The 72,089-nt window shown below is 36.3% G+C and overlaps 1 long non-coding RNA gene across 1 annotated transcript; it reads left to right on the top strand.

The window, feature by feature from the left end:
* Window positions 1-33,972: 33,972 nt before the first annotated feature.
* Window positions 33,973-69,565, top strand: LOC143659774 (uncharacterized). The gene is made up of 3 exons (XR_013163715.1): window positions 33,973-34,106; window positions 52,283-52,407; window positions 69,320-69,565. It is a non-coding gene; the product is annotated as an uncharacterized LOC143659774 (long non-coding RNA).
* The last annotated feature ends 2,524 nt before the right edge of the window (window positions 69,566-72,089 follow it).

Genomic DNA, 72,089 nt, shown 5'->3' with positions numbered 1-72,089 from the left:
TTATAATCTAATTATCATATGTCTAATTTTTATTCGCTCATTTATTCAACAAACATCTAAGGAGTAAAGATTATGTATGAGGCAATATGCTAAGTGACTATAATTTACACTGCTTCTATTCTCAGTAGATAATTAGAGTGCATTGTGATAAGTGTTGATAAATGTATGCCCAAATTTCTAGTAGTAGAGGTGCAGGAACCTCAGTCTGATGGAGGGTAGGGCATTGGCAAGAAATGTTTTATGAAAGAGGTGGTGCCTAAGTCAGTCCTTACATGAAAAATGATAGCTATCCAGGCAAAGGTAGCTGTAGGAAAGAAGTTTTGGACTTTGGGACACCATTTGCAGCAGATGTTAGTGGATTATCAGTTTTGAAAATATTGGCATCAACTGGTAAGTACATAGGGAACTTTTTGAAATAGAATCCAGCATCAGCCTTTATAACACCAACATGTATTAGATCCTTAGCGTCAATTTAAATTTATGAGTGGGCAGAAAATTGGCTTTTTCTTTGGTGCGTAAATCACCTAATGACAGGGGAGAAATTCTGATATGACATGGAGGTTTTGATTCTCCTATCTTCTTTTTGGTTTGAAGTGAAAATACAAAATTGCTTAAAACTTTGAATACAGGACGATGTTTATGACTTAGAACAAAGCAATATAGGAGTAAATAAAAGGCTATTTGCTGAAAAAATATAGAAGGCCATTGTAGGGGGAAATACCCATTCCTGCCCAGAGTTGGCTCCATTATTTCTGTCCAGCATGGGGTAATGGGTTGGCTTCTATTTCCCAATTTGCCCCTTTCCTTAGGGATTTAGAGCAAAACTATGGAGATATTTGTAATGTCTATGTGTCTCTATGTTCTGTCTGAGGTCTGAATGACAAGCCAAGCAAAGAAATTGGATTTTTCACTTCTCTAAACACTTTTGACCCCTAGGAACACTGGAAAAGGTCAAGAATTTTGAAGCACGATCATCCCCAGGCTACAGGATCAAAATTTCTTTTTTAAAAGGTTGTTCCAGGCCCAGTGAGACAGTCAGTCATGGTGGAGAATATAAACAGCAGTTTGTGTCCTCTGTGGCAGCATGCACTGCTCTTGGGAGGTTCACTTTGAAGACAATTTCTTGGGAGAGATTAATTTCTCTCCTTAGGACAATTGCAGGAGAGTAAAACAGTGTGTAGGGTAAGACCTTTCCTTTTCATGACTCCCGCCCCCTTTTCTGTTTTTACTTCTTCCTTTTCCTTGTCCTTTTGTGTTGTTTCTTTCCACCAACTCCTTTTTTGTCTCAATTTTTCCTACTAACCTCATTTTCATTTTTTTCTTTTTTTTCTTGTCGACACATGTAAAAGACATCCTCTTAAATGGCTATGAATGATACACATTTCTGGTATTGACAATTTTGTATAGCCTCTTACCCTTGAGTGTAAGCTAGACTTAGAGACATTTCTAATAAATAGCATATAACAGAAGACATAAGATGCCACGCCCAAGATGAAGTTACATAAAGAATACAACATCCATCTTGCTTGACATCTTTCTTGGTTTTCTCTTGGAGCCCTCTCTCTGCCCTAAGAAGAGGTCCATGTCTCAAGAAACTAATGTCTCCAACCAAAAGCACTGAGGAACTGGATGCTTTCCATGTGAGTGTGCTTGGAAGTGGATCCTTCCCCAGTCAAATCTTCAGATGACTGTGGCCCTGCTGAGAATTTGATTGCAGTTCTGTGACAGACCTTACGCCCAAGGACACAGAAAAGCCTGCCTGGATTCCTTACCCACAGAAACTGTGAGAAAAGCTGCTAAATTTTGGAACAATCCATTTTGTAACAATAAGTAATTAATGCAACCATTATCCTTTTAAGTTCTTTTTCTTCATTGACTCCTTTTTTTGAATATTTTTCTATTTTTTCTCTGACTTAGTTCTTAAATACACAGATTTAAAATTTATATGCAGTGTTTAAAGTTAGAGGCATCAGAATGCTTTACTGTCAGTAACCATCAAACCAAATTATGAGTCTGCAAACATTATATGGATAATGGAAAAGTCAGCATCCCTGATCTCTGTTTACTTGTACTCTTTGGTAAATATCCATTCACTATTTCATCAAAGCCATTTAATGGGCAGCTACTATCTTCAAGGCACTATATCAGATCCCATGTGGAACAAGGGAAATGAATGAGATATATTTCCAGCAATTGAAGATAATATCATTTAGAATAAAATAAAATGCAGGAAATGAAGCATTCCATAAAAGGGATATCCCTATGTCTTTGAATATTAAGAGGAGGGAGGGAACACCTTCTACTTGGAGGAACAAGACAGGCTCTGTAAAGGGTGAATATGCTCATCCAATCTTCTGTGCATTTCCCTCACCCTGAGAGTTGATCTCTCTTACACTGCTTGCATGATCAACTCCTATTTAACATGCAAAACCAGTCTCAAGACTAATTTCTTTGGGTCAACTTTCAGAATTATTCTACGTAGTTGATTGTTTACCTTTTTAATGCTTTCATAGCTCTTTATAACTCTGTCTACTCCAGCATTTCTCATGTTACTGCAATTATTTATTGTTACATTTGGCTCTTCCACTAATCAAGGGGAAGAGTGTAACTCAAGGAGCAAGGGACAATCAACTCTGCTCCAGGCTTAGGAATAGTATAGCTAAGAGGTTTCAGGTCAGAATGTGGTTGGAAGTGCTGAAATAATACTATGTTTGAATAACTACAAAATGTTGAAAAAATACTATTTTTGAAGAAAAAGCCATTTTGGGCCAAAGTATACTCTATTTCTTCAGCAGGGTGGTTTTCATTTACCATTTTCTTCCTCCCTTGGGAACTTAGAGCAAACTTGTGGGGATATTTGAAATATCTCATGCATTATTGTGCTCAGTCCTGAATCTTCACTGTACTTCATGACATGCATGTTTCTGTTTAGGAAAGGGGAGATGGAATAGGTAATAAAAAAAGGCATACAAAGGTGGGCCACAGTGGCTCAGCAGGAAGGAATGCTTGCCTGTGATGCCAGAGGACCTGGGTTTGATTCCCGGTGACTGCCCATGTAAAAAAAAGAAAAGGCATACAAATTATATAAACCATGATTATAAACACCTAATACTTGCTTTTGAAGGAAAACCAGAGAGGAATAATAGAAAATAAAACCAGCTGCTATCTTCGAATTGTCAAATTTTAATTCTTTAAAAAATTTTAATACAGGGTTTCTTAACCCTGAATTTGGGGCCTGTGTTAGTTTGCAAACTGCTGGAATATGATATACCAGAACTGAAATGGCTTTTAAAAAAGGGAATTTAGTAAATTACAAGTTTATAGTTCTAAGCCTATAAAATTGTCCAAAATAAGGCATCCAGGGACAGATACCTTAATTCAAGGAGGGATGATGGGTCAGGAGCACTTCTTTCAGCTGGATAATCATGTGGCTGGCATCTGCTGGTCCCTTGCTCCTGGGCTCCATTGCTTTTAGCCTCTGTTCCTGTGGAGGTTCCTCACTTTGCTTCTCCGGTAGGGCTGGCTTTCATCTCTTGGCTTCCTTTGGCTCTCTCCAGGTTCTGGCTTGCTTAACATCTCATGATGACGTCTGCTGGGCTCCAAGCATCTCCAAACATCTGTGTCTCTGTTCTCCAAGTGTCAGCATCTAATCAGCTCTGCTCTGAAGTTTTTGTTGGCTCTGTCATTTCTCCAAAATATTTCCCCTTTTAAAAACTCTAGAAATCTAATCAAGACTGACCTAAAATGGGTGGAGTCACTTCTCCATCTAATCAAGTGTTTACATGCACAATTGGGCATGACATATTTCTGTGTAGGTAATCTAATCAAGAGTTTCTACCCCGAAATATTAGATTGGGGTTAGAAAAAATGGCTACCTCCACAACATTGAATTAAAACATTGTTTTTCTGGGGTACAAAATATTTTCAAACTGGCACAGGGTCTGATAATTTGGGGGGAGGGGAGCTGTCCTGTGCTTTATAGAATACTTAGCAACATCACTGGCCTCTACTACAAGATTCCCCAGTGTGATAAACATAAATGTCTTCAGACATTGGCAAATGTCCCTTAGGGGACAAAATCATCCTTATTTGAGAACCACTGTTTTAATGAAATGTTTTCATTATTTTTCTAATATTGCTTTAAAAAGAAAGAATATCCATAATTTTTTTAAAAATGAGAGTAATCTTTACCCTTGAACTAGTGTTCTCTTCAGCCACTGGATAAAGAATACTTGAAAATCAGCAAAATTCTGATTTTATCAGACAAAGGCGTAAAGCATTAATGCATGATGACCTGCTTGGAGATATCAGCAAAATTCCATCACTCCCGTGATTACTTGCAAAATGGAAGAAAAAAAAAATCAGTGTGTGTTATATAAGAATATCTTCTACTGACAGTGCAGAGTATTTTTATCCTGGTGGAAGATGCCTCTGGGCTCTGAAACCTTCTGTCAGGGAGTAAAAAAAAATTCCTAATTGCAGTGAAATATCTTTTCAGGCAACCTGTCCGTCATCAAATTCTATATGTAGAAGAAATGCATACTTTCTTTAAAAGGTGTTTCAGTGGAACTCAAACACCATGGGGTTTCTTTTTAGGGCCCAGGAAACTTCTTTGCAGTGTAAGAACTTCAGTTCAATTCATATTTCAAGAAATTGTTAAGGAGTACTTGCTGACACGGCTTGACCCATGTTTTATATTTAAGGAAATTGGAAACCAGAGAAGTTAAGTCACTTGCAGTTTGACACAACTAATTAGCTGCAGAGTATATAATTAAGCTCAAGTCTGCCTGAAGTTTCTTATCCTTCAGGCAAACTTCGTCTTAAAAAGATTTCCCATCTTTGTAATAGTTATTATTGGAAAAGAATTTATTACTCGATGATGATGATGTCTTCCAAAGTGTTTGACTTATGGGATGATCTTCAAAATGAACATAAAATTCAAATATTTAGTGACTGAGTATTTGTTGGGTGCCTTCTTAGTGCCCAGTGCTCTATCAGGCTGAGTTTGTAAGATTAGAACAAACATGCTTTATCTTTTTTCTGCTATCAAAATTGTATTCCACTTTCTGGCAGACTCACAGAGGACATTCAAGTCAATGCTAAGAAATTATAATAGAATTTCCTGTGTCTGGATTCTTGAGGTTCTCTGTATATACTACATGGAACTTTTCCTCCATCCCATTTCCCCTTTAGCTGAACTTTGCAGCTTCCCAAATCAGTATGGAACAAACATGTATGTCATAACCCAGTATGTGATAACCCAGTTACAAAAACAGTGGCAGGAGAATTTTCATTTTAGTGCAAAGGAGAATCCAGCAGCTATCTATGAATCTTAACAATCATGATGCTGATTCTGTAGAAGAGAGAAATATGTCGACTTAAAAGTGAATTCTTGAGTCTCCTTGGGGTTTCTTTTGGATCCAGGTATGCATATAAGATCTTTTTGAGATTCTACTGCCAAGGGTCGTTGTGATAACTGCCACAGAGAGCAGAGTTGTGGGGTTGTCACTTGGGTCTTTCCAAAATGCCACTGGAATGGAAAGACCCAAATTATCTTTTTTGAAGACATTGCCAAATGTGACACAAAATCTCTTCTCATTGGAAAGACATGAAATTGAACACACAAACTAAACAAGTGAGTGGTACCCATGGACACTGGGCTTCTTTCTCAACACTAGGGTAGTGAAAGCTGTTTGGAACTGCAAGCAAGAAACCTTGCTTCTAATTCTGTGTTCTGTGACTCTATGTTGTAAGACTCTTAACCTCCAAGTACTCCCAGTTAGCTCATCTGTTTAATAGAGAAGTGAGTATTGTGCCCAGTAGCTAATATGCAAGAAGGAAGGTGCTGATGGTAGGTTAATGTGAAATATTACTTTTTGGAATGTGTAGTCATAAGAATTTTGCAGATGATTAATATCAGAAGATTTTAAAGGAAAATCTTGCTACACATATTTTTGAAAAATCAACAGCCATTTTTCCCTCTAAGATAGATGGATGTAACCAGATAAAATATTCGTTGTGCCTGCATGACAATCATGCTCTGATACATGCCTTTAAAAAAATGAATCCCAGGTGAACAGTCGTTTATTCTAATCAGGCATACAAAGTAATTTTTAGGGCTGGAAAAAATAACTGGATCAGGGAAAGGAAACCAAAAAAGTTGAAGTCAGTAATGTCTTAGGTTGGGTTTCCTACACACAGAGACTTAAGATTGATGTGCAAGTGACTTATTGAGGGAGAAACCAGTAAAGGTGTGGGGGAAGCAGGAGAGGGCATGGGATGCAATTTTAAAACGGTAGTTTCGGCTGGGGTGCAGCTGCAGCCTTATCCTAAGGTAGTGTTGGAGTATGGATTGCATCACAGCTAGTTTCTTCTTGCAGGCGGGGACCCTGCCTTTTTAAACCCAAATGTATTTCAACCAGACATTATCTACTGGCGACCCCTTGGGGAAGTGTAACTCCCTAGATTTATTCAGGCAGAATGGGTGCTGTAGGCTGAGGACAGTAAACCATGACAGTCAACCCTTACAGCATCTGATGAATGGGTGTTCTAGTTTGCTAACTGCTGGAATGCAACACACCAGAGACGGATTGGCTTTTAATAAAAGGGGATTTATTTTGTTAGTTCTTCAGAGGAAAGGCAGCTAACTTTCCACTGAGGATCTTTCTTACGTGGAAGGCACAGGATGGTCTCTGTTGGTCTTCTCTCCAGGCCCTTGGGTTCCAACAACTTTTCCCGGGTTGATTTCTTTCTCCATCTCCAAAGGCCTGGGCTGAGCTGCAAGTGCTGAGATGAGGAATGCCAAGCTGCTTAGTTGTGCTACGTTGTGATCTCTCATTTAAGCACCAGCCAATTAAGTCAAACGTCACTCACTGCAGCAGACAGGCCTCCTAGCTGACTGCAGATGTAATTAGCAACAGATGAGGTTCACGTACCATTGGCTTGTGTCCGCAGCAACAGAACTAGGTATGCTCACCTGGCCAAGTTGACAACTGAATCTAACACAATGGGTGTATCTGCTAGGCAACAAGAGAGCAATTTCTGACACAAATGGAGTCCACTATGTGTGGTAAAGCAGGCTGCTAGGGCTATTAATCTGAGTTAACATGAACTCTAGCCCTCCAATATTATATTGTTCTCCAGGTCCAGGAGACTTCTCTGTCCTTCTTGCTCTTATAGCCTCAATATCTAAAAAATTGCCTTAACCATAGGATGTGCTCAGTAAATGTGTGTTGAATGAATGAGTGAGTTCTTGACAAACATTTCCCCTTATGCCGTTCTTTCTATTTGGTGCATGCTTCCCCCACTTTTCCTACTGACTGTCCTGCCCTCATTTCTCCTCTCATTCTTTATTGTATTCTTCAAAGTTGATCTTATGATCAAGTTGATTCATGGAGCCATTGACTATTCTAGCTCACAGAAAGCCATTCAATAGCTCCACATGAGCTATCAAATGAATATAAATTAAGTAAAATTTAAACTATAGTAAAAGCTTAAACAGTACATCATGCCATTATATTTTAGATTGTCTTATAGAGTCTCTATTACCTTGCATCTTGTTTTTTTTTAATATTGTGGATGTTTTCCCATGCCATGTATGTTCACAGTGTGTATGTGTATGTGTGAAACTGCACATATTTGTGTGTGTCCATGTTTGCATCTTGGCTAGTTATTGAATCTATAAATATTAAAATTATTCCCCATCTTCTGCAGTATCTCCATAATTATGCTCTCCCTTCTTTAATTAGCAGCCAATACTGTTTACCACTAGCCACACTTAATAATAGCAGTGATAAAATAACAATGGTATAGTAACAATAACTAATATTTATTTAGTACTTACTATATGCAAACCACTGTACACATTTGACATGTTCTGTCTCATGATTTGATGACAATCTTATAATGCAGACATTTGTATTGTTCCTGTTTTCTATATGAAGGGGACATTAGCTTAGCAAACGTATTTAGTTTATTCGCTGCCCCACAGCTAGTAAGATAAAGAAAGAATTTAAACACGAAGAGTGGACTCTAGGACTTTGATCTTAGCCACAAAGCGGTAACATCTTACCGCCTAGAACATGTCAACATTATGCGGTAGAGTCTCTTTGCTTCAATCCATTTTATACATGACAACCAGGATGATTTTTATAAAACATAAATCTGATCACTGTCACTCTGCTGCTAAAAACTCTTCTGTAGTTTTTTATTACTCTCAAGATAAGACTTGAAGCCCTTAATATTGATTTACCAAACCCCACCCTGCTTGGCTCTCCTAAAGACCTCTCTCTCCTCATTTCCTGTCCTTCTTTACCTCACCTAGATGTTGAATTTCCTACTGATTCTTAATGACACTGGACACCTTCTCTCACTTTTGGACCACAGCATGAGTTGAGTGTGGAACAGGTTCTCCTTTTCTCCTATTCTCCTCACTTGAATATATACTTTTTTTCTGTAATGTTATCTCTGCCAAGAAACTATTCATCACCTTCCAAACCTGTGTTAGCTATCCTTCCTCCTCGAGACCAGTGCTTGAGTTTATTTATTGTTGTATCCCCGGGGACTAGGAGAAAGTGTGGAATATAGTTGCAGGTAAATGTTATTTGCCTTGGATGAAAAAGAAAGAGTATTCTAATGATGTAAAGCCACTATCTTGCACCTACCTTCAGTGTAAGCTGTAAGGACGGTGACAATGCTTAATGCAATGGTCTATCCTGCACAATACCTAAGACATTGTCTGTTACAGAATAGTTTCTTAGTAACTATTCACTTATTATTATTGTTATTAAATTTTACCTTTGACTGCAGTTACAATATAGACATTGTTCACCCAAGAAAATAAATGTGTGACTAATGGCTTTTAATTCAACCCAACATATAAAATGATGGAGTTGAATTGAATATCTTCAAATAGACCTTCTTAATGAACCAATTCATCTACAGTCTATCTTGTGGGTACTTCAACAGTGTCTGTTTGAAACCTTTTAGTTGGGAGAACTCATCACTTCCTAAGAGAAGCTTCGCTGTTATGGAAGAGTCACAAGTTTTCGTCTATCATATTAGTTCTTATCTTGGATCAACATATTCTTCCCTCTTATCATATAAGACCCATTGGGCAGGGAATGCAAGCACCATCAATAATTCAGTGGAGGGCAAGCTGACTTTGTCCTTATTTTACCACTCCGTGCTCCCCTGCATATCAATGCCTACCTCCTTGTGATTCTAATTGAGGGGTGATATGAAAAAATGTTGTACTTGAGAGAGGGGTGGAGGTGGGACACAGAGATTGTCTCAATGCCTGGCTTGAAATTGTCCCACAGAGCAATCATTTCCCAATGTTCTTGGCTTCAGCCCAAAATGCTTACGTGACAGTCCATCTTCCTGACTCAGCCTCTGTGTCCAGACAAATGATTCACTCCCAGTGCATTTTTCTGTTCTTACTAAATAGGCCCTCTAACCATCACTGTATCTCTCAATTCCAGCTAACAGCTTGGACAGCAGTTTTTCTTTAAAAAAAATGTTACTAAGTAAGCATGCTTAGCCAGAGAAGTTGTGCAGACTATTCTGTGAATGCTTCCCAAACTTCAGATTCACAAAGTTGACTGCCTTCTCTAACCTCATGACAAAGCCCATCCCACGTGTTATATTCGTTTATCCCTTGACAAATTGTTCATCTTCATCTGACATTTCCTGAATCTTAGATAAAATCTATTAAGCACAAACTATAGGCCAAATACTGCAATAAATGCATTGCGCACATCTCATTTAGGTTTACTAAAAATCTCTTGACACTGGTACCATTAGTATTCTCATCTTATAGAGGAGGAAACTGAGGTACAAATAATTTAAATGATTAGCTGAAAGGTACATAACTATTAGGTGGAAGATAATGATTTGACCCCAGGTAATATGATTGCGGGGTCAACAGCTGTCTTACCCCTAAAACAGCTCTCTCAGTCCTATTCTACAGTGTGGTAGATGACATAGGCTGTTTGTCTTAAAGCTAATTCATGACCTTTGGCATATTAACTCAACTTTCTGGACATCAGTTTCCTCATATGAACTAGGCAAGAACATGACTGAGGTCAATGTTTTCCAATACCTTTCATTACACGTAACTGCCAATATATCTTTGGCCATAGGTCCTATTAGTTTGAAATAGATAGAGTTGGGATGGAAAGAAACAACTGCCTCCAGTGGGGAATGTGAGGGAGTAAAAAACCTGCTGATGGCACTACCTCTAACCTTTAATGCTTTTACAGTTAAAAAGACATAGAACAACTCAGCAATCCAATTCTCACCATCTGTAGGCACTACCCATCTCAGTAATGCTATTTCTTTCCATTTTAGTTCCATACTCTGGACTTAGAAATAAAAGGGACACATTTCAAATTATTAAATGTGTTTCACAAAGGAAGGGAAAAGGAAGGAAAGCGAATTATTTAGTGCGAGTGTGTGTTATGTACCTGCACATACACACACTAAAAGACAATTCCCAGAACTGGCTATGAAAGAGATTTATGGTTGTCAACTCTGTTATCCATTTTACTCCTGTTTATTATTTCCTCCCCAAAGACAGATGTGATGTCAGAACTCTAGAAGTCTTCTTGGTCTATAAGGATGAGGACTCCCTCACAAACTAGGCGTGGCAGAGTGGCAAGCTGGCAGAAATAGAGCCCTCAAGACTCTGTGGAGTTCCCTTGAAAGTCCTGAGAGTCTTACATTTTGATATCTTATATATGGGAGGATAAAGTTTTAATCTGTTTAGGCCACTAAATCATGACTGTTTGTATTTTTTGCAATCGGATTTCTGAATTAACTAAGGAAATGCATTCAACTGGAGTTAAAAATTCAGCCCTGAGTTTCCTGGTAACAAGAGTAAAGAAGGGCTGTTAACAGTATCAAATATGCAAGGGTAGATTAACCAGGTACAAAGTCATACATTTTGTTTTAAAATGAAAATATATTTAATAAGATATCACACAAGAGCCACAAAAGAATATTGTAATAATCAATGCTGCCCAGGCATGTGATGCTCTACCTCTGTCACTGGATGCTTTCATGCATAAATGCAGTGATTGCATTCTGCATCTCACAGGGAAACATTATTAGAAAGGAAGCTCATCTACCTCTAAATTCTCGCAGAATTCTGCCTTTATTTAATTGATGATTGGCCTCAGGGTTTAATTTTGCCATCATCATGAGAGCCTGAGTCTTTCAGAAATATGTTTTTACACTTGACACTTGGCCCTCCCATGACTTGCAAGAACAGAGACAATCTGTCCTCTTTACCACTCTCCATTAGTTATTCTTTCAACTAGAAATAAGGATCTTTGGTGTAAAGCGGAAGCTCACTTAGAAGGGAAATCAGAAAATCAGAACTACAGTACAGTTGACTAGAGCTTATGATTCCAGCCACCCATGTCTAAAGTCTGGGTAGTCCTTTAGCAATGAATAAAAATATTCTTATAACTGAGAAAGAAAGTGAATATCATTCTCATAATCACCAAATGATTTATTTATTCGAGATCCTCTATTTGCTCAACTGAAAGGAAATGTTATCTACACCTTCAAGTTTACCACCACAGATTTCTTGGACAATCTGCAAGGACCTTAGAAATTATCTGTCTCAACTCCTACCCTTTAAAGAGTCAGAAATTGAGGCCTGGAAAGTGGAAGAGTTAGGTCCTGGGAAATTAGATAGGGCACCAACATCGTGAGTCAGATCTCCTGAAACTTATCTTTGAGAAGACTGGTATAAAAGGGTCTTCATATGGCACAGATAAGGTTAAGGTTTTGTTTTGTTTCCTTGTTATGTTGTCTAATGGTCCTCAAGGGTACTTGTGCTAGGTTTCACTTTCTTCTGATCATCTCTTCTTGGAAAATTCAAGAAAATTAATATTTCTCATTGATGATGACACTAGAAGAAAGGGAGGGGTTCAGTTCCCTAGGCTGTCATGGAGATTGCCTCCATTGAGAGGAAATAATTCCCTTTGAGAAAAGAAGAATATTTTAAACTATTCTAGCATTGTGATTTCTGGAAGAAACTCTGGAGTTAATCACACCTGATTTTGAATGCTGGTTTTCCCACATATAGCTTAAATTAATTAAATTACTTCGTCCTATTGCTGAATAATTTCAAGCTTCAGTTTTCTAATATGTAAAAAGAGGATTAAAAATATCTCACATAATAATACTCAATAAATGTTAGTTAGCTGTTTTCAAGCAATGTTCTTATACCAGGGCAGGGCTGTACCACAAAGGCTTATCCCCAGAAAAAATTGGTGATTTGCCTAAAGATAATTGATTACAGAACAGCAATTGGAGCTCAAGTCTTCTGAGTGTTGCTCTTTTCCCAACATCCAGTGTGAAATTCTGGGATACTTCATGAAATTCACTTTGACTTCAAGGAATATATCACCAATCCTTTTCTTTCATGGATGAGATGGGTCTTAAGCACAATTATCAAGAGGACACAATTTAGATGGAGAGAAAAGAAAAGGGTCTCAGCAAGACAAAATCTCAGATTGACGAAGTATGAGACATTGACAGGGACAAAGAGGATACAGGGCATTATGAAATGTTATAGGCATAGGGCTTTATTCTTGATTTAACTCTATACATTCATCTGATAAGGGAAGAAATTGTTACCAGGAGAGGCAACATGATAAATCCAAGAATATAGTTTTTCTATCTCCTGATCTATAGCTCATTGTTATAATATCATGTTGCTGTTATTAATGAAAAAGAATATTTGTCTTTCAAAGCTTCAGCAAATATTTTACACATTGCAAATGCTCAGTAAGTGAGGTGACCACATGTAATTAATTTATTGTCCCTCTTGGGGTAAAAAGGGTTGCTATTTGAAATTATGTGAGGGCAACTGGTATAAGCCAGTGCTATTACAGATAAACTGAGATGGATGCTTGCCCTATGAATACGTACCTCTTGATTAACTAAAGACTAATTACTGATTACCATGTCTTTCCTAATAACCCAGCTTTGATCTGATTTCCTGAGCCACCTTAGAAGACCTGTTGTCTTCTAATGTCTCCCCCAAAACTTTTGTTTTTGAGAACAGAGGACATTTTTAACATTTACAGGTAACTGATGCCTGAGTTAGATTAGGCTTGGCATTGACTGATCTTTTTGACCTGAGCCAGGGCCACTTTCCATAGACCTTTCTTCCTTCATTACTAAACCCATTGTAAAATGTTTATCGAATTGACTATTTCTCCACCAACCCCCTCTTCATTAACCTTACGAATTAGCCTTTGAAAGGTGTTGTTTCAAATACTGACTAGAAGTCCGAGTAAATTATATATATATATATATATATATATATATATATATATATATATATATATATATATATATATGGTGATTGTTACCTCTTTGAAAAATTAATCAACTTTGCTAAGCATGAGCTCCTTTTGGACATATATTGTTTCAAGGTTATGCAAACTGAGAGGCAGGAGGTAGCCAGCTATTGTTAAAAGATCTTTGGTCCAAAATACAAATTCCTGTGTTCTAATTTCATCTATGCTGTAGCCAGATGTGTGATCTTGAAGATGCTGCTTGGAAACTCAATGAGGCTTAAGAATGGATTGTAGTAATTAAAAGTGCAGGTATTGAAATCACAAAGAAGGTCTTTGTGGTTTTGACTCAAAGTAGGCTAAATAGTCTACTTTGAGCAGGCTGTTTAATTTGCCAACTCAGTTTTTTAATCAGTAAAATGGGAATGATATTAGTAACTGCCTTTTTAGTTACTGCAAATTCTAAACTTCTGTGGCAAGGACTTTCTAAAATACAGTGGTTTAAATGGCTTCTTGGCATTTATGCATACTCCTATATATTATTTTAGAGTAATTGTTCAAGAGATCGCAACATACATTCTTCTTTTTTTTTGAACTTTTTTATTGTATAGTATAACATATATGCAAAGCAAAGAGAAATAAAAAAGCAATGGTTTTCAAAGCACTCTTCAACAAATAGTTACAGGACAAATCCCAGGATTTGCCATGGGCTACCATACAATCCTCTCTGATTTTTCCTTCTAACTGCTCCACAGTATAGGAGGCTAGAAGGTTCAAATATTTTTTTATCAATGAAATTGATTTTTTCTTTCTTTTTTAGTGAAAAATAACACATAGAAAAAAGCAAAAATTTCAAAGCACAGCACCACAATTAGTTGTAGAACATATTTCAGAGTTTTACATGGGTTACAATTCCACAATTTTAGGTTTTTACTAATAGCTGCTCTAAGATATTGGAGACTAAAGTGATATCTCTATTGCTTTAATGATTCAGCATTCATATTCATTTGTTAAATTCTATCTTCTCTGTATAACTCCACCATCACCTTTGATCTTTCTATCCCTCTCTTTAGGGGTGCTTGGGCTATGGTCATTCTAACTTTTTCATGTACAACATACATTCTTAATTTTCACTTTTAAAGTTTTTAATATTAACATAAATTGTATTTACATTACTGCAAGAAAATATAAGAAACTTGAAACTCTGAGAGTCCATTTTGCCCTTTCTCATCTTCTATGTTAAATTTTTAAATGTGCACTATGTTCACAAATATTATAAACTCCACAATATGATTTTATAATCTTCAGTTTAAACAGCCATACATATCTAAAGAAAATTAAAAAATTGTTTTTCATAATTACTCACATTTCCACTTGGTATTATTTTTCGGCCAAAGAACTGCCTTCGGTTTTCTTTGTAGTACAGATATGCTAGTATCACATTCTTATTGGTTTCTACTATGCATAAATTTCTTTATTTCAATTTTATTTTTGAAAGGTAAATTTAACAGGTAGAATTCCAATTTTTCCTTTCAATAGTTTAAACATTCCTTTATTTCTAATGATAAGTTGGTGCTCATTTAAATTGTTGTTCAAATTGTCTTTTTTTTTTTTTTTTTACCTGGCTGCTTTTTTTTTTATCCTGTTCCTTTTGGTTTTCATAAGATTAGCTACATAATACTTAGGCTTGATTTCCTTATGCCACTTGGCATTCACTGCACTTCTTTACTCTGTAAATTTATGTCTTCAACTAAATCGGGAAAAATTTAAGCCATTATTTATTCAAATACATTTTTTGTGTGCCCGATTCTCTTTCCTCATATTCTGCAACTCTAATTATATGTATGTTGGATCAATAGATTTTGCCCCAGAGGACCCATTTTCTTATTTTTTTTTTCAGATAGTCTCATTACTGCTGCTCTTCTTTTTAATTGATTCCTTCTCTTATCTCAAATTTGCTCTTATGCCTTTCTATTATTTTTAATTTTATTTCTGATTTTGTAACTTTTATTTAATATATCCATGGAAGTTTTTATAGTTTCTGTGTATCCATTGAGATGTCTTTTTATTTCATTCATTATAAGAATGTTTTCCCTTATTCACTTGGGCAGAGTTTTAGTAGCTGGTCATGGATTGTCCACATTAATTGCCTTTTCTCTTGAAGATGAGTCACACTTTCCTGTTTCTTCGTATCTCTGGTAATGTTGGTTAGAATATGGACATTGTCAATCATAAGCTGCTAAGGCTCTGGATTCTCTGATGTTTTTCCAAAAAGTATTGCTTTTTGTTGCTGATACCATTATTTTATCAGACAGTTGATATGTCTGAATTCAAGTTTCAAACTATGAAATCTCAGCTCAGGTTTTTTAACCTTCAATGCATTGGTCTACTAGTATTCTCTTCAATATATGTTAGTCCAGGAGTCAGCTACCTATATGGGAAGATTTCATATACAGAATATGTAGCACCCTCTTTTTCTTTCTTTCCTCTCTAAGGTTTACCTCATACTTTCTAACCATTTGGTAGCCCCAAACTCTGTTCTATTGTTTTGCAAGCCAATAAAGATACTGGAGTCTCGTCCAGCCTTAGTTTCCCCACTGGGTGCCATCTGTGGACGATCTCTAAGTTAAAAGTCATAACAACAAGAAACTGGCATTGCCATTTCTTCTTCCAAATTGTGATCCCCCAGTAGTATCCGTTTTGTTAAATCGACAGTGTTTTCATGTGGTTTATGTTGATAATTTTTCTATAGTTTATAGTTGTCATCTGTGGGAAGGTTGGTCTGATAGGAACTACTCAGCAATTATCAGAATCTAACTGTTTGTCTACAGCAGTTTAAATAACATAAAGTTTATTTCTCTCTTATTTAATAGTTCAGAGATGGCTGAGTGGTTCTTCCCTATTATGTTATTCAGGAACCAGGCTTCTGGGTTGAGTTTGATTTTCTTGAAATGAGGAGTTTATTTTTGGATCCAAGACTCAAAGTATTGTCATTTCTCAGACAGAAGGAAGGCTGCAGGTGTCAAGTTCTGCATTAACAGCTTTATTTTTAAGGAAGTAACTCAAAAGTTGTACAAATAACTTCTAATTGAATTCTATTGTCCAATCTTATTCATATAGCTGCAATTAGCTATAAATGAGGCTAGTAATTAAAATTTCTTGAAGGCAGCCAAGCACCCAGCTAAAATTTGTCATGGAGCATAAATCTATTATAAACAGTCAGAATGTGAGAATGCGTTCTCATGGAAAATTTGTTTTCTCTGCCCAGTCCATTCCTATGTACACTGTGTACAATCACGGTCTGACTATGAGAAACATTTAAGTCATGTGTCCAAGATTCCTTGATGGGAACTTATTTTTCTGTCTTATTTTGGTGTAGCTTCTCAGAGCTTAAAAATTTATTACTGAATACACAATATATCACCCTCCTCATACCCAGCCAATATATACTGATGAAATAGGAGGAAGGTATTTAATTAAAAACCAATTTCTGAAAGAGGAAGAATATAAAAACATACAGCAACGTTATTCTATAGCAATAACGCAATATATTTGTCAGGTATTACAAAAATGCTCTCCCTTGGCAGTTTTGCATCTTTCTGTTGTGGACCCTGGTTCTGCTATTTGAGAGGCATTCATTTATGCAGTGTCCTTCATAACTCATGGCCTTACCCTCTGAACAATCCTTCCTTTTCCAATATCCCTTATGGACATAACTGAAACATTAATTGGAGAGTATATTCCCTTGTACACTAGCAAGTTTTGCCACCTTCTTCTTCTTGGTACAAGTTCAAGTCTCAGTGACTGTTTTAGGCATTGAGCACTTATTGTCTTTTGTATAATATCACTTGGTTTCTTTGGAAACAAAGTAAAATAAAAAAAAAATAAACCCTGCTCTAAAAAACAACTATAAGATAGATATCCAATCTATGCATTGCATGTGTTATATGTCTATAGCCAATTAGCCGTTATTTTTATTAAACTTTGCATATCCCTCTTTTATCCACTGGTTCTTGTGATCATTTTTATGTATATCTCCCTTAATTTAATGGGAGATAATTTGAAATCACTGGATCAGTTACTTTTATTGAAGTGTACAGGCAACACCTTTAATATATTATTATTTTTTTTTGCTGCTAGAAATGCTCTTAGCGACAAACTTATGTTATTTAGGATACAAAAGCTGTTGTATTTTTTCAATACAGAAACATCCATATCTCTAGTCTGAATCAATTTATATTGCAAGTCATGAGAAGTAAATAATCCCTTCGTGAAGCACTATCCTTTTCCAACTTTGTTTGTGAAATGGCCTTTCACAAGGCCATTGGTCACTCCCCAGGTGTAGAGCCCTGCTATATCTAACATTCTACTTTGAGTAAAGCTATGATATGATGGACATGTCACTTGCTTTCCAAGTAATCACAGATGACACAAGTGTTTTGTCATGATATAGCAAATACCACTAATATTCCTTCTTGCTTTTTTTTACTACTCATCATCTGATCACTTTATCAATACCACAACTTTTTGGCATTTGCTGTTTTAGAACCGTTTTTCACTGGTAGCAATCACTGCATTTATAAGATATGGATTACGCTCCTTATAAAGGAGAGAGACTTAAATAAAACAGAATATTATTTCACTCTCACATAGTAATACATAGTTAATAGGTCCACTTATGGTAGGTTGCTTAATTCCAAAAGATCATTCAGGACCCAGGCTGGAAGAGAGCAACAATATTTTTCTAGCCAAAGCAAAGGGTAGAAGAGAAGAGTCTGGTACACTGTGTATTATAAACTCTGGTGGAATACCTTCAGAAAAATATAAGGTGGTATAACCAGTCATCAAAACATGGAAATAAAATGAAATCATATAAAATCTGAACTAATTGAAAACCAATAGAAAAGGAGAAGAAAAGGAGGAAAAATCCCAAAGGGGACAATAACAAAAAGATATTAGACTTAAATTCAACTATATCAATAACTGCATTAAATGTAAATGGTCTAAACAGGCTAATATATAGGCATAACTTAATCATGAAGGAAACCAGGATCCAACTAAATTATGTTTAAATGGAAAGAAAGATAAAAATGTAAACACTATTCAGAAAAAACAATGGAGTGGTTATGTTGCAAGACATCAAAAAAAGGAAAAATAACTGAATAAATAGAGGAATTGTATAATTATTAAGTTGTGAATTCATGAGGAAAACATAACAACCCTAACTCTACATACACCTAGGACAGAAATTCAAGCAACGTGATGCAAAAACCGATAAAACTAAAAGGAGGAAGAGATAAGTCTAAGATTATAATTAAAGACTTCAACACTCTTTTCTCAGTAATCCTGCAAGTGAAAAAAAATCAGTAACGACATAGAAGACTAAGAACACTATTAACAAAATCGACCTAATTGATATTTATATAACACGGCAAAATAGCAGCACAATATTCATTTTTTACAAATTCACATGAAACATTTACCAAGATAGACCATACAGTTGTCCATAAATCAAGTACCAACAAATTTGAAAGAATTCAAATTGTACAATGCATGTTCTCTGTCACTGACAGATCTAAACTAGGAACCAAGATCAGAAAGATGATTGAAAGTTACCCAAAATTTAAAAATTAAACTCCTAAATAACTTGTAAATCAAAGAGAAAGTAATGAAAGCATTTAGAAAGCATTTTGAACTGAATGAAAAATGAAAGCACAGCATACAAAAAACTGTTTTGAATAGCAACACTCAGAGGAAAATGTATAGCATTATATGTTTATATTAGAAAAACTGTCTCTGATCTGAGCCTTTACATTTAAAAAAAACCCTAGAGAAATAGCAGTAAATTAAATGGTTAGCAAGCAAAATGAAGGAAGTAGTAAATATAAGAGAATAATAACATTGAAAAGAGTAATGTACTAGAGAAAAAATATATCCAGTAGGCTAATTCATTCTTTGCAAGGTTCAATGAAATTAATAGACCTTTATCCAGAATGATTGAGAAAAGAGGGAGAGAGAAAGGGGAAGGAAAGGGAGAGGTAGGGAGTGAAGTAAATTACCAATATCAGGATGAAAAAGGGCACATAACTATAAATCCTACAGAACAAAAATTAGGGCGGGCCACGGTGATTCAGCAGGGAGAGTTCTCACCTGCCATGCCAGAGACCAGGGTTCGATTCCCAGTGCCTGGCCATGAAAAATAAATAAATAAATAAATAAATAAATAAATAAATAAATAAATAACAAAAAATAAGGTAGTACTATGAACAACTTACAGGAATAAATTTGACAACTTAGATGAATGGCCAAATTCTCTGTAAGACTAAAACTACCAAAGCTTGCCAAAGGTGAAATCGATATTCTGCATAGAATCCTATATCTATGAAAGAAATTGAGTTCATAGTTAGAAAGATTTCCATCAGAGAACATTCTTGGTCAGATGCTTTCACTGCTGAATTCCACCAAAGATTTAAGGAAGAAATAATGCCATTTCTATACACTTTCTTCCAGAAAATTGGAGATAAAGAAGCACTTTCCAACTCATTTATTGAGGTGAGCATTATTACTCTGATAATAAAACCAAGAATATTAGAAAAAATAAAACCACAGATCAATTTATTTCATGAACACAGATAAATATTTTCAAGATACCAGCAAATCAACTTCAGCTATATATGTATATATATATAATACTACACAATCAAGTGGAAGTTGATTCATCACTTAGAAATCAATAATTGTAATTCATCACATCAATAGAATATAGAAGGGAAAATATGATCATCACAATTTGTGTAGAAAAACTTTTGGCAAAATGAAACATCTGTTCCTGATAAAATGTCACATCATTATATGAGGAACAAAAGGAATTTTTTTAAATGTTTAAAGTCTTTTGGAGAAAAGGTTGGGCATCATTTCAAGTTAAAGTCCATATTATTTACCTAAGACCCTAGGAAGATATCTTCAGTCTTGAAAGTGAAGATTGTGTGAAGACCTAGGGTAGGGGGATATGTTGGATATTTGTTACCTCCCAAAACTCAAGATTTGGTAATCTTGGATGTGAAGGAGATAGACGGTCCCTGGTTACCTTTGGTGGAAGGGATTAATGTCTTCATCACCAGGTAGAAACTCAAGGCAGCTGCTTATATCTCTGGTTAGATCTTACAACCTTGGCACATGCGTAAATCTAGGATACTTGTTTCTTTCTCATGGAGTTGTTATGACTACTAGGAACAATGACAAGGCAAAGTTCCAGGCTAATCACTAAAAGAACCCGAGGAAGACCGGAGAAGTACCTCGCTATCTCGTGAAAAAATTCATTGCCTTTTTTTTTTCACATGGGCAGGCATGCCTTCTGAACCACCATGGCCTGCCCCCATGGCTTTTTTCACCAAAAAGATCCATGTTAGTCTGAGTTATCTTGTGATTCCTTCTAGTGGTCCTAATTATGCTCTTTATGTTCAGCAGAAATATCCGTATCTCTTAGTCAGAGATGCTGTCCCAGATGTTGAAAGAGAGACTTGAGGATCACTTGAGATTTCTCTTTTCCAATCTAAATACCTCTAATCTCTTCAGAGAGATATCTTAGGAAATAGTATTAGGTACCGTTTATATTCACTAGAGACTTTCCATCTGATAGTCCAATCCAGCTTTTACAATGTATTCTCCATGCTCTTCCATCTTTTACCATAAGGATTGTTTTATATACAAACATGTTCCCATTTATTTCCTTGAAGGACTTGGATGGCTCTTTATTGCCCTCAGAGTGAAGAAGAAAGTCTTTCCCACTGCCTGCTCTGATCCCTTCTAGCCTCATTTCTAGACCTGATGCTCCCTGCCCCAACCCTCCATTCCTTGCATATCATGCTCCAGCCAGATGCTGCACTTGAAAATTTACGTTGGAATTTTTCTCTCCTACTGTTCCTGCTCATAGGCAATCCTTTGCATTTGTTGCTTCTTCTGTCTTGAATATGTATCATTATGCTCACCTATCCCACCCACAAAGATATACACACACATTATTTACTTTATCAGGGTAGGTTCTATTTATCCTTCAGGTGTCAATTTAATTTTAAGTAAGATTTCAGTGCGTTTTCTCGAGCCACATATCATATCAACATATTGTAATTTCTTGTCTTAACTGATTCCCCTCCTAGGCCATAAACTCAATGAAGGCAGCAACTTCTTTGAGTTATTAAGCAAATTAAGCAGTTGGCTTGATTGCTTAATGGTTCAAAAGACTTACAATTTTGTTACAAAGCATTTTACTAAAATAATACCCAGGGAAGGAAAGGAGAAATAAAGGAAACATAGAAGAAGTTATTCATAATTTTACATTTTGTGCCAGGCTAATGGCGAAAACAATTCTATGACCTTTAAATCACACTGTATTTGTGTTATTGGGCAGTGAACAACAGTACCGATGTTCAGGGCTGGAATTGCATGGTTTTCTATGAATTTCCTGTTGGCAATACCATTCTAAAGTCCTGCAGTGGGGTTAGCAGCATCCTCCTTCACCTTGAATGCTGGATTTTATTCTCTTTCTTTTCCTGGTCTACAATTCTACAGGAGTGAGCCAGTCCAATCTCTCTAAGCTGGTCTTCCCTGGCAGGAGGAAAACTATGGCTGCTGTTGTTTAGATGGTTTAAAATGAGTAATTTGCATGTTTCCATTATGCTAATGGAGTCTTGTGGAGAAGGTCTGTTTAATAATATTTTTAATCTACTAAAGCCATAATTATTGGGAGCAATGTAGCCAAAAACCTAGAGTAGGAGGCTACTGTGTGTGATGGTCATCTGGGTTCACATCTGAGCTACACCCCTGAGAAGGGACCATAGCCAGGTACCTTGAGTTTGCTGAATCTCATTTCCTAATCTCTAGATGGAGAAGATGATACTTAAGAATGAGGACACAGCATAATAGGTATACAAAGAAAATATGATGATCATGATACTTATATTTATTGGACACTGCTTCTGTTAGTTAATCTGTTTAGAGCCAGGACACATGGCAATATTTAATCAATTTATCTTGCCCAGTCAGTATTGTGAAGTAGGCTAATTTTTCATAATTTCCCCATCTTTTTTGTTATCATTCTTATTCCTGGCCATCCATTATGACCCAGTTCAAACCTGGTATTCCTGTGGATTATATTTGAATCACTCTATCCGAGTGAATTTTATTTGCTTCTCTGCCTTCCTGTATAGCCTTGGGCCAGCACTTCCTATTCTAACATTATCTTACTGAGGATGATGTGCAGCTTTTCCAGCCTACAAATTCTATACCACATGCATGTTATTGAGCATCTTAGAATCAAAAAATATTAAAATGTCAGTTAGCCCTGCTATCTGAGGAAAGGTCACTTTCATTATTCTAATTTAATAAATGAGAAAACTGAGCCTCACAGAGTTTAAGTGAATTTTTCAAGGTGATGAGAAAAGAAAGGATACATTCCCTGAGGATCCACCATGCATGGGCAACATGCTAATTACATGTACATTGCTAATTACATGTACATAGCAATGAGAACTCAGATGTATTTAGAACTTGTGTAGTAGGCACTATACTATAGAATTTGTATTCAGGAAACCATGCAAAACTCACAGTTCCATTATTTAGGTGCTAGTACACAAATTTTCCAAATGAGGGAACTGAGGCACAGAGACATAAATTATGTGGTCAATGTCTCACAGGTGAGTGCTGCCATCTAAACCTAGGCCTTCAGGCTCCAAGGTCTACATTTCCCCCTTCAATTCTATGTTGCTTCATAGAAATTTTCTTATTAGAGAACAGAGTGAAATTATTTTAGATGAGGATAATGGGGTCCAGAAAAATCAAGAACTTTGTGCAAGGTCATACAACTACAAATGGTTAGAGTTAAGGTATTAACATGCCTTTTAAACTCCAAATTCAGTGTTTGTTCTAAAAGGCCAAACTTAATTCTTAGACAAGTACTCCTTTCTCATTTAATTTAGAGATTCAGATCACTTCAAACCTCTTGGCCTACAGTGTAAGAAGATAATGTTAAATTTACCTTATTTATTGATTCAATCAGTCAACATACATGGAGCCCTGACTACAAACCAGGTATGGCTCACTCTAGGAACCAGGAAAATGCTGAATGCAACCGACAATCTTCTGCCTCTTAGTATTTTCTGATTTCTATCATTGAACAATCCATTGAATGCTTCTGGGACTCAGTTTCCTCAGTTACAACATTTGGTAGCAATGTGGGGGTCTCGTGTCTAAAGAAAGCAATGTAAGTTTATAATATTTGACACAGATCTGGAATGTGATCGGAGCCCACAGTCATAGATGATGTCCTAACACAAGTTATGTAAGATACTTAAAATTGTAGACCTGACTGTAGAGCAGTCATAACTGGCTTGGGAAGTGAGGGAAGACTTCACTCAGTGTTACAAATTTTTGAAAGAAGATTTCAGATAGACAGCATAGATGAGAAAGGGCATCTCCAAGGAAAACGTGTGATACCAGAAAATGTTGAATGTGTGCTTATTGGACATTTTCTCTCAGTCATCCCAAGGAAAACATAGCAAGTTATGGCTCTCTAAACAACAGAGACTGCTGCAGTGTTGGTAGGGCAGGCTGTTGGGCATGACTGGCAGATTTAGGAGTTAATAATTTACCCTACAGGGATGATAAATTACAGTTAATTTGGAAGGTACTATTTTGGAGTAAGTTGAAATAAGATCTAAGTAAGCCAAGATTTTTCCCCCCAAATACACGTCTCTCCCCATCCAAATGTGAGTGCATTTTTTAAGTACTGATGTCACTTTTGCAAAGTTGCATGCGATGTCAGATGACTTGGTTCCACTTGAGCTTGTCTGCTTAAGCTGTTAAACAACTGAGAAGCAAAATTGTCACTTTTAAATAGAGTCTGCACATAATCACGTTTTGAAATGGTCCTCCTCTGACTGAGAAGTTGTGTGCATTATAATATTGAATTTTAAATAATATATTACACAAAATAGCTTCCAATTTGATTTGGGGAATATATTTTCATGAATAATAGAATATCTGATTATTCTAGAAAGCTTTAGCCATTATGCACTGAAACTGTCATTCTCTCAGTTCTGTGATATATGAGCTTAGTTACCAATATTTAAAGTTACAGTGAGCTCAATATGAGGCAGCTGAAAGCTGAGACATTGTTTAATCAGCAGTGACGAAAGCAGTACACATTATCTGTCCCCTAAAAGACAGTAGAAGAGGTGTTCTGGAAGGATTTTCCAGCCAGTCTCTTGCAGGTGTGTTTCAAGGTCCAGTTTATCATTCAGAAACCCACTCAGCAAGAAGTAGCTTTTATTGATCAATAGGGAGTTGATTTAATATAAATTAAAAAATTGCATATATTTTAGTTTTCTTCATCTTCAGGTAACATAAGCTTTTTACATCAGATAATATTCACTTGCTGCTGAAATACATGATAGTGGGTAAGGTGTACTATAACTGGACTCAATTAAAACTTAGTTTCTTCCACTAAATGTAAGCTCCCTGAATACGAGAGACGTTGCTTCTCTTTTTTACTGTTGACTCCCAGTGAACACTTATCTAATAATTTGGTAAAGAGTAGGTGCTCAATTAATATTTCATATTTTATTCACTCTCTGAATAAACAAATGAATGGATGAATGAATAAAAGGTTAGTGGTTGATGATCACTATACATCTTTGTATAGAATGGAGCACTGTTCCTTTGCACTATTAAAAAATTGGCCTTTATTATATGCTTTTGCAAGAAAACAATGTACTATCAGCATGTTTTTCTCCTAATTTAACATAGTTAAATAAATATCATCACTTTACTTGAAAGAGGAAAGAGGAGATTGTATTTATTGAACAATTATCAAGAGCCAGTATTTTACTCCTATTAAGTAATTTAATCCTCTTAGCACCCTTACTTTACAGATGATACAAATGAGTGTTTAATTATATGTATAATAAATGGTGTAACAAGACTTCTATCATGGTTTGATTCTTACACTCGATAATGAACAAATCTTTCTTGGGTACTTAGGAACCTTCCCAAGGCAATTCCTTGAGCATACCCTTTCCCTCATGGAGTTTTCTCTTTCTTAGAGAATTGACCCAGAGGACAATTATTTACACATATGGTGATTTATGCAAGTAGAGGAGATAGAGGATGCTAGCGGAAATGGTGTATGCCCTTGTGGGAAAAGTTCTCCTTAGGGTAGTAACATCTAATATGATACGTGGAAAGGTAAATAGAGTTAGCCAGATAAGTAGAGTGGGGGTGAGGAAGAGGGGAAAAATATCTCAGGTGGCAGGAATAGCATTTCTTTCAGCAAATATCTAAACATGAATGAGCTTGTGGTACATTTGTGGTGCTCAAAATATTCCAGTAGAGGAGGCTAAGGGAGAAGTATTTCTTTTCCTCATGTCTATAATGATGGAACTTTAGTGTCTTGCTTTGTAATGGACTTTCCTCTGAGCAGCATCTGGAAGCTGATGATGAGGTGAAGGAAAAGATTTTTGTCATTTAGAATTTCATGAGACCCTTAGAACGGTTGAGTTTCTTTCTATTTTCTTTTCAGTCTGTTCTTGCCTCTCTTTTTTACTCACACATGCACGGTTACAGGCACTCATTCACATAATTTTGCATACTATTTCAGGGGTCAGGGATCTGTTCAATATGAATCTTATACTGATTTCACTCCTGTCCTGAGGTCCAAAATAATGTTTTCCAAAATCGGTTATTTCAAAGCATATGCAAATGACATCTCATTTGCAATAAATTTCCACTTTCTAACTAATCTGTTTACCATTTTTGTAATAATTAAAATTTGTCTTAAAGGTATTAAATACACACAAACAAACAGACGCGTACACCTGATCTTTGCTCAAAACCCTTGAAATTTCCTACCCTCTGATTTATTTCCCTTCATGTCTTGACCTCAGATGCTCAAACACAAATCCAGAGCCCACGGACACTATATTGTCTCCTCCTATGTCCTCTTTGCATGTTTGATTTTTATTTTTATGGATGTTAGTTGCATACATACTTTCAAAGCAGTAGTTTCCTGCCTCATCTCTTCCCACATCAAACCATTTTATAGAATCCATCATATTAAAATCTTCCCTATTTTTAAGTAATTTGTGCTATTTCTTGATTTGCCTTTAAAATATCTTTCGTCTTCTGCCTACTAAAATTGAGGTTTTAGTTCTGTTACGCTTGTCCCCCATACATTTTATCCCCTCACCCATTGTCATGATAAAGTAACATTTTAAATTTTGGTTTAATCAGTATCCAGCAATTATGTTACATAAGCATGTAAAAATTTTCTACATGTGAGCCACAGGGTACACGATGCTTGCATTTAATTTCTCATAACATTTTGCTTTAACTACTTAATAGTTATATCTCACCCCCACACATACTTAGTGTTCAATGCACCTGTAATTATTCCTTATAATTACTGATGGAGATTTAAATCCAGTAATGCATGCGCCTCATTTTATTTCTTGGAGACATCATTCTCAGAGTCTTCTGTACTTCTGCTCCAAGCTGGACCGTTTAGTCCAGCGCACATCTGCCTTTCCTGGACTATCCTTCACCATCAGTCAGGGAATTTCCTTCACGAAAATTACCATCATGAACTGCTATTCCCTGGACCCCAGGTCTTCCTCTGTCTTCATTTAGTCCTTTTTTGTTGTTGTTGGGGTACATTGTCTAGTAACTTCAGAAAAAGAGTGTTTTAAAGGTTCTTGAAGCCTATATTACTGGGAAAAAATGCCTTTATTTTCCTCTCATATTTAATTAAGAGTTTGGCTGGGTTTAGCATTTTAGTTTGGAAATTATTTTCCTTCACATAACTGAAGGTATTTGTCCATTGTCTTCCAGTAAGAATCCTGAAGCTCTTCTGTTTCTGATTCTTTATATGTAATTTCTTTGATTTTTTTCTCACCAAGGAAATTTTAAAGATTTTATCATTATACCTGGAGTTCTGAAATTTCGTGATATTTTCTGGTTGTGGAACTTTAAAGGTTTCTTGTGCTAAGTACTTGGTTGGTTCTTCTAATCTAGATAGACATATATTTTATTCCTGTAAAATGTTTTTTAATTATATACTCGATGATTTCCTACTGTCCATTTCCTCTGTTCTCTCGTTCTGACTCCTTATAGTCAGATGTTCATTTTCCTACACTGAAACTCTAATTTTCTTCTAGTTTGTCTCAGTTTTTCTATTTGTTTCATAGTTTTGCATTTATCTTGTAAAGTTCTACATTTATCTTCCATTGTGCTCAAATTTATCTTCCACTTCCACTAATATTTATCTTTTTATATTTTTGCCATGGGTTTCATTTCCAAGAGCCCTTTTTGGTTCTCTATTTTTTCTTGTTTTTAGTATTTCCTTTTATATACTCAACAGTGTTGATTATGGTTATTTCATTATGCTTCCAGAATTCTCTGTTTTACCCTAGTTACTTTGTTCATTTGGTTTTTTTTGATTGTTTCAGTATACAGATTGTTTTTAAATTTCTGATGGTCTCTAGCTGTGAATTCGTATGTAATGGATTTTTTTCAAGTGTTCTCATTGCAAGTGACTGATCAGAGCTCAGCCATTTCTTTGGGAAAATTGTCCTTAAATGTTCTGCTTTGTAAATTCCTCTTCAGAAGAATCCTTCCATCTTCAGTTTGGTAGGTATGCCTAGCTACTAATTGTGCAAAGTTGAGTTGGAGAAAAGAGGCTGAAAGTTCTCATAGTTCATTACCTAGTCTTCCACTTAATCCAGTTCTTTTCACCTCTTTCTCTACTGTGCTTAGAGTCACTGAGTCTCATGCTTCTGTGGTTCAATTTAACTAGTGAACTTATTTCCCCTTTCCAGGTAGTTTTCTGGCAGTATGTGGTAAGAAGGAAGATGTGCGTTTAATTGTTTCTTTATTTATACTTTCACCTAATCCTTCTCCTTACAGTCAAAATGTTGCACCTACCTTCTTAGAAATTTGAAGTTGCTAATTTTTGAGACTTTTCCCAGTTCTGCAGTATCATTTCACTTGTTGCCTTTTGTCATCATCCTTTGCAGGCTCTGATTTCAGATTTCTCTGCTTTTCTTTTCAAAGTCAACTACTATTAATTCAGTGTTATGACTACCAAAATTTACTCTCCTTGAGGTTTGTCACTTTTCTTTTTAAACCTTTACCATAAAGTTTAAAGAGAAAGTAGAGATAAATATATTTTTATCTGCTATTTTTTTTAAACTAGTCGTCCCTCAGACCATTTTCCACAGTGTTTTTGACATTTCAGAATCAAAATCAACATAAGTAGTTTAGTAAGAGCCTTAGGGTTACTCCAGTCCTGCTGCTTCCTTGTACAGAATATAAAAGCGAGATTTGCAAAGTTCAATGTGATAACAACACAAGCAAAGTCTCAAACTAGCCAAATACATGCAAAGCATAAGAATTAGGATTCAAATGGAACATATGTCCATTTCTTGCAAACTTTAAGTGGTTTCCTGTGATGCATAGCTGTGTGTCTGCATCTCTTGAGTCCATATGTCTCTATGATTTTCCTAAATATCAAAATTCTCCCTAAGTTTGAAATAATATATCTAAATCACTAAAAGACACTTGCATGCTTGCTTGAAGAAAAGAATCTTTAAAGTGCTCACATTTGTTTAGCTATAAGATTTGCACTAATATTACTAATATTGAAATTTAGTGAAAACCTTTCTATTCATTTCTATCATATCTAATAAAACAATTCATTTTTGAAGTATTGTAAAATGTCTGCTCTATTTCACTTATTTGAGGTTAAAATAAATAGTGCTATTTGGACTTAAAGGCCTTTTTTAATCAGACTGTCAGCCTTGAAGAAAACACTTTAAACTTCCTTTCACGTTACACCTACAAAAAATTAGCCCATTGTGTCCCTGGCTATTAGCTAGGGGTTCATTCTTCAAATTGGTTTTCAAATATTGATCTTCTTAGTTTAATGTTTATATTATTAATTTCTAGTCCTTAGGATTTGTCCTCAGGGTCTGGAATGTGTGGATTTTCTTTTCTGCAATCTCACCGGTAAGTGTTCAATTTCCTTTATATAAGCTCTATTTGTAGAAAAAAAGAACATGTGTTCTCTATCAAGGAATGTAGCTTAGTACGTCAGTCACATTAAAACACGTACACACACACACACGCACACACAAAAAAGATGACCTCTATTTTCAGTTGTTCTCACACACTGGTGTACCTGAGGGAACTGGCACACTCTCTTCGGCAACTGAGGCTATGGCTGTAGTGACATGACATCAGCTTTTTAGGCACGATCCCCAGGGCAAAGGAATAGGACGATCTCTGATCATGCCTGGACCGAGGCACAGGACCCTTTCATTTGAAAGAGACTTTTTCGGGGATTGGGCTGTACCCCACCTGCTTTATACATATAGCTCCTTTCAGTACTTATTTTCCCTACTATAGCTGTCATACAATAATGACGGTGAGTGGAATTGATAGCTCTGTTTTTGTTATTTCTCTTCTACTTTTGACAGTTTTTGCTTTCGGTATTATGTGATGCTTTATTCCATACTTCTAAGATTATTACTGCACATCACCCTCATCAGGGACCCTATTCTCTGAGCACAATAGCCATCTTTATATCACATTTAACCATTCTGAATTATGTATTTTTTTACCACTCTTTCTTTCTGTAAGAGTTTCTTTGCCTGTATGCTTATCATTATCATTTCTGCATATTTTGGGATTAGACACGTTTCTGATAAGAGATGATTTATTTGAACTTTCTATTTAAACCAGTCATACCCAGTTACATGATTTAACTTAGGCCTTCTTTGTAGAATACCATAATAATAGCAATTTGCTGCTGACCATCCTTTTCATTGAGCAAAAAATGCATTTAGCTTTTGTTTATTTTCTTATTTTCCATTGGATGCATAGATTTAAAGTATATATATATATATAGTAATCTGATTTAAAGGATAGACAGGCTACTTAGGAATTATTTATCATTATCTTATAATGGTCTATAAACCTTCTTAATAGCATATAAAATTAATGATGACATTTATGACTTAAAAACATTTTATGGAGTGGTGTGACAGTGGCTCAGTGGCAGAATTCTCACCTGCCATGCCGGAGACCTGGGTTCGGTTCCTGGTGCCTACCCATGTAAAAAAAAAAACAACAACAAAAAAATGTTTTATGCTTTTGCCTTTGTACTTGTCTATGTTACCATGCATTATGAGCATAATTTGATATCATATAATCCCATCTTTTCAAGCAATCATTGTTTAAGTTAGAATTAAATGAAACACTCTGATTCATTAGTTTTAATTAATATTTGTTTTATTAATATTTACATTTACTTCGTTGTAGTTATGTTTTATCCCTCAAAATGTGTAGTTATTTTTGCATAAGAATATATCAATGGTTCAATTAAAGAGAGCAGACTCCTAATAAACCACAGAAGCAGGAGAACAAGAAAATTCATAGGCATACATACCCAAGGCAGTTAAAAGAAAAATCAAACAGAATTTTCTTTAAAAAAAATAACAACTATAAAATAGGAATATAAGTATTAGAAAATTTTCAGAGAGCAACTTATCAATATTTGTCAATTTCAAAATATACATATCTATTGTCCCATTAATCTAACCTCTAGATTTTTCTCCTACTTGAGTCATTTGCATATCCAAACAAAGGATATCTACAAGGATGCTCAATATAGAATGATTTATATTAGTGAAAAATTTTAAATCCCTAAATATCTGCTTATAGGAGATGGTTAAATTATCATATACTGATAGGCAATTGTTATGGAGTATTATGCAGCAATTAAAAAGAATGTTTAGATCAGTTTGGATAAATACAGAAGGATACAAAAAGTAATTTTCAGGAAATAAAACCCTCTAAATTATATTGCCATACACATATATACACAATACAAACACATATGCATTTACATAAATATATATATATACATATACACAGATAAAGACTGAAAAGATACACATTGAATTTATAAAGGCAAGTTTTGTTGAAGAAGTGGATAATAGAGTCAGTGTTGAAGGAAATATTTCACCTTTCATTGTTTATCATTTGTTTTTGTTTAAATTTTCCATGCAAAATCATGCATTATTATGTATTACTTGGGAAGAAAAGAAGAAGGAAAATAAGAAAAAAAAACTAAGAATCCACTTAAATATAACATATATAACATTGAGAACAAATGTCATGATTATGACTCCAATAAATCTAAAGAAAGTCAATAGAAATGCCCTTTAAATTTATTCATAAACTTGTCCACTTATATTAGTATTGCCATTTTTAATTTCTATGTTCTCCCAAATGCATCGGGAGAGAAATATCAATTCAAGAGCAACTTTTAAATTTAAATTAATTCAATTAGTAGGTAGTAGAGTGGATTACAACAACAATAAAAATGACAACAACAAATGAGGACAGATGAAACTTCCTGAGAACTTACTGATTTGTCAGGTATTATCCTAAGTGTTCCCATGTGTTAACTCATTTAATTTTCACAACATCCCTATGGGATATGTCCCATTTTAAAGATAGGCATTCTGAGGTATATAGGTAGGTAAATTGTGCAAGGACATAACGTACTAAGTGGCTGATCCACGATTAGATCCATGTGGTTTGTTTCCAAGCTTCAGTGCTTCTAAAAACTACTCTAAACTGCCAAGAAGAATATTATCATAATGACAATTACCATTTAGAAAACATACTTAAAAATCCTTTTGTAATAGCAATAAAGTGTGATATATTGAGGCATAAATTGAATAGGCAACGTGCAGCCATAGATAAATCTATAAAATCATATTAGAGAGAATTCAAGAGGAGATTTGATTAAATAGTTGGATACATTAGGTTCCTGAATGGGAAGAAAACATATTGGAAAACTGTCTATCATTAACCCTTATTTTTACATTTAATTCACGTCTAAAGCTAAATCTTCTTATCTTTGAAAATAAATGATTTTGTATTCATTTGGAAATGTAAGTAGGTAGGTATCCAATATTCGATAAAAGGAGATCAATGAGAGTAGTCTAGCCTTATCAAATAATAGAAAATAATGGTAATGCTGTAAATACAGATACATGAAGCAATAAAATTAAGTGGAAGGTATATTATCATACAGGGTAGTAACAGTTTATTATCTGACGTGATTTTGGTAGGTTGTAAGTATAACCCTTTCTGACTAGCTTCCGTGATAAAGGGGATTAATTATTGGCATAACTGAAAAATCCAGAAGTATATAGGATCATGTAGAGCTTCGTGAAGGTTCATCCCCATTCCTCTGTGGCGCTCTTGGCTGTGCCTTCCTCCCTAAGTCAGCTTCCTTTCAGGCTGCTTTTTCTCTTGGCTGCAGGAGGGCTGCCAACAGCCATCATGGCTTTTTGCTTCCTTCCTCACATTAAAGGAATAGATCAGAATGGTTTCTACAACTATCCCACAAAAACCCTGATCTTTGTTTTAATGAATCTTTTATGAACAGTTATCATGACCACGAGAATGCCACAATTAAATAGTGATTCTGGAATTTGGGCTTAGGAATCTTATTCTTCACCTGACCATTAAAAAATAAGTTGATTTTTTTTTTTTATCTCAGCTCCATGAGTATGAAAAAAACACTGACCAAGACTATTTTTTTCTTTCTCTCTACCAAGCTGCCAGCTTTGCCCCTCTCATGACCCTACCCATTCCCTCTCCTTGCCCTGAGTACCTTGAAACTAATCTTACACTTGTCGAGCTACAGAGAAAAACAACTTAGACTATAGAGAAAGATAATTTCAAAAACGAATTCTTCCAAGTATTTAACGGTCAAGTCCCTTTGCCTCTATCACTGCTCTTGCCTTGTCTTCTTCAGAGTTGAGTTCTACTCTCTCTCCCCTGCAACAGTAGCTCCTGAGAAGTCATCCTCGATGGTTTAACGTGGCAATTTTTTTCTTTGACAGTTCCCAAGGGAAAACCTGTGTGACTGGAACAGGAAGATGGAAAGGACATTGGATAGGCAAGCAGAAAATGATACAATGCATATCTCACATATATGATTATAACTTTCTTTTAAATACATACAAGTAAAATATAATTCTAAAATGGAAACTTTTTTGCTGCTCATAGTTTGACCATTTAAAAAGCATAATAATAATAATGTTTTGTTAATATTATAATCATTAGTAGTACCTGCTGAGGATTACTAAAGTTTCAAGCTGAGATGTTATAGCAAATATAGAAACAGATCAATTGAATTGAGTAGATAGTGCTGAAATAGAGAAAGATATACATTAATACATGAATTTAAAACGGGTTTATTTATGAAGCTTTCGATGACAAGCAACAAACAGACCATTTCAAACTGTCTTAGATAAAAATCAAATGATTTATTATTTCATGTAGCTGAAAAATCCAGAGGCATTATTATTTTATAGATAGGGAAACTGAACATTAGGGAGTTTGAATAACCTACCTGCAGTCCCATAGGCTGGGGGTTCAAGGGAATTTTAACCCAGTTCTCTCTGATTATGAATCATAGTGTTCCATGTGATTTCATTATTTTTCAGAACCATTGATTGGAATGATTTTTCCTTGGAAAAACTGACTTGAGTTTCTATAATGCAAGACATTTGGGGAGAAAATATGATAGAGATTTAATTTTTTAGAGAGGAGATAACAATAAGATGAAAACCAAAACATCATCTTATTATCTGACAATGAGATTCCTCATGGGAAGGAAGTGACTCCTTGAGAAAATAACTGGAAATACGATTCAAGGTCGGTCAGATTCTCTAGGTCTCATTTTTGTAATATGTCAAGACACTTTTTTAAAAGAAGGAGAAATTTGTTTAAAAAGAGAAGAATATTTTCTTTGGAACTCGTGAGACCCAATAAGGAACATGAGTGAGGAATAGAGTGTTTAGAAAAAAAGAAAGCATTTTTATAGGAGGCTTAGAGAAGATGAAGGGAAGGGCTGAGGATGTGCATGGTGGTTGGGGACTGGGTGATGGTGGGGACCAAAGGATGGTGAGCTTTGGCCCTGGCTGGAAAACTTTGGAAGATGTTGCATTCTTATGATATAACAACCTCTTCTGTCTCCTCCCACTCTTAAAATGTTCAGTAATATTGTCTATATTCAGAAATGCTTTAAATTCATTCTTAAAGCACATTTTTTATATAGGAGAGACAGGAGTGAATGAGTCTCATTTATATTTCAGCATGGTACAAAAGAGAGAAGCATATCTGGAAACAGGGATTAGAGGCTGAGAGAGCCAAGAAATAAAAAGTTGTATTTTTTCTTTCCTTTGTTTGTTTTTGTTGCTGTTGTTCTGTATGGGTGTGTGTGTGTTTTCTTTTTTTGGTGGGAATGAGAGCATTTGGATATCTGAGGCTGGTGAAATTGGGAACTCTTGCCAATTTTGCCTATGATTTGAAGATCAGAGAGGCCCCCTGTGCTACTCTACCCATTTGCAAATGAAGACCAAAGAAAATCAATGTAAAGCTTTTTCCTGTAAACACTCTTTACCTCCATTTGTGATTCTTTCCAAAAATTATGTAACGTCAGTCCCTGACATTCTACCAAGCTCTGGGGGTGCCCTGAACACAGGAGTCATTCCCTACTTTCATGGAGCTGGCACTTTACTAGAACACATAGCAAAAGGTATTATCTAATCCCATAATCATTATTATTTTAATTATACTTGTGAAAAGTAATATAAAGGAGAAATGAAGGAGCTGAGAGGCCATAAACTTTCCACAGAGAGCCTGCTTTGTTCTGGGGGCAACTTCTGAAGGAAGTAGAATTTGGGCTGAGCCTTGATTAGAACATAAGGGGTACAAGAAGGCAGATGTGTGGTGAGTGAATGGGAAATGGGCAAGCAAATAAGTTGCAGAGGGCAAATTGTACACATCCTTGTAGGCCCTCTAATTATTTTCATCTTTATTCTAAGAGCACTGGAAACCACTATAAAATGGGGAACTTTCAGAGGTGAAAGAAGAAGGAGTCCAGAGTTATGCATGATATGAACATTTGTGTATTTTCTAATGGACCATTCAGGCTGATCACTCATTTTTCAATTCTTTGTTCTCGATGGAAAACAAATGCTAAATGGTTTCCATAGTTAGTGGGCAAATTAGACCAATTTGTCCATTTCTAATTGTACCTAAAGAGAAAAGAGTCAAAGAAAACATTCAGTCTCGCTCCCTGTTATTCCGTGCTTCAGACTCTAGAAAGAGAGTGACTTATCTTTAGTAGAAAACAAAATAGTAGAAAGCTTCCAGGAAGCAGAGCACAGTTGTAGGCTGCATGGAATGCCTGCCAGCCATCATCAGCCTTGGTGGTACTCTGACAAACCTTGAGCCTCTCCTGGGCTGAAGGAGTGTCTCTGGTCGAGCAATGTAAACTTCTTGCAGGCAGCTGTTACTCTGGCTCACCACCACCTTCTGCCACTCTCATCCTAAAATCCCCACGGTGCTGACTTAGTACATTAGTACTCAGGCACGTTTGCTCTCACTGATGAGTATAGCTGAGTTGGAAAAAGTTGCACACAAGGCAATTGGGAGGTTTAATGATTCAGAAAAGTCCAGTGTAGGCTGCACTGAGTTTGAGGAAACATTATTGTTTGCTTGGATAATTATTTTTCTTTCTCCTCTTCCATCCCACTCCCCTTTCCTTTGTTCATTTCTCATTTTCCCACATTCTTCTTTAGAGGGGAGAACAAATATTCTGTAAACAGTTAAAATCTTTGTAGTGTGAGTTGAGGAGACCTGAGGATGAGTAGCCTCAAGACAACCTTAGAACCTTTTTGTTCTAAGAAGCTAGGAATTCCTGTAAAGGGACACTGATATCTTACACTACAGAGGAGGAACTTGTGCAATCCTCCTTCTTCCACAATCATGTGTAGGAGATACACAACATTTAGATATCTGGCTCCAAATTCATTTGACATCCATATCTATTCTGGCACATATACCATTAAATATTTCCTTCCTTTCCTTCCTTCCTACCTTCACGCATCCCCTCTTCCCTCTATCCCTCCCTTTCTAATTGCCTCTAAATTATACACTTTCCCCTCCAAGATCTAATTAATAACTATGCAAACCACAGCACTGAGTGACCTCAGAGGGTCCATATCTCTCCCAAAAGATCTTAGATAGTCATGTAGCAGTGGGGATGAGGGCAGAAAATTCTATGGTCCTTTGCACAAGGTAGAATTTCAACTGATAAGGCACTGCTAGCTGCTGGAATGTGATATAGCAGAAACAGAATGGCTTTTAAAAAGGGGAATTTATTAAGTTGCAAGTTTACAGTTCTAAGCCTGTGATAATGTACAAATTAGAGCAAGTCTATAAAACCATCTACTCTAAGGCATCCAGGGAAAGATACCTGGGTTTAAGAAGGTCAATGACATTCAGAGTTTCTCTCTCAACTGGAAATGCACATGATGAACATGGCAAAATCTGCTAGCTTTCTCTCCAGACTTCTTGTTTCATGAAGCTCCCCCAGGGACATAGTCTTTCTTCATCTCTAAAGGTCTGTGGCTGTATAACTCTTTGTCTCATGGATCTCATTGCTCTACTGCCTTTTCCAAAAAATGTTTCCTCTTTTAAAGGATTCCAGGAAACTAATCAAGACCCACCTGGAATGGGTGGAGTCACATCTCCCTCTAATCAAAGATTAATGCCCACAATTTGGTGTGTCACATCTCCATGGAGATAACCTAATCAAGAAATTAAAAATGGCAATACTAATATAAGTGGACACGTTTATGTATAAATTTAAAGGGCATTTCTATTGACTTTCTTTAGATTTATTGGAGTCATAATCATGACATTTGTTCTCAATGTTATATGTATCATAGTACTGAACAGGGATTAAAAGAAACAGCTGCCTCCACAAGATGGGTCAGGATTGAAACATGGCTTTTCTAGGGTACATAATCCTTTCCAACCTGCACAGACACGTGGGGGAAAGTACAGAAAGGAAGAAAAGGATTCAGGAGATGAAATTGCTCATTCCATTTTAGACCACTGCTTTCTTACATTGGAACAATGGACCAGAGACAAAAGAATCAGGGTAGATGGGCTGGGTACTTGCTGAAAATACAACTCCATAGACCCACTCCAGACATACTGAATTATAACTGTTAGCAGGTTTTTGCCAGGAATCCTTTTTTCCCTAAGCACCCCATGTGGTTCTTATGTATACACGTGTTTGAGGTCCAATGACCTGTAGTTATCACAAGAATCATCGGAACTGTTTATTAAATGTACATGGATATCTTGGCTCAACCATCAGATTCAGTAAGCAGGGAACCAGGTCTTACAATCTAAATACTTATTGTGGTAGTTATGTTCAGCTGTCAACTTGGCCCTAGTTCTGTTGGTGAAGGCACCTAGTTCTGTTGCTGTGGACATGAGCCAATGGTACATGAACCTCATCTGTTGCTGATTACATCTGCAGTTAGCTAGGAGGAGTGCCTGCTGCAATGAATGACGTTTGACTTAATTGGCTAGTGCTTAAATGAAAGAGTGCAATGTAGCACAGCTCAAGCAACTCGGCATTCCTCATCTCAGCATTCGCAGCTCAGCCCAGGTCTTTGGAGATGCAGAAAGAAATCACCCCCGGGAAAGTTGTTGGAACCCGGAGGCCTGGAGGGAAGGCCAGCAGAGATTACCCTGAGCATTCCCACATAAGAAAGAAGCTCAGATGAAAGTTAGCTGCCTTTCCTCTGAAGAACTAATAAAATAAATCCCCTTTTATTAAAAGCCAATCCGTCTCTGGTGTGTTGCATTCTGGCAGCTAGCAAACTAGAACACTTATCAAGTCTCTCACCCCGTGCAGATAGTTCTTAAAATACTGCAAGTCTGGGAAACCATGATAGAAGGTGCAGAAGGAAATGTGATGGTGCCTGGAAGGCATAGTCCTTATCCTGGGGGAAACAGGTAACTGGCTACGCGTGTGTCAGCCAATTTGTGATCAGGGCAGTTTTTCAGCGTCCTGACTTGGTAAATCCTCCTCCTGGAAGAAGTTTAACCTGTTGGATTAACATTAATGTTAAGTGACAAGTATGGATCACAATTATTTTCCTATAGGAAATTTTTGTTGTGTTCATTAATATCTTATATTTGTAAAGCGCATTCAAGAACTTCACACATGCTACCCTCGTGAGCCTCAGAACAGCACTATAAGTTTAACAAGGCAGATTTGGAAGCTGAAGCTCAGAGAAATAAAATGAATTTCCTAAAGACACCAGCTGGGAAAGTGTCACATGCAAAAAGGTCTTCCAATTTGGCACTTCTGTCCTTGGGTCTATATTAAGATTACTGGCATTAACTTGAGGAAAATGCAAATGTATCAGTTCTTGTATCAGAAAAGTACGGGCATCCTTCATGGTGAGATACAAAGGCTTAAATTATGTCACCAGGACTCTGTCTCCATGCAACCCTTTTGGACAGAAGGTTTCTTTTCATCTTTTGGTTTTCTGATTCCATATTCTTTTTCACCCACCCATCTGAATTTTTACCACTTCTTCTGGGAAGTCTCTTTATGGAACTTCAGTATGCATTTACTTGCATGTCTGTTTTGTTTCCCTTGATCTTCACTCCCACTAAGATCACAAATTCCAAGTTGTATCTTCCAGCATATACTCAGGACTTATCAAAAAGAAAGAGCTCAATTCATAATCCGTCAAAGAAGCAAATGGAAATGCACAGACCTCTCTAAGCTTCAACTTATTTAAATTTATGATGGGGTTATTAACCCTAACTTAAAGGAATTTTGTGCCTATGACATGAAATAACATGTGTGTAAAATGTCTAGCACATTTCTTGGCATATTGGATGCCGTATAGATGATGGGTCCCTGGTCCCTGCAGCCTTCCAAAATGAGTTTCAGAGTCAGAGTTTCAGGTTTCACAAATATATACAAGGCCAGCTCTAGGGAACTTTATGTTGGCTGCTTTACATGAGCCAGTGGAAATGAAGGAAGGGGTGGAAGAACTGGGTTCTTCGTAGCAACAAGGATTAATTCAACCAGTAGCGGATGCTGGCAGTTTGAATGGCAGTCTTCCAGCTGGTGAATGGAAAATACGTGATTCCTGATGTTTAAAAATACACTGAGACTGATTAATTGCTGTTGCTGACAAGCAGAGGGGCGTGTATGCCACTTTATGCTCTGACCCTGTACTAAAAACAGGATAACAAACCAACCGATTCCCTCTACCCACCCCCACTAATAGTTTTTTTAGATGTTGTAAGTGTATTAATGAGCAATTTTATAGCACTTTTAGAATTTAGAAAGTACTTTTACATATATTCACTCATTTGAGCCTCACAGTCATTAGGAGGTTGGAGTGAGACTCATGTGAGCAAATAAATGATTGCTTATTGATTTAAAACTCTAATACAGTAGGACAGCCACAGTTTCCCCATAAGTTTCACATCTTCTGCATTTAGAAATAGTTTTGGAAAACTGAGATCATTTTCCTGGAGGTGCACAATGACTAAGGGTTAAAGCCTATTCCAAGTAAAAGATGTGTGTTTTCAGAGCCAGAATCACCAACCTTCTTCCATTTAGCAGGATGTTTCTATCTGCATTTCCACTGAGTGATCAATAACAAAGTGAATGATCAAAAACCCTCATTATCTTTGTTTGAACAATTTATAAAAGAAATGTAAGGAAATTGGTCCTATAGCTCTGAGAATCCACAGACAGAAGAAGGATGTATAAAAAGTCAGGTTGCGGGCAGGAGAAGGATCTTTGAATATATTTGTTTATGGAGCACCTTTGCAGGGCTTTGAGATCTAATTCCATTCCAGTCCCCACTCCTGGGGGAGATATATTGGGAGATGCTGCATCCTTCAACCCATTCCTAGAGAGAGAAGGCTTCCTTAGGATCACCCAGAAAGCTTGAAGTGTGTGTGTGTCTGTTGTTGATATACACTATGGCCTGAAGTGAAACTCCGGCTCAAGATATCTAGAGCGTGAGCAAGGAGCTGCACACTGACTGAACTCAGCCTTCATTGCATGGCATGGTCAGGGCAAGGACATACGAGTTTCTCCATAAACCGGATGGAGAAAGCTGAGGTGAAGATAACTTGTATCTTTGGAACTCAAGCAATAAGCTGGAGGTGAGTGCCTAGAGGCTGAGAAAGGAAAATATCATCTAAACAAGAGAAGTCTTTTGAGAAATAAGAAGCAAAATGCTGGATAGAGGAACACAGAAGATGCCAACTACCCAAGCATACCATTCTTTCTTAGTACGGGCTTCAGGTTGGTAATGGGTCTGAGATGGGAGAAAGGACCCAACTTGACAAATTCAACTCCAGGTTTTTTGGAAACACCATGCTAAATGCTGAATTGGGCTTTTGCGTGCAGTTTAAAGTGACCATGGGCCTATTATTTAAGAATGGGTAGATAAGACCTGAACCTGCTAGAATTTTTGTTGTTATTGTTGTCTTAAGATGATGGTTGACCGTTTTCCCTGAAGAAAATAAGGTGAGGCATGTATAAGTAGAGAGTACTTAGAAGAGACCTTCAATTAATATGCGACTTACTGAATGAATGAGCTGTTTTAATTCTTATGGAGCTAGCTCTAAGCACACCTGAAACATAGATGTGCCACTATCCAAATGCATGTTCTTGGATATGTATTTTTCAGGAATTGTGACTCAGAGATATGAGGTGGCTTATTTTTTGTTATCAGACTCTTCTAATCATTAGTTGTGTGACCTTGGATAAACTCTTGAACATCCATAAGTCTCAGTTTCCTTCTCTGTAAAATAGTGGGAAATAATACATACAGTAGGTACATATACACAGGTAGTATGTGGACCTGATTCTTGCTACTATAATGTGAAACATGAACCAGAAGCATCAACATCGCAGGGAAACTTCTAAGAAGTACAAAATTTCAGGTTCCACCCCAGGCCTACTGAATCAGAACCTGCATTTTAACAAGATCTCAGAAGATGCATATTCACATTTAAGTTTGAGAAGCACTGATCAAACGGAATACTATGTATTAAATTGCTTAACACACTGCCTGGCATGTTTCAAAAAGCTCAATGAAAGGTGTTTGTTTATCTAACAAATATTTACTCATCACCAGCTAGGGGCAAAGCATCATTCTAAGTATTAGGGATACTGTAGTCAGCAAAACTGTCAAGAGCACTAAACTCATGGAGCATCTGTCCTAAAGGAGGAAACATACAATAAGCAAATAAATCATTAATTATAATTAATAGCATATTTAATAATATAATATAAATAATGTATAATTAATGTTATTTAAAATATATAATTTACTAGAAAATATTAGGTTATTATCAATAGAGACATTGGGAGTCATAAGCAGTCATGTTCAATCCAGTTAAACAAATATGCATTTAAGTGCGTACATGGCACCTCACAGGTGTCTGTAGAGGATGGATAGAGGCCAGGTTTCTTTCCTCTTAGAAAAGAACTCTTTCCAAAGCACCATGCTGATTTCCTACTTAGTGTGAAAAGTAAATAGCTCATTAGGGCCAGAAACAACAGGAAATCACAAAGCTACTTTATAAAGGAACATTACTATAAGGGCACATCTGGGGTCCCTGCTTAAATAACCACAGGTTTACATTCAGGTTGTCAGTGTACACACTGTGACTACTGATTAAGCATATTCTTTTATTCACAGTATATGGTGATTGTAGAGTTCTTCAAGCAGGTGGAAGCTTGGCAGAATAAGTTAGTAAGGTCCATTCCCTGAGGGTTAATGACTGGTATGGAGAATTCATGACCCAAGGGTTTTGCTCACACAACTGACTTTAACTGATCACTAGCACCTTTGACTGAGTACAAGGTCATTGTAGATTCTATTTGTGTAGAATGTTCTACTTATGTACCATCCTTGGAAGAATTTAGAAAATCATCGTTCATATCCTGCCTGTGATGTAGGGTTCATATGAGGAACTCAGTTGGGAAAGTCTGCATGTTGGATTCGTGACACCAGTGATGCTCCTCAGTTGTCACTCTGCTTGTGACCCTTATTCCACTCTTGCTCAATTGCATTGCATCTCACTGCATAATAAATCTTGGCTGAAGGACACCCATTATTATTTGCTGCCTTGAATTGTAATTTGGACCATGAACCTGCCGCTTTCGCCACCAAGAGAGAACACACGGTTGAATCAATTCTCCTGGAGTTTGGTTTAGGTGATTCAGGTTCTTGGAGTTTTGTGAACCTATTGATCAGTTATATATATTTTAAGAAGGTTAGCAGTCTCTTTCATGGAGTCTTTGAAAGTTGAGCCCTATTGTCTCCATTTTACAAGCTCCCAAACAATTGTCAAGTCTAGTAGTTTTGAATCCTAGATATTTTAGTTTGCTTTTCTTTCTTTCTGTTTCCATACCCTAGGTTGAACTTATCCCATGATTATCCTTCTTATGGTTTTAATGGAGGTGGACATTACAACTGAATCTGTAGCTAGCCTGGGGAATGTGGATGCCCATGTAAATATCCATTGTTGCCAGGATGAACTAGCATAACCCTTCCCAATAAGCCTCTGCCTGTTTGTGCCCTAGAAGTTTAATAAGAAGCTAGAGAAAAAGAGAGTCAATAGCCTTCTTCCTAGGAGAAACAACTAACTCAGCTCCTTGTGTCCACTGCTTCTATTATGTCCTAGAATACACACGATTTCATTTGTTCTTCCTGCCTTGGCCAATTGTCCTGGACTCAGTGCCTTGCCTATCTAGGCCTCCAGCATCTTACAGACCTCCCCAGGCTAGTCAGTTCTCCAAGCTGTTCTTGGTCAGGATTAATTGTAATCCATTTTGAGGTTGTTCACATGGATTTTGAAGAGGAACTCAGTGACAAGAACTGAAGTATATGCTGTAATGATCATATTTACTTTTCAAAACCTTTTCTAAGTGAGGAAATGAAAGCTCAGATTTTTGTTATGTTTCTGAGGTTATATAGCTAGTCTGTAGAAAAAACAGATTCTAAGCTCGAAACTGTCCAGCAACAGATAATGTGTCCCCTGTGCCCCGTGACACATTAAAAAAATCAAACTCAGAAAATAGAACTTACTTTAAAAATTTAGTTTTATTTGAAAACTCAAATTCAAAAAAATGAGTATTCTTATTACAAAATGATTCTTTAGTTTATAAAAAGAGCCTCTGCAAGGTTCTTTTAAATGCTCTATTCTCTTAGTTAAGGTCAAGTGGGATTTGATATACAAATTATGATTTGTATGTGATTTGTCGGGAATACTTGGTTATTTCAAATAAGTGTACCTGCACATTGTAGAATGCATCCTCCTACTGTAAATATTTTGTTGTCCTCCACTTGTGTTTGTTCTAATGGAATCTACACATACATATGAGTATGTTGAATAGCCAATGGTCCTCAAGATTGGATGGGAATTTAAAAACTATGAAATCCACTTCTAAATTATGCTTGGACCTCCTCTTCAACTTCCTCTGCAAGTAGTAGCCTGATTTATACATGAACAATTCTAATAATAGAGAGCTACAATTTCTTCAAGCTAAGACTCTGTTTTCCCTATTCCCTAGATTATAATACACTATTAAAAATAATGGCACTATATACATTTACTTGATCCATCCTTTATAACTCTTACTGAAATCCTATGACATCCCAAGAAAAACATCCGTACTTTAGTTTACTCAAGTTATCTACTATTACACTTGACTTTCCTGTAGTCTTATTAGTTTGGGTACATGTAAGAATTCATGTTTCACTGCTGGAGTGCTAAATTATACTTAGAAGGGAGATTCTACAGTAGTGCCAAAGCCTATGGAAAAATGTGTTCTACTTAGTCTATCACATTATTCCTCCAGATAATTCTTTTTCCAGTAGGAAGATCACTGGCAGTGGGTGGGGGCAGTTTAGGGAAGATAGTGAAGCTCATGTGCGCCATTTCCGTTGTCACTCTGTAGGTGACATGCATCAATCCATGGTTTTGAAAACGTATTTAAGTTATCTAGTTACTTTTCCTTTGGCATTAATTTCTTAAATGCATCCATTTTTGTTGGGAACAGAGCGGTGTTGATTCTTCTGCTGGTCTGAGGGGATCAGTCCCACAGCTGCAGTCATCTGGCAGTAAGCTGGGGTGTCAGCCACCAAGCCTTGATTCTCCTCCATGTGATCGCACAGCAGCAGAGCCTGAGTTTTTTTTATGTGGCACACCCTTGGAAGGCAAAAGCCCATGTTAAGATCTTCTCGAACTATTGTTTTTGTTACACATGCTGGTCCCTATTGGTCAAGGCAAGTCACGTGGTCAAGCTTACATGACCATGAGAGGGGACTACCCAAGGGCGTGGCATCATTCCTTGGGAACCATTAATTTAACAATCTACCACACTTGTACTATATTTTTTCCTTAAAGCAGTTATCATCTTCTTAATATACTCTATAAATTACTTATTCCTTAATCTGATTTTCCAGTCCTGCCTCCCTTCGCTAAGATCTAAGTTCCCTAAGGATAGGTTTTTGTTTTTGTTTTTTTGACTGTACATCAATGACATTATTTGCCTGTGGCCATGCTCCCACAATGCCAATAATTGGGAGATACAAAAATGTAGGAGAAAAAAGCGATAGGAAAAAATGCTTTTTGCAAATTTACGGATTTTTATAGCTTTCTTTTTCAGCCCTGAAACATCTTTTTAGAAGTTAAGTTGACTGAGGTATAATTTACATTATAAAATAAACCCACCTTTTTAAGTTGTACAGTTTGATGAATTCTGACAAATAAATGTAGCTACATAATCAAATCCACAATAACAATATATATTTCCATCATCCCAAAAAATGATCCTTCATGACCCTTTGTTTTTAACTGCCACATCCACTTCTAGCCTCTGATAACAATTGATCTATACTTTTGCTCCTGTCCCCTCAAGAAGGTCATAAAAAAAGGAATCGTAGGAGACTTCATCTGTTTTATTTAGTCTCTTTTACTTAGCCTAATGTTTTTGAAAAAGTTCATATTGTTGCATGTAATATGAGTTATTAACTTCATTTTTATTGTTAAATACATCCATTGTGCATAGATGGACCAGAGTATTCATACATGCATCAGTTGATGAACATGTGAGTTTCTCCAGGTCTTGCCCTATAAATAAAGCCGCTAGAAACATTGTTACACAAACACGTATTTTCACTTTCCGTGGGTCAATATCTAGGGGTGGATCATAAGGTAAGCAAATGATCAGCTTTAAAAAAATACTGCCAAACTCTTTTCCAAAGTGGTTTGTCCATTTTATATTCTTACCTCTAGTTCATTACTTTTGCATCATTGCCAGCACTTTGCATCTCTGCTAGGTTTATTTTTATTTATTTATTTTTTTGCATGAGCAGGTACCGGGAATCGAACCCAGGTTTCTGGCGTGACAGGTGAGAATTCTGCCACTGTAGGCTGGTTTAAGGACTATCTCATATGATTACAATTTGTGTTTCTCTGATGACAAATAACATTAAATATATTTTCATGCACTTTTTAAGGGCAGGAATGTTTGCTTGTTTTGTTCATCAGTGCATCCCAAGGGCCTAGAACAGTGTCTGTGCATAATAAGTGCTCAAAAGAGTATTTGTTGAACGAATAAATTTATTACCTGGAATTTCCTAACTTTAAGGAATTTACAGCCTCGTAAAGGAGACAAAATATGAGATGTTAATAGATGTAATTAAGACTTGAAGTCAGTTCTGTGTTCAAATGCAGGTTCTTAGTGGACCAAATGGTAATATGTTGTACTGACTAAAACTGCAATAGGATTTAAGGAAGAGATAGCTTAGTCTGGGAGAAGTCCTGAGAAAGATTCCTGACTCTAAGGGAAGAAACAGAAGAACACTGGTTGAGAGCTTGCTATGAGTCAAGGACTGAACTATTCGTTTCATTAAGCTTCCCACATTCCTGGTAGTTTCCCATTATTGCCGTATGGAGGATGAGGGGACCAAGGCTCAGAAAGGGATCAGCTTGCCCCATATTTCTAGGATAATATGTGGCTACGCCACATTGTGTTTCTTGGACCTCTCTGGCTGCCGGGGGTGTCCAGGGTAACCATGGGGACCAGGAAATGAGGAGAGGGGAGGGGCTCTGAGCCTCCGTTCTCTTTTCAAGCATAGTTGATCTGTTTCAAAGCCTTCTATGTTTTCGACTTCCAGACAAGTTTTCATAAATAAATGACTTCTGATATTTTTTTAAATGTGAAAAACCCTGAACTACATTACCTTGCTTCGATACAGCCAGACAGAAGAATAATACTTGATATATCTAAAATATATTTCCCTTCTCTTTACAAACAATGGGATTTGTAATCAACAGATTCATCTTTTTTCTTAGTGCTGTTTCCATTTGCTGAGTGTAATGAGTTTTGTATGTTTACTGCCCTTCATTGAATGCAGTTGAATTTTTCCACGCGTATCCAATTCAAACCTCAAGGGAGGCCTTAGTTTTTCTGTGTCGGGATGAGCCGTGCACTCCTAAGACGCTACTTCTCCTCCTCCCCATCCCCTTTATGATTTTTATAGAAGCTGAAGTGGGTCCAGCCAAGAATCTGGCTCTACTTCTCTGGGCTTTGAATTTTCCTATCAGTGCAAAGCGGTATGAGGGAGGAAGACCTCATTCCTTCATCAGATTGCATTCTTCAGCATTCAGCCTTAATAGCTACCCCCCCCCCCAACTTCAGAGCACTTTTCTCAGAATGTTTAAGACTATTACAATAGAGGGCCACGGGAGAGTCTGTATGGGGAGCTCATTAGCTTTGTGAGCCTGCACATGTCCAAAGAGAGTTTATATGTAATCCAAACAATTTTCTTTCATTTGTTCTTTATGTTGCATTCTCTTTGGCTGGGGTTGGTTACGCTGGGATCATTAACTCACACAGAACTGGAGAATCATCCCAGCCCAGACTCCAGGGAGAAACAACATAATAGTTCTTCTCCATCTTCAATGACTCTGTTTCTAATTAATAATAGTCTTACTGCTGTTTATAGAGGTTATTCTTATATCATTATGACATCAGCTCCTGGAGAGGAAAATAGCAACTTAAAAGCTGCATGATTTGAAGTTACTCTTCTCATTTTCTAGCTTCCTACTGAATCTTGCACTAGCCCATGTTCTGTCATTTACCATGAGAAAATCTAAAGGTGCCGTACCTCCCTTATTCATGTTGACCCCTTTTGAAATATGTCTTTACACAAGTTAAGCTTCAAATTATTAGGGTTCAGGTTTTGTTGTTGTTGTTGTTTTTCTGAGAGACAAGCATTTAAATTGTGATTTAAAATTCCCAAGAGCAAAAGCATATACTAAGTGCCTGGAACATAATGGGAGATCAAGAAATGGAAATCTCCCTGTTCTTTCTGTTGGAGCTCTGTAATATCATTATTCTATTATTGCAATTTCACTGTAGCATTCAAATGACTCAAGTATAGTGGGAAAACCATGTCGGGGGATTCATATATAAAACTTTAAGGCTTGGACACATGAAGAAAAAAATGATTTGAATGGTGACTTGCAATCACAGCCTGATGTTAATGCTATTTATTACTATTACTCCTATTGTTTGCATTAACTAAAGACTTTCCATGAACCATGTACACTGCCAAGCACTTAAGGTTAATCACTTCATTTGTTTCTTCAACAATTCTCTGATGAAAGTATTACGATTAACTCCATTTTAACAATGAGGAAAATTAGGGTTGGTCAGTCTAAGTATATTGACCAAGATCAATGGAGCTGGGATTTGAACCTAGAAAGTCTAACTCCTGAGTCCATGACTGTAATTGTTTCACCCCACCCAACCATTCATCCCCCCACATTCGAATTTCCTTGCTCTCAACACCAGTAAGTTATCCATTATATAAGCATCTAATTAGAATGAGTTGTGGAATGCTAAAGAGACAAAGATGGTAACAGAAAAATATTGGAGGTTTCCAATCAGAAGCAGAAAGGCTAACAAGATATAAGATGATTGAGGCAATGTCTGGGGATTTGGATGCTTGTTCTGACTTTGTTACTATCTTCATTTCCTTGGCCCTTTGATAGTTATGGATATGAAACAGTGAACAAAACTCTTTTTCTATTCCCAAGAATTTTATGGTTTAGCATGGAAGAGTGGCAGGTAAAATTTTTATAATTCAGAAATAGTTGCTATGCTTGGGTTTTGGTGTAGTGGACCAGAGGACCCGAATATGGGCCTTGCCACGTGGCTTGGGGTCTTCGATACCTGGCAATTTTCAAGAGAGAACATTCCAACAGGGAGCATGCGTGGAGCATATGAGATAGGAACTATTTTTGTGGCCATCTTTGGAAATTACAATCTGTTACAAGGCCATCCAGGAAAGAAAGTTTCTTTTCAAACAAAGGCACAAATCCAAATAGTTTTACATCAGCTCTTCTATTATACATGTATTTATATAAAGTCAGGCCCTAGCCACCATATTAGCTAGGGTCTCCTTGAACATAGATTTGTTTCTTAGACATGGTTGTATTTTTAGTGTCTATTACAGAGGTTGGCAAATAAAAGCAGTTCTATAAACATCTGTTGAGTAAATAGATAAATCCATTCAAAGTCTATTAAAAGGATGCCAAGTACTCAATAAATGCAGAAAAGACAACATATCATCATGCTTAATAGTTCTACAAAATGTGGCCCAATATGGGTAAAGTTATAATTCCCAAAATGAGTCACTAATGGTGGCATTTTAGATACTGTTATATTAGTGTAGGATAAACAAAAATTTGTAAGCAAAATGCATTTCCAATACCCTCCTCATTCTAACCTCACTTCCACAAATTCTATCATTTTTCTAGGAAGGCTTCCTCTGGTCTAGAAAAGCAATGCATTTTTCATCTAAGTGCTTAGATATCTTGTTCTGTTGGTTTGTGCTGTTGCTTTGTCCTGGGAGACTAATTATATAATTATAAGAATGTACAATCCATGAGTGGAAAATATTTTAGTCAGTGACTCATTGTGTGACTTTTAAGGCATGGTATCCAGTTGACAGCAGCTTCCTCATGACCTAACACAACTTATAATTAAAAGACATAGGGCAGGCCACAGTGGCTCACTGACAGAGTTCTTGCCTCCCATGCTGGAGACCCGGGTTTGATTTCCGGTGCCTGCCCAAGCAAATAAATAAATAAATAAAAAGATAAAGCAATGGGGTCAGGTGTGAGGGTAGTTCAGTGATAGAATTCTCGCCTGCTAAGCAGTAGATCAGGTTCAATTCCCCACCCATGTATTTCTCAAACAAACAAACAAAGAAATCAACAAAAACAAACAAAAAAATTCAACAAATGGTGCTGCAATAATGGGATACTCACATGGAAAAAGAATGAAATATAACCCCGCTATACAGTATCCAAAAAAATAATAATAATAGTAAAGAAAGCAGCAAATGAGCTACAGTTTTTTCCAAAGTGACAATACATGGGCTATTACAGAAATATTATATGAGAAGCCTAAACATCTCCCTGTGCCTAGCCCCCACCCTCTGACAGTCTCCTTGGAAGATGCATTTACATTCTCAGACAATCAGAATATATATAGTAATCTGTGCCTTTGGTGCATAGCAGCTGGGAGAATTTGGCATCAATAATTTTCTCTCTTCTTGCTAATATCATTTGGCTTTCTTCTCAAATGGAATTTAAAATGAAACAGTTTGGCAATTCATATTAGCACCATCTAGAAGCAGTCCCGCGTTGGTTCCACTGCAGTTTGATAATTTACAGACTCATTGAGCTGAAAGGGATTTGGCAGGCTTATCTAATGCAAAGGTTCCTAAACCTGGCTGAACATCAATATTTAATGGGACATTTAAACAAATGCAGATTCCAGGGCACAAGGCCCCAATGATCAGTAGGTTAGACTGTGCAAAGGTGGGGTCTGAAAATTTTTATCTTTACAGTGCATTCTAGATGATTTTGATGATACACAAAGCTTGAAAATCGCTGCTCGAATCCATATCTCACCTTCAGCCAGGAAAACTGGGAGTGGTTTTGTTTGTTTGATTGCATGTTTATTTAGCTGTTCTTTTTAAAACTTTTTTGCTTTTACCTTTTTTTTTTTTCAAATAGAAAATATCCTGAAATAAAACCCTCAAATTCCCCATTGGGAATTTTCAGACTTCTCATGAGTAGATGGCCAGGATGTGCTGTGATCATTTTTAGATACAAGATGCTAGAAGAGGTTCTTCAAATCGTGGGTGCCTCCATCAGCAACATTTTCTCTTGGGTGAATCCCTAACAATGAGGTTATTTGCTGTCCCTCTGAACTCTGTTTGATCTGATTCTCAATTTGCTGATTTCCATTAGACTTTAATGCTTCTCCCTAAAAAAAGATTGTGTAAAATTTGCAAATGTCCATCTCCTTTAACACCATCATTCTTGTCAGATCTTAGACAGCATATATTAAAAAGAAAATGTATCACATTACAATATCTCCCTGTTAGAAAATCTTCAATGATTTTTTTAAAATACTTTTATTGACAAAACAAAACAGCACACAAACACGAACATTCTTTATATATGAACATTCCATACTTGTTGTACAATCGATGGCTCACAATATCATCACATAGTTGTACATTCATCACCGCAATCATTTCTTAGAATATTTGCATCACTCCAGAAAAAGAAATAAAAAGAAAAAAGAAAAAATTCATACATCCCATACCCCTTACTCCTCCCTCTCATTGACCACTAGTATTTCCATCTACCCAATATATTTTAACCTTTATTCCCCTTAATTTTTTTATACCCCTTACCACTCCCTTTTGTTGATCACTAGTATTTCAATCTACTCAATTTATTTAACATTTGTTCCCTTATTATCATTTACTCAGTTTTATCCATATTTTTTACTCATTTGTCCATACCATAGATAAAAGGAGCATCAAACACAAGGTTTTCACAATCACACAGTCACATTGCAAAAGCTATATCATTATACAATTATCTTCAAGAAACATGGCTGCTGGTACACAGCTCTATAGTTTTAGGCACTTCCCTTTCACCTCTCTAATACACCTTAAATTAAAAAGGGATATCTATATAATATGTAAGAATGACTTCAACTCTATTTGAAATCTCTCAGCCACTGACATTTTATTTTGTCTCATTTCTCTCTTCCCCCTTTCAGTTGAGAAGGTTTTCTCAATCCTTCAATGCTGAGTCCCAGCTCATTCTAGGATTTCTGTCCCATATTGCCAGGGAGGTTTACACCCCTGGGAATCATGTCCCACATAGAGGGGAGGGTGATGAGTTTGTTTATCGTGTTGGCTGAGAGAGAAACAGGCCACATGTGAGCAACAAAAGAAGTTCTCTGGCAGTGCTTCTTAGGTATAATTTTACGTAGGCTTAGCCTATCCTGCATGGGGATAAGTTTTAAATGAACAAACCCCAAGATTGAGGGCACAGCCTATTGATTTGATTGTCCCCAAGAATATCAGGAATATCAGGAGTAATGGAGACTCTCAGGAATTCTCCAAATAGGGAAGTTGAATTTTCCCCCTTTCTCACCATGCCCCCAAGGGGACTTTGCAAATACTTCTTTATTCGCTGTTCAAATCACTCTGGTATTCTTCAAGATTTCTTATCTGATGAAGAATAAAAACTGAACTTCTGATCTTGGTACTGTGCCCCAGTCATGATATTCCTCCCTGTGGTCCTTTAGAGTTCATAGCATTCCATTTTCTTTCTTGTACACAATCCTCAAAACTTCCTTTCTTCTTTGCCAACACAAAGCCCTTTCTTGCCTCTGGATATTAACTTTTTAAAATTTAATTTGGCTCTGCCTCAAATATGTTTTTAATCAATTTGTAGCTCAATAATCAGATCTGGCTTAACTGCAACCTCCTTAGAAAGGATTTCTCTGACCAATCTCTTGACATCTTCCTCCACACCCTCCCACACTCCAGTTTATTATCACTCAGTTTATTTCTCCGCAGAAATTATCAAAAGCTGCTATGCTCTTTTGCCATCTTATTAGAAGATATGCTCCCTGAGGACAAATACCTCTCTCCTCTTCTCTACTGTGGAATCCAAGACCCAACAACATGCCTGGCACATACAGGTACTAAATGCATATTTGTTAAATGAATAACTTATACTGTTGGGGATTTGCCCAATAGGCAGTCTGATGAAATCAGATGTAGCCTCTTGTTCAATTTACAGTGTCCTAAGAAACTCTGTTCTCTTGGCACATCTGGTTAACTCAAGTAGTTCCAATTTTACTTAGTCATAGTGGCTCCTAACTTTCTGCAGCTATCTTACTAACTAACCTGAATCCTACTTTCTACAACATAAAGCCACATTCTTTTCAGACTGACTTCAGGAAGCAAAAATACAATCATAAATTTAGAATTTATTCTAAATAATAAATAACTTCTAAATAACTTACTATTAGTAAACCACACCCTTGGCCTTGAGTGTCAAAGTCACCACAGCAAGTGGACACACATCTAATGAAGATGTATTAACACTTCATTACTTTTACACAGCAAATATATATTCTTATGAACTGCTGAGTCTGGAAGCATTTAGAAAGTTTTTAACCTTTTCATCTTGAAGTTTATGTGATTCTAATCTTGTAACATGGCATTGCGGAAAAAGCACTGGATGAAGCCCTGGCTTGGAGTAATTATTTCATTTTCTATGTGACTTTGGAAATGTCATGTCACATAACTGTGCCTAAATATCCTCCTCAATAAAATGGAGATAAAATCTAACCCATGGAGTTATTGTGGCATTTAACATCCAAACAAAATACTGTACGTGAATGCATTTGATAAATACCAAGAACTTATTCAAACATAAATGAATATTACATGAATTGAAGAAATAGTCATTCATTTAAAAACAATTTTTGGATCCTTAGAATGGGAACTTTTGGGGTTAAGTGCAGAAGGCACACTTACCAACACAGACACAGTCCATATCCTCAAGAGCTTTGGTGTAATGAGAGAGAAATGTTAAATATCCATAAGCAAATATATAAATGTAAATCATGATAAGAGTTATGAAAGAATGTTATATGAGATTATGAAAGAGACATAACTTGATTTATTCATTAATAAGTAATAACACAACGACAAAGCTGGTATTCCCCTAAGACAATTCTCTATTACTCCAAAATTGCTCTAGTAAATTTCTCATTCTCAAAGGATATTAAAAGAAGTGGTAGACATCTGAACAAGAGAATAGTGGTATACACTGAAGACAGTCTAATATGTTAGAGACATTTCCAAGTTCAAATTAATCCTATTCTTGGAGAACTGTAGTATAAAGAAATTTCCTCAGGGAAGCACTTTCATCTACACAATAGATTGGAATTTACCCCTCTGAATCTTTATTCACCTTCTCTTCTTCCTTAACTGGACCTGTTTTTAAGGAGCGCACACAAATTTCTTCCTCTCCATTCCTTTACGTTACCATAGTCTGATCACTTATCAAAGTCATTATAACAATCCTCTAATGTCTGTTTCTACTATCTTCTTTTTCCAACCTAAGTGATATTTGGTTTAAGGCTAATCTTTCTATAATGATCAACTTTGATAATATTATTTTTTTCGGTCAGTAATAATTCAATATATATGTCATAAAAACAATTGGAAATTTGACTACAAGATAAAGTGCCTGCACATTGCCAAAAGACAAACAATAAATAGGGAAATTATTCTCAGTACATAATACAGGGAAAGAGCCATTTTTATTAATATGCAAAGATCCCCTGAAAATCAGTAAGAGAAAGATAAATGACCGAATAGAAAAATGAGCAAAGAAGACGGACAGTCCACGGAAAGAATCATACAAATGGTGAATATGCACGAAAAAAACACAATCTCACACATACTTAGGAAAATGCAAATTAAAATTTTAATGATAAACTCTTTTCAAAGTTTGAAAATTTTCCTTATTGGCAGTGGATGAGAAAACAAGCATTGTTGATGACATTATACCTTACAGATAAACTCACATTCATTGATGAATATGCTATCTTGTGTAGTTTTAAAAATAAAGCACAAAACAAAACCGGAAAAATCAAACAAATATAAATGCTCATCAACAGCAGAATGGTTAACTGAATTTCCTACACTGAAATATATTGGGTTATCTGAGAGGGTGTCCAAAAAAAATAGCATTCTTTTCCTCTGCCTGTGGGAAGGATAAATTGAAAATAAGACTATGAATAACATAAGAAACTGAAATATCCTTTCTGAAATGGATAAAGTATTTTAGAGAATCTGACTCACATCAACAGGCAGATTGGCTTTCCAGAGGACCCCCAATAGCCCTGGACTATTGCAGTGCTCCCTATAGAGCATAATAAAATAAATGAAGTGAAGCCAGTGCTCAGAGGAAAATTTATAGGTATTAAAACCCATATTATAAAAGAAAAAATATCTGAGATTAATAGCTTAACTTGTATCTTGAAAAACTAGAGAAAAAAGAGCAATGTAAACCTAAAGTTAAGAAAAGAGAAGAATTAGGACAATCAGAAATAAATGAAAGAGAAAATAGAATTGAAAAGCAAAACAAAAAATTAATTCTTTGAAGAAAATCAATAAAGTTGACAAAACTGTACCTAGGCTGACCAAAAAGAAAACACAGAAAAGATGCCATGCATATAAGTCAGAAAGAAAAATGATGATATCATTATGGATCTTACAGAAATAAAAATGATTATAAAGGAATATTATGAACAATTGTATGCCAAGAAGCTAAACAACCTAAAGAAATGAAAAAAAAAATCCAAGAAGTACATCAGTTACCCAAATTGACTCAAGAAGACATAGGAAACAACAACAAACATAACAAATACAGAGATTGAATCAATAATAAAAAACTTTGCACCAAAAAAAAATCCAGGGCCAGATGAATTCATTGGTGAATTTTATCAAATATTTAAAGAAAAATTAATACCAATTATTCTTGAACTCTTCTAAATAATTCAAGAGAAAGGGACACTACTGATTTATTCTATAAGGCTGGTGTTACTCTGATACCAAAGCCTGGTAAAGATACCAAAATGAGAGAAAAATTACAGACCAATTTTGCTTATGAATTTGGATGCAAATATCATTAGGAAAATACAAGCAAATCAAATCTAATGGCATACTTAAAAATGAAATTCATCCCTGGAATGCAAGAGTGGTTCAAAATACAAAAACCAATCAGTGTAATACACTATATAGAAGGAAGAAAAAATATATATATGATTATCTGAATAGGTACAGAAAAAGCATTTAACAAAATCTGACACCCTTTCTTGATAAAACACTCAGAAAAATAAGAATATAAAAAAAAACTTTATCAACATGCTAAAGGCCATTTATTTTAAAAAACCACTAAAATCATACTCAAAAGCAAAAGTTTTCCCATAAAGAATCAGAATGAGACAAGGATGTCCACTTTCACCACAGTTACTCAATATTTTACTAGAAGCTCTTGCCAGAGCAATCAGGCAATAGTAATAAAAGGTATCCAAATTAAAAAAGAAGTAAAACTGATGCTATTTATAGACAACATGGTCTTATATATTGAAAACCTATAGGGATCCACAAAAAAAGAGGTGTACCAGGTGATAAATGAATTCAGCAGGTTGGCAGAATACAAGATTAATACACAAAAAAGTCAAGTGTGCTCTGATATACTAGCCATGAACAATCCAAAGAGGAAATTAAGAAAATAATTCCATTAACAATAGAATCCGAAAGAACAAAATATCTAGGAATAATTTTTTTTAGGATAAAAAAGACTTGTATACTGACATCTGCAAAACACTGCTCAAAGACATTAAAGAAGACATAAAAATGGCAAGACATTCCATGTTCATGGATAGAAAGAGTTACTATTGTTAATATATCAGTATTACCCAAAGCAATGTACATGTTCAATGCAATCCACATTAAGATTCAAGCAGCATTTTCTTGACATTGTATTAGTTTATTAATGCTGCCAGAATGCAATATGCAAGAAATGGATCAAGTTTTATAAAGGAGATTTATCAAGTTGCAAGTTTACAGTTCTAAGGCCATAAAAATGTCCAAACTAAGGCATGTAGAGAAAGAGCTCTTGACTCAAGGAAGGCCAGTGTCTCATATGGGAAGGCACGTGGCTGGCATCTGCTGGTCTTCATACCCAGTTCTGCTGCCTCCAGCTTCTGATGCCAGTGGCTTTCTCCCTAAGCACCTGTGGGCCTTCACTTAGATCCTCCAGAACATAACTCTGGGTTCTGGTTTGCCTAGTATCTCATGGAAAATCATATTGTGACATCTTCTTCCAATAACACTGTGAACTGAAAAAGGATATCTGTATAGACTAAAAGATGTATCAATTTAATGATTCAGCAATCATGTTCATTTGTTAAACCCTATCTTCTCTGCACAACTCCACCATCACCTTTGATCTTTCTATCCCATACTTTTGTCCATTTTTAACTGGGTTGTTTGTCTTTTTGTTGTTGAGTTATAGAAAATCTTTACATATTCTGAATAGTAAGCTCTTATCTGATATGTGGTTTCAAAATATTGTGTCCCACTGTGTAGGATGCCTTTTAACTTGCCTAACAAAGTTCTTTGATGCATAAAAGTGATTAATTTTGAGGAGCTCTCATTTATCTATTTTTTTCACTGCTTATGCTTTGGGTATAAGGTGTAGAAACCACCTCTTATCACAAACTTTATAAGATATTTCCTACATTTTCTTCTAAAATGCTATGGTCTTAGCTCTAGTGTTTAGGCCTTTGATCCATTTTTAGTTAATTTAAAAATGTGCAAATAACTTGAATAGACATGCATGCAAAGCAGATAATGGCCAATAAACACATGGAAAGATGTTTAAAATAATTATCCATTTGGGAAATGGAAGCTAATACCACAATGAGATAACATTTAATATTCAAAAGGATGGTTATCATTAAGAGAATAGGTAATGGGAAGTTAAGGCTTCAAATGTACAGGGTTCCTATTTAGAATGATGGAAATGTTTTAGTTAACAGATGGGGTAATGTTAGCACAACGTTGTGAACACAATATACAGAACTGAAATATATCTGTATATGATTAAAAGGGGGAAATGTTAATCTGTATACATGTTAACAAATGAAAAAAAAAACAAAAACTCGTGGAACTATACCACATAATGAGCCATAAGTTAACCAATGAGCTTTAATTAATAGTACAATTATAAATTTCCGGGAAGATGGTGGAATAGCATAGCCTCAGTTCACCCCTGCTGCAAGGAACAACTAGAGAAGTGACAGAAAAATGACCAAGAGCAGCAGTTCCAGGGTGTGAGTGACCTGAGAGGGTCTTGCTCATATATAGGAAGACCCTGGATGAAAAACTAATGAATTAGAATGCAGAGAATTGGGTAAGTGAACTCAGTCAGGACTCCACCAGGAGCAAGAGGCCACAACCAGGAAAGAGCCTACTCCTGTGACTAGTGTGAGATACCAACCCCTCAGCCCCACAGCCTAGAGCTCCCTCAGGGATCCCAGAAGGCAGTAAATTTGCTTTGCCTGCTCTTAGAGACCACCCAGGGAATGCAAAGAGCACACTGTGTCCCTTTCCACATAGAGGCCTGGAGCACTGAGGACTGTACGGATGGGGAGGCAGGGCGAGAAAGCAAACCACAGCATGCCCCACACCCCTGTGCCCCATGCACCAGGCCCCTGAACTGTGCCCTACCATGCTCCACCCTGCACCCCTGTTCCTTGTGCCCCAATCCCCATGTCCTTCACCATGCTGTGCGTTACCCCCAGCTAAAAATATCCTCATAAAGAATGAAGTGGGAGGACTAACACTTCCTGATTTTAAAGCTTGTTAAAAAGCCACAGAGGTAAAAACAGCATGGTACTGGCACAAAGATAAAAGTATTGACCAATGGAATCAAATCAAGAGTGTGGACCAAATCTATTGTCAATTAATCTTCGACAAGGTCCCCAAATCCACTGAACTGGGATAGAATAGTCTTTTCAATAAATGGGCATGGGAGAACTGGAAATCAATAGCCAAACGAATGAAAGGTCTCTTACACCCTACACAAAAATTAACTTAAAGTAGATCAAAGACCTAAATATAACAGTCAATACTATAAAACTCCCAGAAGAAAATCTAAGGAAACATCTTTAAGACCTAGTAATAGGAAGCATCCTTCTATTTCAAAGCACCAGCAATGAAAGAAAAGGTAGTTAAATGGGAACTCCTCAAAATCAGATGCTTCTGCACCTCCAAGGACTTTAACCAAAAGGTGAAAAGGCAGCCAACTCAATGGGAGAAAATATTTGGAAATCACGTACCTGATAAAAGTTTGTTATTCTGTGTACATAAAGAAATCATATAATTCAACTACAAAAGAACAAGCAACCCATTATAAAATGAGCTAAAGATATAAATAGGCATTTTTCTGAAAAGCAAATGCAGATAGTTAAAAAGCACATGAAGAGATGCACATCTTCATTATCTATAAGGGAAATACAGATCAAGACTACAATTAAATATCACCTCACACCAATAAGAATGACTGTTCTTAAACAAAAAGGAAACTACAAATGTTGGAGAGGATGTGGAGAAATTGAAACACTTATTCATTGCTGGTGGGAATCTATAGTGGTACAGCTGCTATGGAAGACAGTTTGGAGGTTCCTTAGAAGACTAATTAAAGAGTTGCCCTACAACTTGGCAATACTACTATTTAGTATAGACCCAGAAGAGTTGCAAGCAATGGTAAAAACAGACATTTGCACACCGATGTTCATAGCAACCTTATTCACAATTGTGAAAATATGGAAACAATCAAAGTGCCCATCAACAGAAGAGTGGATAAACAAAATGTGGTATATACATATGATGGATTATTATGCAGCAGTAAGAAGAAAGGTCCTGAAACATATGACAACATGAATGAAACTTGAGGGCATAATGCGGAGTGAAATAAGCCAGACACAAATGGATAGATCCTGCATTATTTCACTATTATCACCATGGTAAAGGTAAATTCAGAGGCTTATAACATAGAATATAGGGGACTCAGGGATACACAGAACCTAGAGATGGTGAATGGTTATTTAATGAGGTTGAACTTAAATGTATGGGGATGGATAAAATTGAAGGGAGTTCCTTCGCAGGTCTATAAGAAATATTTCCATATTGAAGGTGAGCATGATTGAAAGGATTGCATAAGAGCCATGTATCCCACTGATTAACACTACAAATATAAAAAAGTTCTTTCATGAGCTACTTCAAAGGTACAAACCTTATACAAAGAGTTACTAATATCAAGGTATAAGGGGAAACTACTATTGCATGCTATGGTCTATACTTAACAAGAAGACATCAATAATACCATAGCAATATCAGAGGTTAATAATTAGGGGGAAGTACAAGAGTTAAGGGGAGGCTTGAACTTTGTATATGGTGAGGGTGTGTTTATTGTTTACTTTTCTCTTTGGAGTAATGAAAATTGTCTAAAATTGAGAGTGATCATGATTATACAACCAAATGAGAATAATGAGAGACATGGACTGTTGACTTTGGGCATTATCCATGATGTCCAATGGCTGGAGATGGCTGAAGGATACATACACTGAGAAATAAAATGGCCAACTGTTGTGTAAACATATGATGGAATATTGTTCAGCTATAGAAATGAGGCATGCAATGAGGTAAATGAGCCTTGGGGACATGACGCTCTGCAAAATAAGCCAGAAACAAAACAGCAAATATTGCATGGTCTCTTCTAGGAAATATTTATGAGATAACTGGGGCCTAGATTGGAAACTCTTATAGCAGTTACATTTAGTCCGGAGCTGTAAATGGTATTTCTAGATTTTGAGAGACTATGCTATATATGTATAAACTGATATCTCCCTGGAACTTTGGGTACCTGTATGCCACCTAAGACTCAGAGTTGAAGTCAGCATTGCTACATACCAGAACAGTTAAAGAAATTGATGAGGAGATCAAGTTTTACTTGGAGATAAGAACAAAGCCGATTAATTCGGGACTAAGAATAAATCAGAATATAGTGGTAAGGAGGATATTGTATTTTAGAACTTTACCTACTCTATGAGTCTAAAGTAAGAGAGGTTTATTTTATCTAAAACCTAATTTTCTGTAGCACATAATCTAACTCAGCCTGTCTGGATAGCTGATTTAAACAACCCAACACATGAAGTCCAGAATGGGAATGAGGGCTTATAATTCTGGGTGGCTTAATGTAATGTCCAGATATATCCCAAAGTGTGTTGGCAAAGTTCCTTGAGGCATGGGAGAAAAAATATGGAAGTATTAAGCTTTACCTCCAGGGAAACTCATGATGTATCAAACATTAGGGTTTCCCAAGTCAAATGGTCAAGACCTTGATCTTGAGGCTTGCTCTTGTGAATCTTATTTCTGTAGTGGAGAAGCTAAGCCTACCTATAGTTATGCCCAAGAGTTGCCTCTGGAAAACCTCTTTTGTTGCTTAGATACACCCTCTCTCTCTCTCTAAGCCCAACTCTGCAAGTAAAATCATGACCTCACCCCTATTTGGGATATGACATACATGGGTGGAATTCTCCCTGGCAGTGTGGGACATGATGCCCAGGGATGAGTTTGACCTTACACCCTGGTATTGACAGCATCTTACTGATCAAAAGAGGAAAAAGAAATGTAAGAAAATAAGGTATCAGTGGCTGAGAAAGTTCAAATAGAGTCCAGAGGCTATGTTGAAGGTGATTCTTATGTAAACTACTGCTAGACATTGCTAATTTCCACAATTTGCTAAACCTCAACCAAAACCATGCCTGTTAACCCTAAAGAACACCTAGGGCTCTCAGATTCTACAAAAGTTTCATGCACTAAGATTACTTTCCAGAAACCTACAACCTCCAATGGGTTCCTAGGCCAGATAAGTCCTGAAACCCAGAGGGGCTTGCCTCTCCAAGAACATCAACTAGTTCTATTTCCTAGCCCATATTTTTGACACCCCTTTCCAACATGAAAAGGCTAGAATGGGCCTAGTCCAAATACCCCTAAAGATTGGGAGAAGAATCAAAGGAGAAGGAGGAGCTATAACAGAGAAGATAGGATTAACAAAATGAGTATGACTACTTAAACATTATATTGATATTTATTTTAGTCTCCATTGTCTTGGTGCCGCTAGAAAGAAAAAGCTAAAATTATGGAACTGTAACTCATACCAAACTCTGAAATCTGTTCTATAACAACTTGTTACAATGTACTTTGTAATTTATTGCTTTATTGTATATATGTTATACTTTCTTGTATATTTTATATGTCACAATAAAAAATGGTTAAAAATAGTACAATTATAAAAATGTGCTATCAGTTGCAACAAATGTTCCAAACCTATTTTATGAACAATTGTTCTGTAAATCCACAACATCTCCAATAAAGAAAAAAAAAACTGCAAATTATAAGCCATACCCAATGAGAAAAAAAAAAAGTCATGGAAGAAACTGACTCTGAGAGGACCAGATGTTGGATTTAGCAAAGATTTCAAAGCAGTTATTACAAGTATCTACAGGAAACGATGCTTAAAGAAGGATAGGAAGGTATGAGGACAATGTTTCACAGACTAGAGAATCTCAATAAAGAGTTAGAAATGATAGAATAGAACCAGATGGAAACTCTGGAGTTGATGAGTAAAATAACAAATGAATATGAAGTGAAAAATTCACTAGTGGGGGTTCAACAGGAGATTTGAGCTGGCAGAGGACTAGACAATAGATAAGTAGAGATTATATAATATGAAGAGAGAAAAAAAAGAATAAAGAAAAAAATGAATAGAGCCTAAGGGATATATGTGACCCTAGTAAGTGCACCAATACATGTGTAATGAAAGTAACAAAAGAAGAGGAGACAGACAAAGAAGCAGAAAAAAATTGCAAAAACAAAACAAAACTGGAAAATATCAAGTGTCAGATAGGATGTGGAGAACTTGGAACATTAGTGCATTGTTGGTGGGAATGTAAAATGAGGAGCCACTGTGGAAAGCAATATGGTGGTTCCTCAAAAAATTGAATATAGACTTAACATTAGACCTAGCAATCTCACCTCTAGATATATACCTAAAGAGAATGCAACAAGTTCTCAAACAGATACTTGCACATTAATGTTTATTGCAGCATTATCCACAATCGCCAAAACCTGGAAATAATCCAAGCATATAAACAAATGAATAGATAAACAAAATGTGGTACATACACACAAGGAACATAATTTTTTCATTAGAAAAAAAGTAGTTCTGAGACACGCTGCAGTATAGAATGATCTTAAAAACATAGTGCTCAGTGAAACAAGCAAGGCACACAGGACCGAAAATCGAATATCACTTATAGGAGATTGCGGGAAGAGGTGGGACTCCGCGGAGTCCGGTCCCACTAGGCTAGCGAGGGTCCACTCCTCCTGCCGAGGGGGTCCAGGGAGTAGAACCGCCAGGCGCAGAGGGGGCTCGAGCTCGAGGGTCTGGGTCGGAGGCGCGCACGCAGGGGACCACTGTGGGTCTGAAGGACTGGAGGCCGAGTCAATTAAGGCATGAAGCAAGGTAGCTTTATTGTTGGTAGAAGCTTATGCCAGGGCCGACAGTAGCTAAAGACCTCGAAGCTCGGTGAGCCCCGGACTATATACAGTTTGAGGAGAGGTGGAGTTAGGGCGTGGAATCCAGGGGAGGGTAGCCAATCACACAGGGAGGACGGATGGGGTGACTGTGACGTCTGTAGGCACCAGGGAGATGTTGTTTTTGAGTGTGCTTGTAGCAGCGGATGTTGGGCGGGTGGAGGGATAAGGAGGAGGCCAACAGGGGTAGAGAGACAAGGCTGCGTCACTAGTCGCCGGGTGAGGCTTGTAATTCAGGGGTCTAGAAGAACCGGACGTGCCAAAATGGCGAGGGAGGGAATGAAAAAGGCTAAACCATCAGGCCAAGAATAAAATTATGCCACAGGAGATGACTAGAAATAAACAAATTTGCAAACAGAAAGCATATTAGATGTTACCAGGGAAAGGGACAGGGATGAAGGAAGGGAGGAAGGTGGAGTGTTTGTAAAAGTAAAACTAAATAAACATGAGAATAAGCAAAAAAACAAAATTCTCTTGGAAACAAACAATCAAAAAAAATTTATCAGGGCTTTATTGCCAACTAAATACAAGTGGCCAGTTCAAGGAGGGAGTCAGAGAGGTTATATTTCTGGTTTGACATAACTACTGGTGCCATTATAATACACAATAAATAAAAATAAATAAATAAAATATAACTTGCCAAACCCCAACCAAAACCATTCCTGACAATCTTAAAGAATACTTAAGGCATTATATAATAGTCCATTCCATGGAATGTTTGGAACAGCCCCAACTGCCTGGGTCAGCTCCTGCAGAGGAAACAGATTCTTTCTTTGAGAGCATTTCTCTGTGAAGTTTTTTATGGGAATTGCTTGCCCTTCAATTCACTGCTGGTGATAGTGATGCTCACCTATGTGCACCTTGCCTTAAATTCCTAAGCCTTATCAGAACAATTTCACAAACCATTCCTGTCAATCCTAAAGAAAACCTAGGACATTATATAAGATTTTCCTAAGGTTCCATGCACTAGGGTAACTCTCCAAAACCTACAGCCTTCAGATAGTTCCCCCCAGATAAGTCCTAAAATGCAGACGGGACAGCCCTTGCATCATTAACTAGTTCCATCTCCCTAGCCCATATTATTGACAACGCTTTCCAACATGAAAAAGTTAGAATGGGCATAGCCCAAACATCCAGAAAGAGTGAGAGAAAGATCAAAGGTAATGGTGGAGTTATACAGAGAAGGTTAGGTTTAGCAAATGAGTATGAGTGCTGAACCATTACATTGATAAAGATTTTAGCTTCCAGTACTTTAGAGCAGCTAGAAATAAGAACCTATAATTGGGAATTGTTAACCCATATCAAACTCTGAAATCCATTCTACAGCTAATTGTTGCAATATACTTTGAAATTTATTGCATTTATGTTTATAAGTGATGTAAAGATAAGGAGGAGTATAACAGAGAAGATAGGATTTAACAAATGAGTATGACTGCTGAATCATTATATTGATATTTCTGTTGGTCTCCAGCATCTTGGAGCAGCTAGAAGTAAAAACAAACAATGTTGGAACTATAACCCATACCAAACTTTAAAATCTGTTCTGTAACTACTTATTAAAATATGCTTTGAAATTTATTGCTTTTTTGTATATATGCTTTATTTCATAATTTAAAAAAACTTTAAAATAAATAAATAATATATATTTATTATATATAAATATATAATATTTTACATTATTTATATATATAAATACTGTATATATTTCTGAGAGCCTAATGGTCTCTGTCTCTTGGTTACCTTGGGAATGCAGAATCTAAGCATATATTGAGTAATTTATTCAATTCTGGGCTCCAAACGAACAAACACAAGGGCATCTCCTGAAGGAGTATACACGATGGGAAAGGATCTTGGAAATAATTTCATATGAGGAAATGTGGAAAGTTTGGGATTATTTTTCTTGGTGACAAATAACATATTTGAAGAAGAAATGGAATTTTCCTTAGTAATGAAAGGGCCAGACTGTGGAAATTGTAGGGAGAAATTTTGGATTCAATGCAATAAAAATATTTTCCCTAACTGTAAGTCCTTAGCTTTTTCATGGATTGAATGTATTGCAAAAACTCTGTCATTTATTCTGAGTTAGAAAGAAGTTGAATGAACTTCAGAGACTATAGAAGGTGGATTTCAAAACCTTAAAGCAATTCTAAATCATTTTTGAGGGTGTTTCTGCACCAATGTGTGTGGCTATTTGGGTCTAATTGATTACAACATTAGACTAATTAAATGTGTTGGTTCTATCTATATTGTTTAGTACAGGATAGATGCTCAATAAATGATGAATTGAATCCATATGGATGAATAAACTGTCCATGATTAATAGACTGGTTTCTAAATAAGAGCTTTATATAATATTTTCAATCACTCTTCCTTCAAAAAGTCACTGTAGGGTATTAGGAAACAGATACTTTGATCCACTGCTAGTGAGAATATAAATTATTATAAACTTTCTGCTGAGGAATATGGCTTTACATATAAATACCTTCATGATTTTCATATCTTTTGACCTAGCAATTCTATTTGTAGTAATTTACCCTAGAACAATTATTACAGATTATCAAAATTTCTGTCTCTAAAGATGTTCATCACAAAAAGAATAATAATAGGAAAACTTGAAATAATCTAAATGCCCATCAATATGGAATAGGTTAAATATATTTTGATACATTTATACAATGAGATATTATTCAACACTAAAATAACATCGTAAAAGAACATTTAACATGGGAAACATGTTCACAAGCTACTGTTAACTTTAAAAAGCAAATTTCCCAAGTGCTGTGATTCTACTTTTATATTATAGATGTAGAGATTTCAAAGTTGTGTGACTATGAAAGATTTAAGTTTTTACTTTTACTTATTTGTAATAAACATTTTTCTACAAGAAATATATTTCCAGAAACTGTCTTAGTCACACTCATAGGCTACTATTGAGCAAGAAAATTGATAGCTCATTTCTCAAAGATGATATAGTGTATCTTATCAACAACTTTAGAAATACCTTTGAGTCTGCCGCTTCCAGTTTTAGGAATTTATACTAAACCAATCTTCATGGAGGCAAATAAAGACTTAATTTCTCGGGCATAAAATCACTTCTAATTGCAATGATCTTGTTAATATTAAATAATCCAATATGAGATATTAGGAAATTTGTTAAATAAATTATGAGACACCCCTACAAAGGAATTGAGCCATAAGAAGGATGGAAAATATATATTTAAAATGTTCTTACCACATCCTTAAGTGGAAAATTGCCACATGGGAAAAAAATATTGTGTAAAATATACATCCATTTTTGTAAATAAATTTAAATAGGAAAAGGCATAGATCATCTACTGCAGGAAATCTATGTTTCTCTGTTACGTTTCTTTTTCTCCTTCACCAGATTTTCCCTCACATGTGTTTCAACCCTTTTGCTATGTGTGACACTTGCTCTAAGCTGTGAACTATCTGACGGCAGGGGCTATGTCTTAGCCCACGGGGAAACCCCCCCACAACAAGGGCAATATAAAAAACAGTGCACATGACTTCCTGGGATGAGTCTGGCCCTGGCACTGTGGGATCGACAACTCTTTCTTAACCAGGAGGGAGAAAAAAAGTGTAATAAAATGAGGTATCAGTGGCCAAGAGAGACCAAATGGAGTCAAGAGGCTATTCTGGATGCTACTGCAATGTAAGCTTCAGTTAGATAGAGCTAACAGCTATGGTTTGCTAAACTCCAACCAACATCATTCCTGTTGACACTTAAGAACACCTAGGGCTTGAATTGAGACTTTATAAAGGTTTCACACACTAGGTTTGCCTTCCTGGAACACATAATTCCCAGAGGGTTCCTAGGGCAGATAAATCCAGAAACTCAAAGGACCAGCCTCTCCAGGTGTATTAGTAAATTACATCCCCCAATCCTTTGTGTGAACACCACTTCTCAACATGAAAAAGCCAAAACAGGTATTTCCCCAAAGATTCCTATAGCTTGGGAGAAGGATTAAAGGAAGAGGAGGAAGTATAACAGAAAAGGGGATTTAACAAATGAGTATGGATGCTGAACCATTATATTAATATCCTTCTAGCCTCTAGTGTTTTGGAGCAGCTAGGAGGAAAAATCTGAGTTGATGGAATTGTAGCCCATGAAAAACTCTGGGATCTGTTCTGTAACTATTTGTTAAAGTGTGTTTATTTTTCCTTCTCTCTTTGCTTTATATATATATGTATGTTATATTACATAATTTTAAAATGTTTATTAAAAAAATCAAACATGGATGTAAAATAACTGCTGGCTGACCCGGATTGAATTGCCTCCACTGGCTTTGCCTTCAAAAGAAGCTGTTGCAAAAGTGTGGATGGCAAAACGACAGACACCAGCCATGTGAGGCCCTGAAATAACCCTTACAAGAAACAACAGCAACCACAACAATGAGACTGTACTTTGAAGAATGTTCCATTCCTGAGTGTGGTTCCAATGAAGGTTTGAGTGAGTATGTGAGGAATGTCAAGTGCACAAATTAGAGGGCACTTTAAAATAAAGGGGTCCCCACATGTTGAATCAAACCAACACTTCTGCAAGTCTGGAGTTATCAATAAAGAGCCTGGTAACCAAGCACCTGCTTTCAACCTTGCTTTTTGAGGGCATAAAAGCTGCAAGATGTGCCTTGGTGGCTTCGTACTTCTCTAGGACTTGTTAAATTTCTCTTTCTCGTACCTCCTGAAATCTTAAGCACTGATGCTTTATGTTCTAGCTTGTAAATGAAGCCCATTATTATCATTGGGATAGTGTTTTTATGGCATAAATAATGAGTTCAAACAGGGGAAGCAGTGTTGGGTGGAATTACTGCCTGAACTGAGATGGAAATAATCAATATGTCCTCACTTACAAATCTCATCTGCATGTCAACTCCATCCTGCTGGCTGTCTCCCTACAGATTCATTTCACAGGGGGCCCAATAAAACATGTGGCTGGCATTGATCTGTTTTATTCATAGCCAGAGATAGAAATGCATCATTTGAAATTAATAGGAGGGTTTGTGTTTATAACCCAATCCAGAATGAGTAGCCTGCAATGCAGACCATTAAGAAAGAACTCATCTACCCAGGGCTCAGGGATCCACCTATGTTTAAAATCCTCTATGATGGTACCTTTTGCCGCTTATCATACTTCAGGATTACATAAAATGAATGCAATTCATTAGAATAACTCCCTAAACCAATGCAAGAAACAACAATTAGTTTCCAGATACTTTCCCAAATTCTGTCTTCCCTTGTTCTCTTTAATCTTGTGTAAAATGAAAAATGAGATATAATTTCAGGGAAATAGAGAAGAAACTCAGAAAATACCTATTTTAATCTTGTTCCTAATTGTTATATATTTCCTATATTACAATGGTCCACCAGTCTTTGATTGAATGTCTTCAGAAATGGAAAATTCACTGCTTTATATTGCAGCCCCATATGAAAAACAGTTCAGAAAGTTTGGTTTTTATAAAGTTCTAGTAAAAATCATCCCTTGGGATTGTAGTGCAGTAGTTCTTTTCCTTGGAACCATAAAAAGTAACCCAGGACATTACATTACTTGTGCAACAGCATTTAAGGAATACATAGTATTCCTTAAAATGTCCTCAGTGGCCTGATTGATAGGAGCGCCTGTTTAACCACTTTAATTTATTGTGTGCTCTTCTATGTTCCTGCTGTGTTGTTACTTTCAGTTCTTAGGACACATCATATGTTCTGCATAGATGCCCCTCAATATTTGCCTGGATAACACATACCCATTCTTCAGACTTCAGATTAAATGTCCCTTTTGCAAGAGAAAATTTCCTGGTTTTCCTAGGTCAGATTAAATGCCTCTGCATCAACCCTCACCCTATCAAACATATTCCTTTATAGCTCATATTCCATTTTAAAACGTTTTTAACACTTTGAGATAATTATAAATTCATACGTAGTAATAAGAAATATTACAGAGATCTCACGCATCCTTTACCCAGATTCCCTTATACATGTTGTGTGTGAGTGTGTGTGAGTGTGTATGTGTGTGTGTTTAGTTCTATGCAACTTTACCACTTTTGTGGGGTTCATGTATCCACTAACACCGTAAGAGAGAAAGGCTACAAGGGTCCCTCATGTTGCCCTTATATAACCATATCCGCCTCCCTTTCCTCCCACCTGTGCCAAGCCCCACTGTGCATAATCCCTGGTAACCACTTATCTCTTCTCCATTTCTGTACTTTCGTAATCGCAAAAATGTTTTATAAATAGAATCTTATGATAGGTAACCTTTTGTGATTGGCTTTTTTTCACTTAGCATAATTCCCTTGAGATTCAGCCAAGTTGTTCTGTGTATCAATAATGTATTCCTTTTTATTGCAGGGTAATCTTCCATCATACGGTTGTACTACAGCCTGTTTAACCATCCACTCATTGAAAGGCTTCTGGACTGCTTCCAATTTTTGGTGACTAAAAATAAGGCTTCTTGAATATTCATGTAGAAGTTTTTTGTGTAACAAAAGTTTTCATTTCTCTGGAATGAACATCTGATTGAGGGAGCAATTTTGGGGTTGCATTTTATAATGATGTATTTGAGCTGTTTATTCCACTTGCATTTTTGTTATTCACATGGCTATAAGTTCCATATTGGCAAGGACTGAATCTGTTTTCATTCCCAACACCTAGGACAAAGTCTGGCACTTGATTATTGAGTAAATGAATATAAATACAATGTACATAGCAGGCAACTTTGTTAACACTCTCCTAATTGGTGTAAGGGGCTGATCTTGAACCAATGGTTTTTAGTTTCGTACAAGCCCCACCTGGTTTTCTTGATTTGCACTTTCCTTTTCTGGGGCCCATGAGAGTCCTGGTATACTGTAGCAAAGATGTAGGAAAAAGGAAACCGTGCTTGGATGACTCCCCCAATCTCCTTCCTCCAGGTTGTCTGTCTTCTTTCTGTGCTGAAATAACATCTTTTGAGAACTCTCAACTCCAGAGAGTTTCCTCTCTGGAACTTAATAAAGAAGGGAAAATAAGAAATAAAAATAAACGTGAGAATTAATTTTAATATAGTAACCTTTTATTTGCATATTGATAAAACAAGAACCTGAAAGAGCTGACAGGGAACTAAAGAAAAGAAACATCTCTTAGGAATAAAAATATGGTCACTCAATTTTTCTTTTTTTTCATGTTGCTATCAAAACTAACATTCCAAAGGTAGCTTTCTAGAGAAGCACAGTACCTGGGAAGACATAATTTTCTCTTAGTAATTTTGCTTTACTTAATAGTAAATTAACTGGGTAAATTAATATCCCTGAGTCTCAGTTTCACAATAAAAAAATTAAAAGATAACCATAACCATAAAGCACAATGTAAATGTATGTGCCTATTTTTGGCCCATTAGATACTAAAATTAGGCTCCTTCATTTTAATTTAGCTTGGCAGATTTTAACCAGGCATCTTCTATGTTCTAGGCGCTAACGGTAATTTGGGGTATGCAGGGAGTAGAAAGCTGGCACACTGTAAATGTCCTGTATGATTCTGCCTCCATAGAAAGCATTAGTCATAATAGGTGGAAATATAAAATGCAATGGGAAACCAGAGGAGGGCATTTAATCTAACTTGATAAGAATGGAAGACCTCCGGGCATAAGGAAAGACCCATTGAGTAGGTTTTGAAGAGAAGTAGGACTTTAGGTTTTTAAGGATGAAGAGAGGTGATTACAGACACATGGCACTGTAGGATCAAAGGTCCGGAAAAAGAAAAGGAAATAAAGAATAATGTAATCTGACAGAACAGTATAATGGCTAGACAGGGACTAAGGTGGCATATGTATAGAAAGATAAGTTGGGGTCCCATTGTGAAGGGTCAGTAAATTTAGATGTAAATTTCGTGTTTGAATCTGTTGTCAAGAAGGGCCAGAGAAGATTTTCGATCAAGAATATGGTATGAGTAGCTATGCTGAGGAAGATGATTATGGCAGCAGAAAAGGTTGAAGAAAAAAGAGACTGGATATATACAAGTTGACCAAGGAATGAAAAAGAAAGTAATTATAAGCAACAAAGCACAGAAACATGGAGTAGCTGAAAGAAGTCAGGAAACTATGAGCAGGGTAGGATTTCTAGATCGGGGTATTTTTAGGAGGGACCTGGAGGGGGTCAGAGAGAGAGGTGAGGACACTCCCTGAAGGAGGTCCAATAGGTAAGGTTAGATTTCAAGCATGAACTTCACAGACAGCTCCCACTCAGCTTGCATCGTCATTCTTTCACTTGGTTTCTATGAGACTGTAGGAAAATGGGATATCCTCTCTGTGCTTCTGTAAAATGGGATTAATTATTTAGACTTCAGATGGCTATAATAGATATAATATAGATAGATATAATATAGTCACTAATACATAATAGAAGCTCAATAAATGTGAGGTATGTTACCATTTTTATTATTATCTGGGAATTAAAATTATCTTCTGTGCCAAGTGTAACCTGAAGTGCACTGTGTTTTAGAAACATCACTTTACCTATTACGTGGAAGTGGATTTGAGGGGGTGATACTGACAACAAGGAAGCCAATTAGAAGGGTGTGCAATAACCCAGGGAAAAGACATTGAAAATCTGAACTAGAGAAGGGATCTTGTAAATAAACCTCAAGTTTGTTCACGGCAATAACATCATTGCCTAGAAATGTGCCCAGCACCTGGTGGTTTTTAAAACAGCTCATGAATAAATGAATGAAAGAACAAGTGAAAAAATCTGAAAAATGCCCAGAGAATAAAATCACTGTCATACGTAAACTTTTAAAATGTAAGTATATCATGCACCCAGAAATGTTACATCTCATAAATAAATAGCTCCATGAATTTTCACAAACTGAAACTATCTCTAAGATCAAGAAATGGAGCGTTATCTTTATCCCGCAATCCCCATTTGTGCTCTCCTATCTCTACCACCCCACAAGGAAGCTGCTTTCCTGACTTCTAACAGCAGGATTTGATGCATATGTTTTTGTACTTTATATAGATGGATACATATCTATGGTCATTTGTGTTTGCTTCATTTGCTTAATATTATGTTCATAAAATATACTGAAGCCTTTGTGTGGAGTTGTAGACTTTTCATTCTCATTATTCTATAGTATACTGTTTGCCGTGAAT

The sequence above is a fragment of the Tamandua tetradactyla genome, chromosome 2, assembly GCF_023851605.1.
Source record: "Tamandua tetradactyla isolate mTamTet1 chromosome 2, mTamTet1.pri, whole genome shotgun sequence".
NCBI lineage: Eukaryota > Metazoa > Chordata > Mammalia > Pilosa > Myrmecophagidae > Tamandua > Tamandua tetradactyla.
The sequence above is the reverse complement of the archived record's forward strand: the minus strand, read 5'-3'. Positions and strand labels throughout refer to the sequence as shown.